At 43.9% G+C, this 72,089-nt stretch overlaps 1 protein-coding gene across 1 annotated transcript; it reads left to right on the top strand.

Annotated features, from left to right (window-relative positions):
- The first annotated feature begins 11,838 nt into the window (after positions 1 to 11,838).
- Positions 11,839 to 69,682, top strand: FSTL1 (follistatin like 1). The gene is made up of 11 exons (XM_069555161.1): positions 11,839 to 12,207; positions 12,369 to 12,425; positions 49,318 to 49,422; positions 51,587 to 51,716; positions 52,546 to 52,578; positions 53,857 to 53,987; positions 57,117 to 57,235; positions 59,040 to 59,152; positions 59,986 to 60,096; positions 61,133 to 61,209; positions 67,018 to 69,682. The coding sequence occupies exons 1-11, from the start codon at positions 12,205 to 12,207 to the stop codon at positions 67,060 to 67,062; spliced, it is 924 nt and encodes a 307-aa protein (XP_069411262.1). The 5' UTR covers positions 11,839 to 12,204; the 3' UTR covers positions 67,063 to 69,682.
- Positions 69,683 to 72,089: the final 2,407 nt, after the last annotated feature.

Raw genomic sequence — 72,089 nt, 5'->3', positions numbered from 1 at the left:
TTGTTGTTTCAGTCCACCTCGTCTCTTTTCTTAGGAAAAACCTCTAGCCCCATGTGGTTTAGGAAGTTGTTAATCAGCATGTGATGCCTGCTACAGGGATGGTACCACAACGAAAATACAGCCAAGAAAAGGACCACCCAGTTGACAGTATGCTTGGTCCAAACACATGGTGATGGGGTGGGGTGCAGAACATTAAACAAACAGAACCAATCAGAAACCTTCCCTGGGTTGGATGTAGGGACCTTGGGAAAATATCAGTAAACACTCCCTTCTTGTTGCAGTACCAAAGCTGAGAGGATGCAATCTGGGCACTTGCACGAGCCATCTCTTCAGCCAAATGGAGAAACTACAACTACAGATTCAGCAGAGAGTCTTCCCAGGTGGTGCTAGTGGTAAAGAGCCCGCCTGACAATGCAGGAGACATAAGGGATGCGGGTTAGATCCCTGGGTCTGGGAGATCCCCTGGAGGAGGGCATGGCAACCCACTCCAGTATTCTTGGCTGGAGGATCCCATGGACAGAGGAGCTTGGTAGGCTACGGTCCATGGGGTCACAAAGAGTAGGACACGACTGAAGTGACTCAGCACTTGCACTGATGAGAGAGAGAGAAAGAGCAAGTACTTCTAGTATTGAATATTGTATTCATTTCCTGGGGAACCATAAAATATTACCACAACTTTGGTTGCTTACAGCCACAGGAATTTATTCTCTCCTCATTCTGGAGACCAGAAGACTGAAATCAAGCTGTGGGGAGGGCATTGCTCCCTCTGCAGACTCGGGGGGAGACTGTCCTTTGCCTCATTCAGCTTCTGGGGACTGCCAGTACCATTCCCACCTCTTCTTCCACCTTCATAGCACCTTCTCTCTGTGTCTCCTCTCCTCCTTTGTCTGCATAGAATATCCATTTGCCTTCTCTTATAATAATGTATGTGATCCAGGATAAGCTCCTCCTCTCAAGATCTTCAAATTAATCACATCTTTGCCATATAAGTAATATTCACTCTTTTGCATTAAAAGGTAATGTTTGCAGGTTCCAGAGATTAGGAAGTAAGTATATCTTGATGGGAGTTGGGGAAGCATTCTTTTTTTTTTTTTTTTTGCCTACATGTCTCATTCAAGTCCCTGAGACCTTATTTCTTGCAGCTCTTCCTTCAACGCCATATATCATCACCAGTCATTGAGTTCCTTCCTGGCTTCCCTGGTGGCTCAGATGGTAAAGAATCTCCCTGCAGTGCAGGAGACCTGGGTTCTATCCCTGGGTTGGGAAGATCCCCTGAAAAAGGAAATGGCTACCCACTCCAGTATTCTTGCCTAGGAAATCCCTTGAACAGGGGAGCCTGATGGGTTATAGTCCATGTGGTCACAAAGAGTCAGACATAACTGAGTAACTTACACTTGGCTTAGGCTACCATAAGTTGGGCTCTTCCCTGGTGGCTCAGATGGTAAAGCGTCTGCCTACAATGTGGGAGACCTGGGTTCGATCCCTGGGTTGGGAAGATCTCCTGGAGAAGGAAATGGCACCCTACTCCAGCACTCTTGCCTGGAAAATCCCATGGACAGAGGAGCCTGATAGGCTACAGTCCATGGGGTCGCAAAGAGTTGGATACAACTGAGCAACTTCACTTTCACTAAATAATATACATGCCGGTGTCTGCAGCAAGCTGGGAAATGGAGGAGGCAGCCTGGTACCATAGTCAGAACATCTGTTCTTTTGCAAGAGTTTGAGAAAATAATTTCCATTTCCCAGCTTTGATGTTTCATAACTCTTACAAAGATAAGGCTTAAAGGATTGTTGCATTTGCTTATGCTAGGTATTTTATTGGTTTAAACACTGTGTAATTATATTTACGGCCTGATGATCAGCTGGGACTTTCTGAAATTGTGATCAAAAAACTCAACATAAGATGCTTAAGCAAAACCAAGCAGACAGCAAAGCTAGAAAGTCTGGGGCTTATCAGGTGCCTCTCAGTTTGAGGCTCTGATGATATTATTGGGCTCCATCTCTTGGCTCTGTCTCTTTACGGTTGGCAGCATCTCAAGTCCCAGGAGGTGGCCCCTTGCAGTTTCAAACTCACATGTCTTGTACCCTGACCAGTGGAAGAGAAAGTAGATCTCCCGGATGGGTAGAACAAAAGTCTTGAAATTAGATCTCATTGGCTCAATTGGTCTGACTCCTGCCAGATGCCTACTGCTAAACTGTGGTCAGAGGAATGAAAGGCAGTGACTCGCTTACCCTAGATATTATTGCTTTACCTCTAGAGTGGAGTCGAGCACAAGGATGAGGAGTGAAAGAAGACTGGTATTCTAGAGGGAAATGCAACATGGTTACCTGAAGTGTGGTGAAGGCACGCTGGCTGCAAAAGGAATAAATGTATACTAAATATTGGAGTGTTTCAGGATACACATTCCTTTATTTATTCAAAGGAATAGGTTTGCCAAGTGTATGAGAGATTGTTATCATAAACCATAGTTTTGTGAATATAACATGATAATTTATACTACCAGTTTACAGAACTTTCAGAAATTAGCTTGTAGAAGATTGTGTGGCTCTAGCACCTTTAGACAGGGTAGAATAGGCATACATATAAATTATACGTTGTTCTGTGTATGTAAATAAACACATAAATATGTACCAAATATTTGCCCAAGTTGCTGATGAAAGCATCTTGTCACAGGTACTCTCAATGATTAAACAAAATGTCACAATGAATTTGACTAATGTCAAAATGAATGTGATTAACAATAGTAAATCTTGTATTCATTTCTAGAAATCTTTTGGCCTAAGTGTGAGATTTAGTTTTCTGTAGCAGTGGTCTTCAAACTTTTTGGTGACATACTTCCACCAATAACAATGAACCGACTAAATATATTATAAAACATAGAGGAAATATGAAATAAGAAGACAAGTTAAAGTAATCAACATTCAAAAAACACATCATTTTACTTATCCATGGTCAGAAAACCTTTATGCTCTTCTGGGAAAAATAATGATAATAAATTTAGTGAGAGTGGTGTTTTTATTTTATTTAGAAAATACTTGCTTAACATCTTGTAACAGAGAAAATTGAAGGTATGATCCTAAGTCCAGTTTATTTTGATATTTGGCTTAATGACTCTGAGGAGGAAAAAAGACAACTTTTTTTTTATAGACAGAATTGCGTTTTCCCAAAACTCACATGTTGAACCACCAATGTGGCTGTATTTGGAAATAGGGCTTTTAAGGAGGTAATTAAGGTTCAAAGTCTTTCCTGGTGGCTCAGATGGTAAAGAATCCACCTGCATTGCAGGAGACCTAGTTTCGATCCCTGGTTGGGGAAGATCCCCTGGAGAAGGAATGGCAACCCACTCCAGTATTCTTGCCTGGAGACTCCCATGGACGGAGGAGCTGGGTGGGCTGCAGTCCATGGAGTTGCAAAGAGTCAGACACAACTTAATGACTTGCACACATACAAGGTTTAAAGAAGTCAGAAGGGTGGAGCCCTAATCCAATAGGACTGCTGTCTCTAAAAGAAGAGGAGGACACCAGGGATGCAATCACACGTGAGAACACATCAAGGAGGTGCCCATCTGCCAGCCAAGGAGAGAGACCTCACCAGAAACCAATGCTGCCAGCACCTTGATCTCGCACTTTCAGCCTCCAGAACTGTAAGAAAATAAATTGCTGTTGGGTAAGCCACCAGTTTGTGGTGTTCTAGGCATTCTACTACAGCAGCCCTAGCAGACTAATACACTCCAAACATTCACAGGTCTAGATGGCAGGTGTGTATCAATGGCCCAGTCACAAGATTGTGCTAAGCCACTCAGTCATGTCTGACTCTTTGTGACCCCATGGACTGCAGCCCATCAGGCTCCTCTGTTCATAGAATTTTCCAGGCAAGAATACTAAAATGGGTTGCCATTTCCTACTCCAGACAGCACTATAAACCAATCATGCAAAAAATTTTTTGTCGAAATTCGGCTAGTAAATTTCCATCTCCTCTGGAAATCATTTGCTCTTCAAATTAATTGAAAGTTACCTTCTTTAACTTTTTACAAATGCATAGATAAACTACTATATCTCTTTGTTGGAAGCTTTTTAAACAGGGTTAGAAAATTTTGTGAAAGGTTTTAAAATGTGCATACATGAGAGTTTTTATGGGTGCCTCACCATTTTTGTTTGGGACAACAAAATCACCTAACAATGAAACGCTTCCAAATATCCAATTTAAAAATATTTTTTCCACAGCATGTTTATCTCAAAGAGCAATTACTTTCTCACTCATTAGCATCACAAATTTTCCATGTAGTGGTAGATTGTGTGTAGGTTATTTTTTTAATCTGATAGGTAGCATTCTATTTGTTATCACATAAAAAGCTAACAAATTTGGAACAGCAGTCTTTATATTAGGCAAACATTTGTGTTTTCAAGTTCAACAACATTTACGGCCTGTGTCTCAAGACAATCTGTGAGCCTCTGTGTGGCGCAAAATATTTTCATAGTCACTTCCCATATCAATACTAAATATTAAAATATCCTGCTCTATGTTAATTTGTAAAAATAACCACACCAATGATTCTCTATAGCGTGGTATGCAGCTCTGACCGCAGTATCCTTGCTGCAGTAACTCATTTGTAGCTCATCTGTGAATTGCCGGGCGCAGGATTCCATCTGTGAGGGTAGCTGTGGGATGTTATCCTGAGTCCTTCTGCTGTATTCAAAGCAGCCACTCCCCCTCGGTTTTACTTACACAGTTCTTCCAGAAGATACTGAGTTCATTCCGTTCAGTTCAGTGCAGTCGCTCAGTTGTGTCCAACTCTTTGCGACCCCATGAATTGCAGCATGCCAGGCCTTCCAGTCCATCACCATCTCCCGGAGTTCACTCAAATTTACGTCCATCTAGTCGGTGATGCCATCCTAAAGAAGTCGTTTATTATTAGGAATGTATCTTTTCCAACTACAGCTTTCTGTATTTGCTCATACACAAAAAGCAGTTCCTTGACTTCATTATTGAAACAATATAGTCAATCTTTAAGAAGAGAAACATTGAGAAACATTTCATCCCTATGTAGTAACTTTGCATGGTGTAACTTGCTTTAATACTTGCTTTTCCTGCTAATTTTCAGATGTGTTTATGTATAAACCATATATATATATATATATAAAATTTTTGTTTGTTTTTTTGCCAATTCCAATGGTGTATGCTGACCAAAAATGTGTTTTAGCTTGTCATCATATTGTTTTCCATGTACTATTTCTACTATTCTTAATTAGAGCAGGAAGATAATTGTTTCCCCTCAAGGTATGTCCTTTGCTATTTTTTTTTAAATTTTTATTTTTACTTTATGTTGCTTTACAATAGTCCTTTGCTATTAAGTAAGAAACCTAAGAGTGTCTCTAAATATTTAATATCAAATTGAGTGAAATTTTCTAAAGTACTGAAATGAGTATTGCAGATATCACCCTCCAAAAACAAGTATCTGTCTTAATGTCTTTATGTTCCAGAAACATGGTTTCTAAAGTTCTTGGTAATTCCAAGTATTCCTACTAAGTAACTCAAAACATACTAAGGATGGAGATATCACCAATAATAATGAATATGAATCCATATTTCAAATAGTCTTATTGTTATTTTTGAGTTTGACTCATCAGATCTAATTAAGTCATTTGTTTTTACCTTGTTAGTGTGGCAGTCAGTGAGCTGTTTTCAGAAGTAGAAAATATGTCAGCTCTACCCTTTTCTTATTAATAGGAAGGTTTATCCTCAATTTATGGTTCTGTAGCTAAAATGTTTTAATCTAGTTAAAACTAGATTGTATACCATGTAAATCCATGTAATCCATGTAATCCATGTGGGCATACCACAGTATATCACAATATATTAAAGGGAGCGAGCTGCAGCCATCCCTTTGTGGGGAGAACTCCTGCTGTTCTTGGCAGTGGTGTTTGGCAATACAGTGTAATCCATGACTGTCTGACACAGGGACCAAATATGAGGAACAGAGCCTGTCTACTACTTGCAAAGTTAATTTCTATTTTTAGATTGGAAATGAGTAAACATAGACATTCTAATATTCTTTTCCCATACCCTCTGGGAAAAGGGGCACCCCAACTTTGGAGAGTGCTGGTTTCACAGTGTAGGTTGGTGATTCATTGCTGTAGTGGACATTGTTGACTTGGTCCCAGCATTCAATTCCTGCCTTTCCTGTCAACATTACCCTGATTTTCTTCTGAGTAGATCCTCATTGGCTTAAACCAGTCAGCCCAGTCCAGCCTCCAATCAAAGTGATTGGTATGGAGATGTCAAGACACTCAATTCCGGCGATCTTTTTAAAACAGTGAACGCTGGGATTTTCCTGGCTGTCCAGTGGTTATAACTCAGTGCTTTTACTGCCATAGTCCAGGTTTGGTCTCTGGTCAGGGAACTAAGATCCCATAAGGCAGTCAAAAAAAAAAAAAAAACTGAACCCAAAGAAGACTCTCTCCCTCACCTAGATGGGGGTAGTCCAAGGGCATGATAAGACTGGCACTGCAGGCAGTTTACCACAGTGAGAGCATAGACTGGAACTCCCAGGAGCCATGTGGAATCCAGGGATGAAAAAAAGATGCTGAAGGTAAAGGGGAGAGATGGCAAGAAATTAGATCGTTGGTGACCTTATTTGAGCTCCAGCTGAAGGCTTTCCTGAAGTCAAATTTACCCCTGGATTTCTTAGCTGGTAGGTGAATAAATTTATGTAATTGCAAAAGCCATTTAGTCAAGTTGACTTCCCTATCATCTGCAACCAAAAAATTCCTCATGATACAGCTATCAAATCTTTTGGTTTTTTGTTTTATTATCATTTTTGATTAATCTTGTTTTATTTAGTGTTTATTATAGTGTGCCAAGTTAACCATACTCTAGCACAGAATTATCATCAGTATCCTGCAAGGTCCTTCCATTGAATTATTCCCCTAGTAGCACTATATTATCCCCATTTTACAAAACAGGAAACTGAGACCAGAGAAAGTAACTTGCCCAAGGTTACTGAGTAAGTACTAAAGCCAAAATTTACTACCAAGGCAAATTTGAACCAAGGCAACCTGGCTCCTAAGCCCATGTTCTTAATCACTACAGTGTATCAGAAAGACTACGCCACTCACATACTGTAATTCGGCATTGTCCAACTCTCTCATTTTTGCCACTATAATGAATATAAAGTAATATTTACTATTTCTTATGTAATTTTGAACAAGTTACTTAAACTCTCTGTGTCTCAATTCCCTTACCTATAAAATGGAGGTAATAAGATAATACTGATTTTATAAGGTTGTTGGATAGTTTAAATTGTACCAGTTACTTTGAACATCTTTTCTGTATTTATTGGCCATTTAGGATTCCTTTTTTGAGAAACTGCCTGTTCATACCTTTTGCCCATTTTTCTATTGAGTTTGTATCTTTTTCTTATTGATTTTCAGGGGTCATATATTGAAGTTATGTCCATTTTAGATATTGAACATCTTCTAATCTATCACATTTCTGTGGTGCCCTTGATCAACAGGAATCTTTAGTTTTTATATAATCAATTTGATCAATTGTGCCCCAAATGTGGAAAGAATAAAGACATGAAAAACAATGTTTATGCCATCAACAACTTAAAATCTAACTGAAGAATCAAAACCAACAACTAAACAAACGGGTGTTAGACACTGCATGTGTGAGTGCGTGCTCAGTCGCTTCAGCTGTGTCCTACTCTTTGCAACCCTATGGACTGCAGCCCACCAGACTCCTCTGCCCATGGGATTCTTCAGGCAAGAATACCAGGGCAGGCTGCCATGCCCTCCTCCAGGGGATCTTCCTGACCTGGGGATATAACCCTCATCTCTTGAGTCTTCTGCATTTGCAGGTGGATACTTTACCACTGTGCCACCTGGGAAGCCCCTATATAATCAACTCTTAACCTCAGAAAAGTACCCCAATTTTTCTGAGTTTCAGTTTCCTTACTTGGAAAGTGGAAGCAATGACAAAATACTTTTCAGTTTGTTGTGATAGTTAAATAAATTAAGACCTGTTCTTGTAATATAATAATAATTGCATATAATAATTGCATATAATAATTGCATATAATAATTGCAATTCATAAGCAGAGCACATCAACAAAATAACGGCTACCATTTATAGCCACCAAGGCTGTATATTGTCACCCTGCTTATTTAACTTATATGCAGAGTACATCATGAGAAACGCTGGACTGGAAGAAACACAAGCTGGAATCAAGATTGCCAGGAGAAATATCAATAACCTCAGATATGCAGGTGACACCACCCTTATGGCAGAAAGTGAAGAAGAACTAAAAAGCCTCTTGATGAAAGTGAAAGAGGAAAGTGAAAAAGTTGGCTTAAAGCTCAACATTCAGAAAACTAAGATCATGGCATCTGGTCCCATCACTTCATGGCAAATAGATGGGAAAACAGTGGAAACAGTGTCAGACTTTATTTTGGGGGTTCCCAAATCACTGCAGATGGTGATTGCAGCCATGAAATTAAAAGACGCTTACTCTCTTAGAAGAAAAGTTATGACCAACCTAGATAGCATATTCAAAAGCAGAGATATTAGTTTGCCAACAAAGGTCTGTCCAGTCAAGGCTATGGTTTTTCCTGTGGTCACGTATGGATGTTAGAGTTGGACCGTGAAGAAAGCTGAGTGCTGAAGAATTGATGCGTTTGAACTGTGGTGTTGGAGAAGACTCTTGAGAGTCCCTTGGACTGCAAGGAGATCCAATCAGTCCATCCTAAAGGACATCAGTCCTGGGTATTCATTGGAAGGACTGATGCTGAAGCTGAAACTCCAATACTTTGGCCACCTCATGCGAAGAGTTGACTCATTGGAAAAGACCCTGATGCTGGGAGGGATTGGGGGCAGGAGGAGAAGGGGACAACAGAGGATGAGTTGGCTGAATGTTCATCATTATCCTCTGTCCACCACCAACTCGATGGACATGGGGTTGGGTGAACTCCAGGAGCTGGTGATGAACAGGGAGGCCTGGCGTGCTGTGAGTCACCACGAAGAATCGGACACAACTGAGCGACCGAACTAAACTGAGCCATTTATAGAGGTCTACTACCTACCTGGCACTTACTCTAAGTTACCATATTTAAATGCCACAAGCCTCTGCAAGGCATTATTGCTGCCATTTGTCAGATGCAGAAATCTATCTTCAGGGAGCTCAAGTAATTTGACAAAGTCACACAGCTGGCATAAGGTGGCAACAATACTGAAAGTGTACTAGACACTAGACACTGTCGAGTCTGACTCTGCGACCCCATAGTCTGTCCATGTAATATTGAAAGCAGGTTCATTTGACCTTAGACCTCACGTGCTTTCCACTATGTCAATTTATTGCCAGAAACGATGCTAGAAAAAGCAATGAAACTTTACTTGGATCCTGAAGAAAAAGAGAAAAGAAAAAGACAGAATTTTAATAGACAAAAGGAGGAAGGCAGAGAGGACACCCTGCCAGATTCTGAGGGAGTACAGTACATATGCCAGGGATGGAAAGTACTGTGAGTTACTAGAGGGCAGAAGGAAAACTTGCACAACATAGTGCCCTTCAGTCCAAGCACAGAGATGGGGACAGGGTGACTTTTGGGGAGGGGGGTGTCTATTCCCTACTTCTGTTTCCATGACGAGGAAGCAGGAGTATACTGCCTATCTAGTGAGCTTGAAGGAAGAATTGGCATTGTGTTCTTCTGAACGCTCAGGTTTGGAAAGCAGGCCTGCCCCAGGAAGCACGTATTTTCTGCTTTTCCAGAAGCTGTAAAACTACAGTCAGCTTTTACAAGCAGACTTTCCAACTCTGCTGGTGACTGGTGTTTGTTGTTGTTGTTTAGTCTACTAAGTTGTGACTCTTTGAGATCCCATGGACTGTAGCCCACCAGGTTCCTCTGTCAGTGGGATTTCCCAGGCAAGAATACTGGAGTGTGTTGCCATTTCTTTCTCCAGGGGAATCTTTCCAACCCAGGGATCAAACCCACATCTCCACTGTGGGATATGTTCAATTCTGGGCTGAAGTACAAGCCGGTCTTTATCCCTGCGGATCTAAAAGCCATGGCTACTGTTCGAGTTTTTCCCAGGGACAAAGCTGACATTTTGTTTTCCACCTGTCTGACTCCTGCAGCTATCTTAATGGATTTTGAACTTGGATGGGCCTTGTGGGTGTTATCTGAAGACCTCTAAGACTGCAACAATATGCATTCAACAAATCATGGTAAAAGAGTGAATATGACAAGTTCAGAGAATGAGAAGATGGCCTGATTTGAGTAGAGAACATATAAGTAGCTTTTGTGAGGATTCATGGGATTATCCAGGCAAGAATACTGGAGTGGTTGCCATGTCCTCCTCCAGGGGACCTTCTGGACCCAGGGATCAAACCCAGGGATCTTGTGTCTCCTGCATTGGCAGGTAGGATCTTTACCACTAGCACCATCTGGGAAGCCCTATTATAAGTATCTTGTAAGGTTAGATGGATGACTTACAAGAAGATTTTGTTTTTGACATGGGAAGAGCACTTAAGTTTCTGAGCAGGGAAAGAGCATGAGGAAGACAGTGTTTATGTAGAGATAATATGGCAATGGGCTGCAGTGAAGGCCAGGGGAGGAAAACCAGGAGCTGAAGGGCAACCAGAAGTGGTTTCTAGAATTCCTGAGTGAGGAAGGATGAAGGTCTGGTCCAGGGAAGTGGAAATGTGAACTGGGGTGAAGGGATGAACCAGAGAGATCAAGGGAAAAGTGCCAGGATATGGTCACAACTGGGGTCTGAGAAATGAGATACCTTTTTCAGGCACCACTCTGGAAGACGTAGATAAACACACCCAGAGCTGGTGGGAAGTGGGTCTCAGCCTTCAGTTCAGTTCAGTTCAGTCGCTCAGTCGTGTCCGACTCTTTGCGACCCCATGAAATGTAGCACTCCAGGCCTCCCTGTCCATCACCAACTCCCGGAGTCCACCCAAACCCATGTCCATTGAGTTGGTGATGCCATCCGGCCATCTCATCCTCTGCTGTCCCCTTCTCCTCCTGCCCTCAATCTTTCCAAGCATCAGGGTCTTTTCCAATGAGTCAGCTCTTCGCATCAGGTGGCCAAAGTATTGGAGTTTCAGCTTCAACATCAGTCCTTCCAATGAACACCCAGGTCTCAGCCTTGGGCACCTTAAATCTGAGGTATCAAGTGGACTTGTTCTTGGCAGCAAGGACACCGGGTACAGGCTAGAAAAGAAGTTAGGGTTGGGAGCAGTTTGGGGAGTCAACATCGGCAAAGAGGTAGCACATATTTGAAAGCCTCTGGGTAGCAGTTGGTGGAGATGTGAAGCATGAACATGGAGAGGACTTGGGATGGCAGGGATGGGAATAGGGACACAGGTGAAGCTGGGAGGAGAGCAAGGGGACACCGGTCGCTCCTGGACTGAAGGGAAGGACAGGATGAGGTGGCTGGCTAAGCTTGGAATTAGGATCTTGTCAGCAGAGGAGGATGGCTTCCACCTCCCTCTCCCCTGTCCCGGCCCCCCAGGAAATCCACAGCTGGATCCAAAGCAGCTTTCCTCAGGCTGGCCTGCCTCTTCTGGGCCCTGAGTCCCCTTTCTCTTGCTCTGGCGACAGTGATGCCTCGGACCACGGGCTGCAAGGGTCCCTCTATCAGCTGTAGGGGGCGACTCCAGCTCCCCGCGCCGCAGGGATTTTCCCCCCAGGTTCCTGCCGCCCGTCAGAGCCGGGGCCCTCCCCAGCACCGCCCCACCTGGCCACCGCCGCAGCCAGCCCGCGCCCGCAGCCAGCCCGAGCTGCCGCAAGCCACCCGCCCCTCCCGGGGGTGGGGTTTAGGCTCCCCCTTCCACACTCGCTTTGTTGCAGGGGCCCCCAGGACAACCCCGCCACTCTGTCTCCACATCCTGGGAGTCAGAAAGGTGCTAAACTAGGGGCCTGGTGGGAAAAGGGGCTCAGCAGCGCTCGGACGCTCGCGGGCTCGAGGTAGCTAGGGATTGGGCGGAGGGAGCGGAGCCTGAGCCGCGGGGGCCGCTGCTGCAGAAGAGGGAGGAGAATGGGGAGGAGCTGGGGGGCAGGCTGTCGGGGAAGGAGGGGTCTTAAGGGGCGGCGAGCCCAGGTCGGATTTCCTCTGAGGCTGGCGATCCGCGAAGCTCCCACCTTCCCTTAGAGCTCGCTGCAGCCTCCTGCCCCGCGCCCTCCGGAGACCGGGACGGGACCATGGTGAGAGCGGGGTGCGTGGCGCGAAGCCGAACGCACTGGTGCGACCCCTCTGAGCGGCCGAGGGTGGCCGGGCGGAGGGGGCGAGCCGCCGGGACCCAAGGAAGTTTCCGGGGTCGGCACGGGGCCCGGAGCCTTCAGTCTGGCTCTTCTCTCTTCCGCAGATGTGGAGACGCTGGCTCGCGCTCGCGCTGGTGGCGGTCGCCTGGGTCCACGCCGAGGTAGGTGAGCCTCTGAGCAGGTCCGAACTCGGGCGCCGGGGCCACTGGGGTCTGCGCGTGGCGCGGGCGGTGCGTGCGTCCCCGGGGATGCTCTCCCCGGGTCGGACTGGGAGTTTCCATCCGCCGGGTGAGGGGGCGCTCGGAGCAGAAATGCTACTTAGGAAACTTAAACCTTAAAAATCAGGAAAAGTAGTTTGGGCCGTAAGCTGGAGCCCCACCAAGGCTAATATGGAGGGAGAGTGGGGAGGGGGAGTGAGGACGAGCAGGGCCGATTGGGACAGAGGCGGCGACACGAGCAGGAGCCGAGTTCAAAAAGGCGCCTGAGTTCTTTCCTTCACTTGAGAGGAAACTGAGAATAGTTGGAGCCTTCTCCCTTCCGAGTCTGTCTCCTGGGGGAGGGCGGGGGGGCGGTCCGGGAGCTCAAGAGATTCTTCTTTCAGGGTAGGATATATATATATATATTTTTTTTTCCCCTCTCTTTTATAAAGTAAGATTATGATTCTCTGATTTTTTTTGCTTTCTTTGTAAAGTGCCCTGGGATTTTGTGCTACTTTCAGAGCCAAATAACGGCCTTTTAAAAATCTCAGTTTTTTCCTAAACTGGGCATTGCGCAAGTATGAGCAATCCGTGGCTCTGCTCTTTGAGGGCTCCGCGTTTCCAGTCAAAGTATTTCAGCGCTTTTGGGGTAATGTTTTCTTTTCAACTCCAGTGACCTTCCTGAAACACTACAAACAAACCAACAAACCCTTCGCTCACAAGCCCCTCCATTAACTCAAAGGTTTATGGACAGAAAATAAACAATTCTAAGTTCCCTGGGCTCTAGTCTCCAGAAAAGTGAGGTCAGAAACCAAACATTTGATAATTATGGCAGGAAATGTGGAAGGAATTAAAAAGCATGAGGGAGAAGAAATGGAATGTACATTACAAAAGAAATAGTTCCCTGGTGGGTGGTTATTCTCCCTCTTTGAATTTTTTTCTTCATATTACAGTTTAGCCCCACCCTTAGCATCACAGCTTTTCTGCCCAGAAAAGTCATAAAAGCCTGCAAGGTCTTCACGATTTAAAAAAATAAATGCACATTATACTGAACTCTCATTTAATTCACTACTACATTGTTGGGTTGATCTGGAAACAGGAGCTGTTTTTACTCACAATGAAATTAAAAATCGGGCTTCCCTGGAAGCTCATACAGTGAAGATTCTGCCTGCATTGCAGAAGACCTGGGTTCGATTCCTGGTTTGGAAAGATTCCCTGGAGAAGGAAATGGCAACCCACTCCAGTATTCTGGCCTAGAGAATCCCATAGACAGAGAAGCCTGGCAGGCTATAGTCCATGGGGTCGCAAAGAGTCAGACACGACTGAGCAACTAATACTATATTAAATTTAAAAGAGCTAATTTTTTTGGATATCTACTTGTGTTGTAATAAAACTCCATTTGAATGATGGGGAGACTAAGTCAGAAAGGTCACATAACTTATTTAGAGTCTTAAGTTGTTAAATGGTAGAAGTGAGATTTGAAGACAGTCTGGCATCACACCCCAGGCTCTTAACCACTACCTCCCACTAGGACTTCATATTTGCCATGTACTTCTTGGCATAGAGCAGACCTTGGCTGGGCTGCATACATCATTTCATTTAAAGCTTCCCAGAACCTTATAGGGTCACTTTTGTTATCCACATTTTACAGGGGAAGAAGATTAGGTTCCAGGAGATTAGGTAACCTGCCCAAGGTCACACAGCTAGTTAATTCTGAAGAAGGATCTGAACCCAGCTTTTTCCACCGGCAGAGTTCATCTTGAACTGCAGATCAGTTTCTCATGCATTTTGTTTTCCAGGGTTTGAGTTTGAGGGAGGACCCTTCTTCACTGGCTGATTTAGTCCTAGCTAAGGAACACCCTTGCATCCCCACTGTTGCCCTCAAAAGGCAAAAACCACAGTCCACTGATGGTTGAGGAGAATCCCTGATTTGTTTTACTGCAGGTTTAGGAATTGCCAGCTAGTGTGTGAAATCGCTCTGTGAACTGGAATGCAAGTGTGAGGAGTGAGGGGGCCATAGGTTCACGCGTCACAAGGCTGTGTAGCCCAAGGTCTGGGATCTATTCTCAGAAGCTGTTTGTACTACACCCCCTCCCCCCAGTACATTGCAGGGAAAAGCTTAGCCCTCATAGGAAGTTCCCTCAGCAGCAATTTCCTGCTTGAGGTGGAAGAGCAGAAAGTACTCTCACAGAATTCCCAAGGCAAAATCTGCGGGGAGAGAGGCAAAATCAAGAAGTGCTGAGCCATGAAAACTGAGGAAAGGAGTGGTGCAGAAAGAAGGCTGCGAACTCAAGGTATGTGAAGAGTAGGTATGATGTAGGTTTCATTTCATGACCCCAGATTATTAGGGATTACTTTTTAATGAATACAATCTCTTGGTGTCTGGACCTGGTAACATTTGGCAAGTCTTTAATCCACATTTTAATAATAACATACCTTTAATTATTAATGAAAAGATAAATTAGTGTTAGCAGTTTAGATATTACTTTCAGCATTTTATCATGTAGTTAATGGTGCTTGCAGTAGAAATTTTTTTCCTTGTTAGCTATGATAACATATAGCAAACAAAGCCAAAACTTTACTGTCTTTATTGACATCCACTTTAGTAGTCTTTAGGGCTAAAATTATACGAATATGATGAGCTTTTAAAATGAAATTTAAAAAACAAAGAGTTTTCTTGGTCCTTTTTGACTTAGTATAAGCACAAGGATTCAATTCGGCATATTTTTAAAACATGTGATTGTACAACAAATTATGTTGATATTTGAAGAAGTAAAGTCTTTGGAAATAGCTGCAGACCTCTAGAATCAGAGCTGTGCCAAGCTGGAGAAAAGGTGGTTGTCTTCATTATCAGTGTCAATCTGTAGAAATCCTGTTTGGTTGGATTCAAGAAACTATTAGCAAATCTCGTTAAAGAAAGTGTTCTGTTTTGAATGTTTTCCATGGTCTCTTATTGGCACCTCAGGGTTTTTTTTGATTGCTTCCTCTCTGTCTTTCTGTCTTAATACTTCAGGCAGCCTCCATCAAAATTCCATCCCATTCAGCTGAGCTCACTCCCATGTGCTCATTAGAGTCTTCTTAAAGGGGGTGTTGGCCCATGTCTCTTGATGAGCCCTGTCTCTGGATATATTAATGTCTGCTATGGATGAGGATTGGGGAGTGGTGGCACAGAGCAAACTACCTCTTTTCAGAACCTTTTGGGAGGAGGCTGTATGGACCTGCTCACTCTCCCTCACCACCCTCTCTCTCAGTGAGAATTACTACAATTCACTGAGAAGTGTGAATAGTAGAGGCTGGGAAAGGTTGAGAAGTCAGGTATTAGTGCGTGTGCCCTGGAGTCTTAGTGGGTGGGTCTGAGTCCAACACCATAGGCTGGAGGGGACCCTGTGGCTCAACTGCCTGCTTCCAGAAGGCAGCCTTGGCAAGTGCCCAAGCACACTCCACTTTCTGCTGGTCGTTATGTCTGCTGGCACTCTGATTTCCAACATTCCAGGTCTATAAATTCACAGGTCACATGATAAGTCACAAGTACAGGAGACTGATTCACAAATCAGAACACTTATTCCAGGGAGGGGATGCTTAACCCGTGAACTGTGAGTGCATCGCTTAAGATAATAGTGACAAGAATAACAACAATTATACAGATAGGCAAGAAGATTATTAGTGCATTGTTCCTCTGAAGCCAGATTTCTTAACCTCCTTCATACCCTATTATCAACATACAGTTAATCAACCACTAGCAGTATTATTGACCAATGTGGGATCTTCTTTATATTCTTGAGAATTATTCTAATAGTGGATTCCGGTGGGCCAAGGTGTGACTTTTTTCCCCCCCATTTTCCCTTGATTTTCCCCGCATCTTCTTCAGGAAAAGCTAGGATTTTGATATCTGTCTTGTATATTGACCACTAAAATAATCTCTTGTTTGTTTATCCTTTGGCAAAGAAACTCCTTGCTGTGATTCTGGAGGTCATTGTTAGAAAATGGGATGTTAAAATATAGCAGGGACTCTGCTGAATAGCCAAAACAGAGGGACAAGCACCCTGCAAATTAAAGCCTTGGATACTGAAAGCATCTTTAGAAGGAACATATCACAATTCCTATAGAAGTCTCTGGATTGGAAAACAGAAAGCAGGGGTCCATTCTCGTCCATTCAGAGGAACAAGTTTGAGAGGAGCTGTGAGGTGGGGGCATGGCTGCTATGAAAGTAATGTCTTGAATAAGAAAATAAAGTCTTCAAATTCAGTGAGGCAAGAAAATACAGGTTTCCAGGAGAACAGAGAAAGTAAAGGATGATCTGTAAATACCACTGGTCACACACAGACAATTGAAAATGTCATGGTGTCTTCTTCCTACTCCTTTTAAATAAATGGACATCCAGACAGAAATTTCTAGTAGCCACAAATAGTATTAGCTTATGGCACCCCACTCCAGTACTCTTGCCTGAAAAGTCCCATGGACGGAGGAGCCTGGTAGGCTGCAGTCCATGGGGCTGCTAAGAGTCGGACACGACTGAGTGACTTCACTTGCACTTTTCATTTTCATGCACTGGAGAAGGAAATGGCAACCCACTCCAGTGTTCTTGCCTGGAGAATCCCAGGGACGGTGGAGCCTGGTGGGCTGCCGTCTATGGGTTTGCATAGAGTCGGACATGACTGAAGTGACTCAGCAGCAGGAAGGACACCAGATATTATAGGATTGAAAAACAACTTATCTTTAGATAGGTTCATTTTTAAGCTAGGTGACTGATGTCCTGCAGGTCAAATACATGCTTTTCTCTTAAGGTGCCATCTTCTATCATGTATGACTTTGGTGTGGGATGCTTTCTCTAGGAGTGAGTCAACAGCACAGACCTTGCCTTCCCGGTGGCCATCAGGCAGTATTCCCTGCTGCAGGCTGAGCATGCCCTACACAGGGCAGAGTCATGGATGAAGTTCAGGACAAGGTCTCTGCCCTCAGGTTGCTTTCAATCTAATGGTGCGCCAGATTTAAACGGCGGCAGCTAAAATATGTAAGATTATCACTACCTGATGAGCCAAGTATCTTCACTATTATTATTATTATTGCTTTTTTTTTACATTAACAGAGGACGTCCCTTGATTTTTAAAGTTCCTTTACATTAATACAGTGCACAAATTTTTAATGTATAGCTTGAAGAACTTTTACATATGAATATACCCATGTAGCCATCACCCAATCAAGACTGAGGGGATTGATGCAGTAAGGAGGCCATAAACGCGGGGTGTGTGGAAACAGTTACAATGAAAACAGTGAGGAATAGATATGATCAAGGTTACAGTTCATCACTTGATGATCATTATCATTTAATTAGTCCAATCTCTTAATGTCTGGCCCTACTAACAAGTTTTTTGGCAAGTTTTAATTCATGTTTTAACAATGAATTAAATGAACCTTTAATAATTAATGGAAAGGTAAACGAACCCTCTCCATATGAGATTTGCAATTTGGATATTAAGCATTTTAACTTATAGGTCACAATGCTTTCAGTAGGAAATTGTTTACCTTGTTAGCTACGAAAACATAACAAACACAGTTGAATACAGTCTTTATTGACATGAATTCATTTTAGCAAACTTTGTATAGGCTTTGGAGGAGCTGACTTGACTGTTTTGCCAATAGATACTCCAGGGCTCAATATAACCTACATTGAGAAACTAAATCAAGGATAGAGACTCAAGTAATTCCCTTTGACCACTTTGCCCTTGTCAGTATTATTTTTAAAGGGACTCTACATAAGATGCCTATCACATTAGTTCTGAAAGCTAAAAACTTTAAACCTACAAGAGAAGAGTTAAGAGTTAACAGCAATATATGCCAGTAAAAGTTATGTTTACAAAAATTTAAGGCTCTAGCAAATAATTATGATTTAAAAAGCAGAACACTTCCCACTCCAATACCCTATCCTCACACCTATGTAGAATTTATAGAGAAGTATGACAAAATGTCTTAAAAGCCATCATGAGGATTCTTGTGACATCTCACATTTTCCAAGAGGAATTTATCCTCCTAATACATGCTATTTTATTTAAATAAAAAAGTAGTATTATTTTCTGATAAAATATGGATATATGTTAATAAGAAGCGCAGGGAATATAGAAGAAACTAGAGCAAAGAATAAAGTTGCCTGTACTTCTACCACCTAAACTTAAACTAGCCTTTCATCCTTCCTTTCAGAGAAATTATCAGTCAGTTAACAGATGTATGTGATGTGCCTACTAGACCCTCAGTTCAGTTCAGTTCAGTTCAGTCGCTCAGTCGCATCCAACTCTTTGTGACCCCATGAATCGCAGCACACCAGGCCTCCCTGTCCATCACCAACTCCCGGAGTTCACTCAGACTCACATCCATCGAGTCCATGATGCCATCCAGCCATCTCATCCTCGGTCGTCCCCTTCTCCTCCTGCCCCCAATCCCTCCCAGCATCAGGGTCTTTTCCAATGAGTCAACTCTTCGCATGAGGTGGCCAAAGTACTGGAGCTTCAGCTTTAGCATCATTCCTTCCAAAGAAATCCCAGGGCTGATCTCCTTCAGAATGGACTGGTTGGATCTCCTTGCAGTCAACAGGTAATGAAAATTAGTACCTCCCTACACTAGGATAAGGGGCTTCCCTAGTGGTTCAGACAGTAAAGTATCCGCCGACAGTGTGGGAAATCTGGATTCAATCCCTGGGTTGGGTAGATCTCCTGGAGGAGGGCATGGTAACCCTCTCCAGTATTCTTGCCTGGAAAATCCCCATGAACAGAGGAGCCTGGCAGGCTACAGTCCACAGGGTCACAAAGAGTCGAACACAACTTGAGAGACTAAGCAGAGCAACACTAGGATAAATCGCCTGCAGAGATGAAACAAACATGATGTGTGTGTCATCACTACCTTCTCCCTTACCTACGACAGACCTTGCTAATCAATCACAGAATTCTTCCTTCTGAGGCTGGAGAAAGTTAGAAAATCCTTCTCAGGGATGCAGTGTGCATGTGCGTGCTCAGTCTCTCTGTCGTGTCTGACTCTTTGTGACTACGTGGCCTGTAGCCTGCCAGGTTCCTCTGTCCATGGGATTTTTCCAGGCAAGAATACTGGAGTGGGTTGTCATTTTCTCCTCCAGAGGATCTTCCTGACCCAGGGATCAAACCCGCATTTCCTGTGTCTCTTGCCTTGGCAGGCAGATTCTTAACCACTGAGCCACCAGGGAAGCCCCAGTGCTCTGGGTAGCCGCTAGCAATCCATTAGTCTGTGTGTGAGATAAAAAGATACTTGCTTTTTCTGTTGGAGAAGTCAATCCAGTTTGGAAGTCAATCCAGATAGTGGTATGGCTTTAGCCAGAATTAAGATGATTTAGAAGGCAGAGTTTGGGACTATGTGAAACAAAGACAACATGGGGTGATAGAACTCGGGTTGCAAATGCAATGGATGAGAATGTCAGGAAAACAGTAGTCTGTTCTAGCTCCAGCTTCTAAGTTCTTTAGATGAATTCAAGCATCTTAAAACCTAAGGCAAACTTTTTAACATTGGCCATCAACAAAAATATGAGAGTTGTCTTGGCTCTTCTGGTGGAATAAATAGTTGCTCTTGCTCAGGCTCTAAGAACTGCTGTTGTCATAGATAACAGCCACCTGGCAAGAAATGGAAAGCTCTTTGGGTAGTTGGAGTACAAAATATATCCTGTAAATCTGCATTTTCTGCTGTGGTTGGAGAATTTCCATGTAATCTCTTCACAGACTTTTTATATGCTCATTTGGAAGCCATCACCAGTAAGCTGTTCCCAGGATTGTCTGAATTTATGACCTTTAAAATGTTTCCTGTATAATCTCAGACACTGTATATGACCAACTAAGCTGTTGCCAAAACAAGTCATGTGACACATGGCAAAAACCTGATATGATGCACGCACGGTTTATAATGTGTGTGGCATGGCATATTGGCTTGAGTTGGCTTGAGGTGGGGAAAATGTCTCTGTTTTCTACCTTTTATTGTATTCAAGATTAAAATCCTGAGTCTGAGGCAAAATTTGCCTTTTTCCTCACAGTTTGTCATTCTGCCCTTCAGTGATAGTAAACGAATGCAATTTATTGATCTCCTACAGCAGTGCCAGGCATTATGGCAGTCAGTCTGCACATATGCTTCTATTAAGAATAGTGTGGAACCAAAAAGCAATACCATATTGGTCCCTATTCTGAAGTAGCTGCTACCATCATAGCTACTGTACAGCTCAAATGGGAGGCACATCACCTCCTTCCTCGCCTCCTGCTGCTGGTGCAGAAATCTTTGCAATGCAGCTGTGGGATGGATGCATTCTCAGAATTTAAGAGGCTCCACCAGAGCTGCTGGGGCCATTTTCAGCCCGTTCACCTAGCCCACTTGACCAGTCTATCCAGTAGGTGGCAGCTTTTTGTGTGGAACTTCATCTGAAATTGTCTGTTCCTTGAGTGCTGGTGCTTTTCTTTTATTTCCCATTTTCCTGTCACTTGAGTCTTCCACTGAGTTCCTTTCTTCATTCTCTTCTCTTGTTCTTGTATCTGGGTGTTTTCAAGTTTTATCTTTTTCGTGGATCCTGTTACAAAACTTCTTGTGATTGAAAAGAACCTTATAAAATAATGAAAGAGTCCTTGACTTAGAAATCCTGCTCTTCCCCTTTCTTACTGGTATTACCATTTTAAAGCCACCTGATTAATATCTCTGACTTGCAGCTTCAGTTAAGAGCAGGTGCTTTGAGGTAGTGAACTGGGTTTGAATTCTGGCCTTGCTGAGCTGTGAAACCATGAGCAAGTTACTTAACCTCCCTGAGCTCGCTTTCCTCATTTGTAAAATGAATAACGGCCATCTCTCCTGCCAGTCAATCAATTAGATAATAGAAAAGACTTCTCCTCATAGCACACAGTCAATGCCAAACATTTGCAAAAATGAAGTGCCTCTTCCCAGAATGTTTTTGACTCATGATTTCAATGAGAGAATTCTCAGTTTACACATTGACATTCACAAGGTATTGTCTGCATTTGTGTAGCCTGTGCCCTAGCTCAGGTTATTACTGTTTACTGATTTATCCTTGACAGGAAGTATAGCATAATGGTTTAGCACTCAGGCTTTGAGGCTATATTGTACTGTGCTCTGCTAAGTCGCTTCAGTAGTGTCCGACTCTTTGTGACCCTATGGACTGTAGCCTGCGAGGCTCCTCTGTCTATGGGGATTCTCCAGGCAAGAATAATGGAGTGGGTTGCCATGCCCTCCTCCAAGGGATCTTCTGGACCCAGGGATGGAACCCACCTCTCTTCCATCTCCTGCATTGGCAGGTGGGTTCTTTACCACTAGCACCCCTTGGGAAACCCTGAAGCTATACTGCCTGAGTTTAAATCCTAGGCCTTATTAGCTCTGTGAACCTGGGGAAGTTACTTGACCTTCTGGCTCTGTTTGCTCATCTATAAAATGGCCTTAATATGGAGTATTCACCCCATAAGTTAGCTGTGAGAATCCAACTGTACCATGTAAAGCAATGAGAACAGTTGTTTGGCACATAGAGTACAGTAAATGTTAGCTATTATTATCAATCTGTGGCATCTCTACTTATTGAAGGAACTTCAAAGCTGTGTATGTGTGTGTTGTGTGTGTATGTGTGTGTGTTTGCATAGTCTCACGTGCTCATGGCTGGCAGAATTCCCCTTGCCTCCTTTACTCTCTCCAGGGATTAAGGATCACCTTTTAAGACAACTAGAGTATTTATTTCAGTGGATACTTTGTCACCCAGAATTCATATCAGAACTCTGCCTCCACTTAGACTTAGCCAATCTTGCCTTCAGACTTCCAGCATGTCCTCTGTGAAGCCACAATTCTGTCATTCCTCTGAGAAAAGAGTTAAGGACTCATCAACCTCCTGTGCGTAGGCAGTGAGCTGTGTAAGCCAGCATAGGTCCTCTCTGAAGACTGAGTGAAGAAGGCAGAGAACTGGAAAGGGAAGAAGAGTGAGAAAAGGCGAAAAAGAGCGGTAATAAAACTCCTGTGGAATTTTTGCAGATCCAGCTGTTTTGCTGTGTCCCACCTTCTGACATATGGAGGTGGCCACCAGATAGCTTCGGTTTTTTGTGGGATTTGTCATTTACATATGTTCTTGCTGTAGTCCCCATAGCACGGCCTGTTCCCAGGCCACACATGCTAAATTTGGGTTTTAGAAAATGTGACCAGGCAAAGGAATAGAACCCTTTGCTTTCACTGTTTGAAAAATAAATACCTTCTCTCAAAGACAGGGTAGGAAGTGTTGCTGGAGCAGGCTGATTTGTCTTTTTGGGAACCGAGGCAGCACTGCAGTGTTTTGCACACAAACTTGAATCCTCTGCTGGGCACTGCTGTGTCTGGCAGCCAGCCCTGACTGCAGCCTCACGTGGTTGCCAGTTCCCAGGCCCTGGAGCCTGTCTCTTTATTGTTCCCTGTGTTGCTCGCTTCATCTTTTCCCCCTCTACTTTCTTGTCTTTCCTCTTCTTTCTCATTTCCTTCCTCCACCATAACAGAGGGGTCATCATGGAGTGTTAAGCTGCCAAAACATGCACAGAGCACTAGGCTCACATCTCACACAGAAAGAAAACTGCACACAATCTTGATGCGTTATTTTGCTTCATCCATCTGGGACAAAGTAACATTTCTCCGAGTAAACTCAAGGAAGGAAAGTAGAAAGTATCACAAGCCTGTTCTCTATGACACTCTGAGTTAGTGCTGGTGACAAAGACACAGACCTGTCCCCAAGGAGCTTGCAGGCCAGTAGGGGAGGCTGACAGGGTCACCCGCCAAGGTAAGTGGTAGGACAGGGCTGACAACCTAACTCATCACTGGGGGTTGCAGGAAGGCCTCAGAGAGGGTGTATCCCCAAGCTGAGCCCCAAATATGAGTGGTGTTAGCCAGACAACAGCAGGGAGAGGCAAAGAGTCTTATCTAATGCTCACAACATGATGATGCTGTTACTATAATCTTCATTTATCAGTGAAAAAACCATAGCTCAGAGGATTCAGTTAGTTACCCCAAATCAGCCACCTGGTAAATAAATAGTAAAGCCAGGATCCAAATCCAGGACTTCAATTCTCAATGCAAATACTCTGTGTTCAAGTGTGCTTAAGGTCCTCTTAGTTTTATTTATGAAAGTGACTTTGAAAACAAAGCAAAGACCTTTTCTCTAGGTAACTCGAACTCAAAAACAGCTGCCCAAGCTCTGCCATTTACCATTTCACACTCTATCAGCTACCATTTCACACTCTATCACAAGTGCCTGGATCAGTGTTTCAGGCCTGGTCATGGTCATTCTAGCCACATCAGCCTGGACATGGCCTCGACTTGGTTCACGTCCAGGTGCTTCTTTGAACCACAGTGAAGTGTAGATGTCCCATCAGAGTGCTTGCTGCATAATGGTCAGTGACTCAGGAGATGCCTTATAGCAGTGTCCTTGTCCTTCAGATGTATTCACAACTGTTCCACATTGAATAAGACCAAATGGCAAGACAGCTGTAAATCTCCAGCTAAGTGTCTGGGTATGGTTGTCCACACTGTTGGCTGCACAACAGTGGCTGGCCAAGGGCGCAAATTGGGCTGACCCCATCCTGTGCTCTGCTTACAAGTCTCTATGCCCTGTCCTGGGGCTTTTCTGACCTCCCAGAGGGTCACCGTTTTTCTAACTGATGTGCAGAGCTCCCCAAACCCACCATTTTCTCTCAGATGTGTGATGCTTATTGGACTGTGGTAGCCGTTTCTCCACCATACATTTTGTAAATCAATATCATTTTAGGGTCTTAGAAAGTTTTCGTAACTGGCCTCTATCAAAAGCCAGTTCTTTGTTTTTGTGGATTTTCCTTATGGATAACCTAAGATGATACAAATGGAAATTTTTTTAAAAATCTGTTGTTTTGCAACCAAAAATGTGCTGCTTTTGGCTCTTGTCCAACTCAATCTAGTTGGGGAACTATGATTCCCCAGGAATTGAGAAAAGCATTCCTAGCTTCCCCCTGAGTGCTGGATTAGCACAACTTCCCTCAGCCCGCAGCTGAATTCCAGCTCTGAGGAAGAAATGTCTTAGACAGAGTGAACTCCCAGCCCGGAACCCATCAGAGGTTGTGTCATGTGTTTGCATTAGCTGAGCAAAAAGCAAGCAGGCTTTCCGGCCTTGCTCCCCGTCCTCCCCCGCCCTCGACCCCCACCCCGGAGAGGCCAGTTACAGTCTAGACAGTGTCTGCTTGGCAATGAGCCTTTGCAGCACAATCTGCACAGTTCTGCAGCTCTGACTTCAGTTGCCTCTGTTCACTCATCCCCGCCCTCTCACCCCATTTTCTTAGTTAGCCTTAAACTGTCTCAGGGTACTGGCCGCATATATAAGCAGCAGGTGAATGAATTTGTGAGACCATGAGGATTCAGCGGTCTTGAGAGGTTCAGAGATGAGAAAATATCAGCAGTGCTGGCTGCAGCTGTGGCTGGGTTTGCAGTGATCCCTGATGTGAGCCAGCTTCCAGTAAGCCTCCATTTACTGGCCAGAGATGGGCTGGAACGAACCCAGGACTGACAGTGGCACCCCGGTAATGAGCCTTGGTGAGCTGTCCTTGGTGGAGTGAACTTGGGCAAGTCACTGCTGCCCCTCATTTGTAAAATACGAGGGTTAGAGCAGGTAAGCTCTCAAACTCAGCTCTGAAATCCTATCCATATAAAAGGAGGCAGACGTTTTAGGTTGGATTGTCACGGTATTTACTTAATGGAGTTAGGCTATTTGATTAGCTCTTAACTCATGGCCCAAAGAGGAGGCGTTTGAAAGAGAAGCTGGCCCGGGAATGGGAAAAGAGAAAAATAAAAGCAGAAGTCATATTGTGTCCCTTGCTTCCTCCTGTATGCATTGACTGAAATATAACCAGTACGTCCTATGGCACCCAAACAGTCTTCATGCCCAGGAATTCTAATTGCTGTTTATTCTACAGAAAGGAATCACTTGATTATTCCACTTTAGGAAGTAGCTAGTCTACAACACTGGGCAAGAAATGAAGGATGCTGGGTCCTCTTGGGGTTGAGCAAGGAATCTTTTTTTTTTAATGAAAGACCTCGAAATTCCAAAATGTGCCACTTGAGCTTTTGCTGAACTTACCAAAAAAACAAAAACAAAACTTTCTTCTGACCCTCATAAATGTTCACAGCTTACAAAAATCATTGTCTGAAAGTATTGCACGGACCCTATTTTGTTTTCTGAAATGCGTCTTGCTTTCTCACCATGTTGCCTGGCCCATGACCAGATCCTGGGTTTCCTCAACAGGAACTGATGAAGTTCCTGCCCGGGTCCCCATGCCTTCTCTCTAAATCAGTTCAGGGCTCTTGTTTCAGCGGAGGGTGCTGCTCTTTTGCCCTTGACCTCGGTGGTTAAATCGAGTGACCTGAGAGGGTGAACCCAGTAAGGAAGCAGAGGCCAACGCAGATGTTTCAGTCCTGCTTAATGCCTGGTGCCTTAACTGCCCTCTAGTTCCTGAATCCCACTAGACAATCTCAGTATGCTAAATTGTGCTGACTTCTGGTTCTGAAGGGGGGACCAGCCAGTGTTGTCTGTGGCTTTCCTAATAAGGCCACTTGTAGTGTCAGAATTGAATTGAAATTGGCTGTGCTCCAGGGTAGACTATATACACAGACACACATAAATTTTACTGCTTAATTGACTTAAGTTTCACTACTTGGAGAATGTGACCATCTACGTATAGTTCAAATACACTTCCCTCACAAAAACAAATTCCTGTGGAAACTAATGAAAAGAAAGATATATATTACTAAATTTCCCTTAATTTGATTGCTATGTTTGTTCTAGTTTGGTATTTAACTTCTGTTACACTGTCCTGATTTCTATCTGAATCTAGAGATATAGATCAGTACTTGTGGTTGTGAAGTTTGCTTGTTAATGAACATTAACTTAATATATGTCATTCATTCATTCATTCCCTACCTCATTCCAGGATTAAGAAGAATGTTTTTCTTCTCAAATCCTATGGCCAGCATGTCCTACTAGTTTCTGTCAGGGTTACACTAACTAGGCATATTTTCATTTATGGACAAGGACCCAAGTTTATAGCATAACATTTGCAACAGAGAAAAAGAAAATGGATGGAGAACTTAAAATTCCTGGTGACTCACCAGGATATCTGGCTCATGTAGATGTTAGTGAAAAATTGACACACCAGTGTGGAATTTCTATTAGAGCAGCTAAAACTTTTGAAGCAGGATTCCAGTTGCCCTCATTGAGCTCAGACTCAGACATAACCAGAGTCACCTTCATTGTCAGGGTCCCTATCAGGAGGACCCAGGTGTGGCTTCTGGGTGGCCCGGCCCAGCTCACAAAACCTGCTTGGAAATGGAGGCAGAATTTACAAGTGCTCAGAACGTTCACCTTCACGTTTCCAAGGGCATTCCCATCCTTGGGTCTTCACCATGTGCTATAATTGCAATGCTACAATTAATTGGAGCAGACAGAGGTCTACATCAAAAGCAGGAAATTCACTTGGCTTCGCCTCGGAGTCCTAAGAATCTTTCAGGAAATCTGTTCATTTGTGCTTTGTTCTCCCTACCTCTCTTCTGTCCTTGGCATTTTCTGTTTTCTTTCCTTTCTTAGCCTGTGTGGCCTTGGCCTTGCCAGCAGCCACATGCCAAGAAGCAGACTTCCTGGTTTAGCTATTTATTTTAAGGGTGAAACCTCTCACTTTATGCATTAATTGGTGTCTGTATCATGTTCAACAAAAGAGTAATTTTCTGCATGCACCAAGGGCTGGCTAATGATCAAAGGAAAAAACCCCGGCACAAGGATATCCACTTCAGGTGTGAGTTCGTTTGGGGTTTCTCAATTTCCTTTCCTGGGGGATGTCTAGAAGGGAGAATGGGATTGGGAAGTGTTTTGAGCAGAGGCCAGACATTCAAGTCTTTGCTAAATGTCCGGTATAATAAATTCAGTACTCACTGCAGACTTATTTTTTAATAAAACTTGCTCAGCTATTTGTGGGCCATATTGTTTAAATAATAGTTTCAAAGGTAACAGTTTTCTCTCTGAGAAATACAATTGGAAAAGAGTCTTTGTGTTTTTCTTTGTCTTCTATGAAAAAACGTGTTAAATATAACCTGGATGATAATAAACTGTATTTTTTTGGTTATATACCCTATCTAGGCATTCTCTCTCTCTCTCTTTTTTTTTTTCTTTTACATAAAAATAAAGAAACCATGAAGGTGATATGAAATCCTGTAAGAAAAACCGATGCTTGAGGGTTATTAACTCCACTGTTTGGTCATTTGACAGCTTAGATAATTGCATTTTCCCTCTAAATTCCTTTTACACATTTGATTAAACAGCAGGCTCTTCATTTCCTGCTTAAGTTGCTTCGTTGAATTGCTTTGTGGATTAGAGAGCAGGTTGGGTTCCTCCCCAGGGACTGTGTTTCACCTGGTGATTGGCTTATGTTTCTAGGTAGTGTTCTCACTATTTTGCCCAGTGTAGATGGCATTGTCATGTAGTGACCATAGTTACTCATGTTATAGTGGCCTAGAATGCAAAGACCTTCTCATTCCCCGATGATTAGTTGTTTAATTCTGGGAAAGTCTTCTCTCTGTTCAGGTTTGGTGAAATGAGTGCACACACACAAGTGTATGTGGCGAGGGAGTGGGGGTTGTTCCCAGGCAGCTGAGGACTATTATGGGCTCCAGAATACCAATCTGTGGATTTAGATGTGACAACAGCCATATTTGGAAAGCCATGGCATTCTCTTTGAGGCAGAGACAGAGGATTCTAAAGCCAAGGGGGTTGAAAGTGTGAGTGAGTGAGTGAGTGAGTGAGTGAGTGAAGTTGCTCAGTCGTGTCCGACTCTTTGTGACCCCATGGACTGTAGCCTAACCAGGTTCCTCCGTCCATGGGATTTTCCAGGCAAGAATACTGGTGTGGGTTGCCATTGCCTTCTCCAGGAGATCTTCCCGACCCAGGGATTGAACCCAGGTCTCCCGCATTGTAGGCAGACGCTTTACTGTCTGAGCCACCAGGGAAGATAGAAAGCATGAGAACTGACCTAAAACAGTTTCTTGTTTCAAAATGGGTGGAGTAAATAGGAAGAATGAAAATAGTGATGGGGAAGACTACAGGAAGAGGAGGGAGCCAGTGGTGGGGATGGGAATCTCTTTCTGTTAGCTGTACTTGGGTAAGTAAAGGAAGAAGAGGTGATAAAATGAAGAATATCTGGTCTTTATCATGAATGCTTTGTGAGGAAATGCTGTGAGTGAGCACTGTTGATACATATGACCCGAAAAGAAAGGTGACTGTTTTTGCTAGATGGATGTACGGTCTCATCACAACAGCAAAGGATAACACACAAGCTGTAAATTAAAACAGCACCAGTATATAGTGTGTATAGCAAGGGAGATGATGATATAAAGTACCTTACATAAGGTAAGTGCTCAATAGTAGTAGCTGCTGTTTCTTCTTTCTGTTGCTTGAATTCCAGGGGAGAGTAGAACCACAGGGAGAGACATACAGAGCCTAAACCCATGTTTCTCAAACTGAATACTGATTGTTAATATTATGTGCTAGGATAAAAGGGTTTTTTGTTGCAAGACTTCAGAGCCTTATAATGTTCATATGTATTATTTATTTTCCTCTCTAAAACAAAAGTAAGCAATGTTTTCCAGACATTTCATCACATAAAGCCATTTCAAAAAATACCGTAAATATTTAAAGACTAGTGGAACAGTTTGGAAATGTGGGTCAATTCCAGACAGATTTCCATAAGCAGAGTCTGTTTACATCTGACCCCAGGCTCTCAGTGAGCTTGCTGAACTTACTTCCTAAACTAATTCAGTTTTATGAAGAGGGCATGGGGCTCATCTGGATCCTAGGGTCAATCCAACAGATTCTTCTGAGCCTGACTCTAGACTAGACCATTGGCATGGCCATATCTATACCTACCTAGAATTGGCTGTTTTTGTTTTTGTTTTTTTATCAGCTTGAAGTATCCAGGTGTCTTCTTTTCTATTTTTCACTTTCCCCATCCACACCCAGTCAGTCCATCAGCAGATTTTCTCAGTTCTTTTGTCAGAATCTATTACCTGTCCATTGACTGTTCTGTCTCCATCACCACCACCTTAGTCCATGCTACCATCATTTTGCACTTGGACTATTGCAGTAATATCCTAGCTGCTCTGTTTGCCCTCTAGGCTTTCTCCATCCGCTTCTCTGCACAGCAACCTGAGTCATCTTCATAAAGCACATACACTCACGGCACTCTTTCATGTAAAACCCTCTAGTAGCCTTCGTCTCATTAAGAATAAAATGTCAACTTCTTGCCAGCACCTCCAGGGCCCTACATGCTCCAGCCCTCATTTGCTTTTCCCAGCTCACTTCTCACTGCCCTCCCTGTTGGGCCCAGTGTCACAGCCACACTGGGCTTTCTCTTGTTCCAGGAACATGACCAATTCCACCCTGCTTCAGAACCTTCACACTTTTCTTCTCTCTGTCTGAACTGCTCCATTCATCCTTCAGATCTCAGCTCAAGAGAATGGTTCCTAACCACTCGATCTAAGTGGTGCCCTCTCTCCAGATTGCTCTGTGAGACATGCTCTATATTCTTGTAAACATTCATCAGAGTCCAAAATGATCTTGTTATTTGTGTTTATTCACTGTCCTCCCTCTAGAATATGTACTCTTCAGGACAGAGCCCTTCTCTTTTTCCTTCACCAGTGAATCCCAGGTGCTTAGAACTGAGCTTAGTATATATAGTAGGTGCTCAGTAAGTAATTTGTGGGATTAATCCACTGGCTAAAGGCATTGCTCAGTGCACCAAAATATGTCATCTGCAAGTAGTATCCTGCCTACCTCAGTCATCTCTGTGTCAGATTCTGCAAGAATATTGTGCACCTGGGAAGGTGGTTGATAGCATATGCCGTCGATACTTTGCTTAACTTTGGAGTTGATAGTAATGTTGGGCTTACCTAGTCTGAAACCTGATTCTCTCAGCTCCAGGAAAAGTTGGAATTTACACAGACACTAGCTGGATAGTAAATATTTTTATTCTTTTTCTCCATGATCAGCAATTCTGATTTAACTGGGCATCATTCCTAGAGTAAGCAAATGTCCCAAAGGAATGTAAAATAAAGCAGTATATTTCTGTTATTGGTGATATTTTGCCCCAAAGCCTCCAGTCAGTCTGTCTTCTGACCTCACCATTTGCTGAGACCTTTACTTTCTGGGATCCTAAAGCTTTTGTTCTTTCTTCTGTTTCATTTGAATGGCACCTATGATGTCCCCAGTGGGGGTAAAACAATATTTCTGGACTTACACATTAAATCTCAGAGAAGTCTTATATCCTTGGGAAAGCCCCAGCAGAGGCACAGTCATCAGTAGTGAGTGGAGTCCCAGGGAACAGACCACCTCCGCTTATGTGCAGTCTTACTCTCTGTAAGCTCTCCAGATGACCCACAAACCAAATCCTTGACTTCCACAGCATCTTGCTCTGCTTTTCAATGGAGCCAGTTTTATGTGTGGCATTTCTCTAGTGGTTCAGTTCAGTTCAGTTGGTCAGTCGTGTCTGACTCTTTGTGACCCCGTGAACCGCAGCATGCCAGGCCTCCCTGTCCAACACCAACTCCCGGAGCCCACCCACACTCATGTCCATTGAGTCGGCGATGCCATCCAACCATCTCATCCTCTGTCGTCCCCTTCTCCTCCTGCCCTCAATCTTTCCCAGGATCAGGGTCTTTTCCAATGAGTCAGCTCTTCGCATCAGGTGGCCAAAGTATTGGAGTTTCAGCTTCAACATCAGTCCTTCCAAAGAACACCCAGGACTGATCTTTAGGATGGACTGGTTGGATCTCCTTGCAGTCCAAGGGACTCTCAAGAGTCTCTAGTGGTTCAGTTCAGTTCAATTCAGTTCAGTCGCTCAGTCATGTCCGACTCTTTGCGACCCCATTAACCGCAGCATGCCAGGCCTCCCTGTCCATCACCATCTCCCGGAGTTCATTCAAACTCAGGTCCATCGAGTCAGTGATGCCATCCAGCCTCTAGTGGTTAGTCAGTTAAAAATGAAGGAGAACAGAGCTTTAAGAAGTATACTACCACATAATACTTGGGAATGTTTTTCCTGCAAATGATCATCTGTGTGTAGCTACTAAACTAGTGGGGTTTGGGGTAGAGTTTCTAATACAGTCCTTGGGGGAAACAAAATGAACAGAAAAGGAGGTCTTTGTGCATTGCTGGTATAGCTTAAAGGTCTCACAGGATTTTAATCTGCAAAAATAGGGCGTTTCACTACAGTGGAGCAGGATACCTGGCAGAGTCTCACTGGTGGGCCTGCTGTCAGCTAAGACCTGACTGGCAGAAGTAGGCTTTACAGTTCCTTCCCCCTGAGCTGTGACTTCCCAACTGCTCCAAGGAAAGAATACAAGGCAGGAAAGTCTCAAGAATAGAATGTGCATGTTTTCATTGACTTTAATCTCAAGGCACTAAAAGTGTGTGTGTGTGTGTGTGTGTGTGTGTGTGTGTGTGTATGTGTGTGTGAGAGAGAGAGAGATTATTGAAAGCTGACAGCAACAGAGTAAGTCTATCAGTCAAGCGGAAAAAATGAAAGAGTTTTGAGAAATATCTACGTCATTGTGAAAGTTGTCCATGGACTTTATGCCAAAACAAAAAAATATCTTTAAGTAGTTAAGAGAAGGCTCAAAATACGTAGTTTAATTAGCCCCTTATTTTTTTATGAAATAAGCCATACAAAGTCCTAAAGTAGGAGATAGCAAGCATTTTACCTTATAGAGGAGACCAGAAGGGTGAAGTGACTTGTCCACAGGCACTGAAAGCTGAGTCAGAATTAGGCGTAAGTGCCCATGATGCCGGAGAAGGCAATGGCACCCCACTCCAGTACCCTTGCCTGGAAAATCCTGTGGACGGAGGAGCCTGGTAGGCCGCAGTCCATGGGGTAGCGAAGAGTCGGACACGACTGAGCGACTTCACTTTCACTTTTCACTTTCATGCATTGGAGAAGGAAATGGCAGCCCACTCCAGTGTTCTTGCCTGGAGAATCCCAGGGATGGGGGAGCCTGGTGGGCTGCCGTCTATGGGGTCACACAGAGTCGGACACGACTGAAGTAACTTAGCAGTAGCAGCAGCAGCCCGTGATGCCTGTTCATCTTCACAGGACTAGGTATTTCAGTTTCCTAGTCCCAGAGGCAGCCAGCATACTGCCTTCCCTATGTTATCAGATAACATCTGTCAATTTCAGTTATGTTCGAAAACATTCCCAGTTAAAGTCTTAATTTTTCTATCTAAACTCTCCTCCCGATTACTCTCCTCCTCCTACCGATTTAGCTCTCGGTAATGTATCAGAACTTGGAACTTACTGTTTTGAGCTGTGCTGTTCAGTAGAAAAAGCCCCTAGCCACAAGTGCCCCTTGAGCACTTGAAATGTGGCCAGTCCCATTAAGATGTGCAATGGATATAAAATATATGCTGGATTCCAAAAACTTAGTATGAAAAAAGAGTGTAAACTGTCTCAGTAATATTGATTACGTGCTGAAATGGTCATCTTTTGGTGATATTGGTTTAAATAAAACACACTCTTGAAAATAATTTTATCTATTTTTTTGACTTTTAAAAATGGCTACTGGAAAATTTTAACTCATTTGGAGACTGGTGTCTATTGGACAGTCCTGCTCTAGACAATTGTCACTTCACCAGATGTTGCATTTAGCCTCACAGTGTCTTGAGGTTGCTCTTGTTAGCTTATATTTTTCTGTTATTTAAAACCCTTACGTATTTATGCCCCATCTCCTCATCCAAATTGTCAGCAGCTGAGGAACATGGACTATGCTTTATTGTTCCTTTAGTCCCCAGCATCTAGCATAATGTTTGGTATTTTGTTGCTTGATTGTCCCGTATTTTGCTGACTTTCTCCAAAACAGGTTTTTGTCCAATTCCACTTTGGACAGTGATAAGGAAATGCAGATTAAATTGTGTTTGGAGTGTAGCTTTTTTTTGAAAGGATTGATTTTATGTAATTCTTAATTTGTTCCAGAGAGATTAACATTCCTCTAAACTGGACTGTTAAAACCCAGGAGACATGCAGTAGGTGCTGGAACTTCCTGACACTCCTGCCCAGCAGAGAGCAACAGTGTTAATTGATAGTTAAGGATTATAAATTGGCACCCAAAATTCTTGGGGAAGCTCCACATTAAACTCAGAGATTTGTGCCCCATTTTTCAGTATCTGTCTGGGTATAGGTCCAGGTAAATAAAACTCATTAGTCCCAGTGGCTCCCAACCCTGCAGCAGAGTTGAAAGAAGAGGGCTAACCACCAGCCATGGTTGCTAAGTGACTGCCAGGAACTCTGACTAGATGGCTGTAATTCCCAGCGTCCCTGAGAAAATACCAGGGGATGCACCCTGGGTGGGCCTTACCCTTTAAACATCCTACAATTTTGTGACTGAGGTTGTGGCTGAACCACATGCTCATAATTTCTAGGCTGGCTATATTGTACCTAAAATACAGTCATTTCTTCTGGTTCCCTGGGAGAGTCTGACCTTTCCCTGGGTTTTGTGACCACAGGGTCCCTGAGCCACTGTTTTTTGGTTCGGCTGCTAAGGAATGTGTAAGAAAGCACCTCTGGAAACCTCTCTTCAGGGGAGATTTATGAGGTCTCACTGCTGTGGAATGATCCCCCTCCATTGACCGCATTATTGCCATATATTCATTGAGAACCATCTCCTTTTGGCAATGATGTATTAAATGGCTGTCTCTTTAGAGAAGTAGTTAGAAGGATTTGTAATGACAAGGATTCTGAAGTAAAAGTGGTCTCATCTGCCCAGGTTCCCCAGCTTTGCAGCAGCAGACCCCCATGAATAGCTTTATGTAGCAGTTGAATCAAGGGAGATTAAAGCTGCAAGAGGTGGTTCATGCCTAAAGCAGTACTTTCTTTGGGTTTTTCATCTTTCCTAGATTATACCCTAGGAAAATTGAGTCCCCAAATCTATAGGTGGATTTCTAGGGTCTCATAGACACCAGGTAAGAACTCCCACATCATAAAATGGAAATAAACATTTTCCACTTAGGCAGCCTGTTGATTAAGGTAACCATGTGTCACAAGTATATCTGTTTGAAAGTTCCCTTTCTACTCTCAGATATGTCCCAGTTTGACTGATAACAAACATATGCTGTTGTCCTACTATGAACAAGTGTACCCCTTCCCCGCTCAAGCTCACACGCCCCTACTTGCCCTCAGCACTTATCCAGCATCCCCCTCACAGAGGAACTCGGCTCCTTAGTGATATGTAAATTAAGCCTGCAGCTTCCTTCACTGATCCTCAGACTCAGATTCAGAAAGCTCCTAGGGCTAGAGACTGCCCAGAGGACATTCTCACCTGCACAAACTTTCCTCCAAGAATTGACTTTCTCTGGGTGCCTTCTGAATGGAGCCCTTCATTGGCATTTGGAATTGCTCTGAGTGTGTATCTGGGAGTGGGAAGTGAGGATGAGGAGAAATTGGTTGGGAAGGGTCCTCAAGAGTCTGAGAGTGGGTAGGATAGAGAGACAGACCCTGCTTGTAGAGCCTGAGGGTGATTGCCACCCACCTCAGGCATTTCCTTGGAAGACTGTATTCCTCGGACTCCAGGTTTTCCCCCTACTCCCTCCACTCCAGGGGCTGGCAGTTGCCATGGCAACACAATGTCTAAGAACTTCTAATTACATCTGTCTGTTTCTCCTGGAACCATACTGAGCCACACATATGGAGACTTCATTTGACCCAGAGTTTCTTGCTGGGTTTTAACCCCTTCTTCATTCCTTAGACTGGAGAATAATCGCCAATATCTGGAAACTTGACAAGTACTTTTCAGCTGCACTGCCCCCCGAAACATTCCCAGGGCTTTGTCTATGTCTTTATAAAGAGGAGACTCACGCTGCTCTGCTATGCTGAGTCTCTGGGTCTCTCTGTTCTATTTTGTTCCAGTCAGCCCTGAATTCCTTGCTTTCCCCCCACCCTACTTCCCTCTCCATTCAGTCAGATTGTCTCAGCATTTGGTTGGACATCACAGTTCCTTTTAAGGTGCCCAAGCCCCAGGGGAAATAAATCACTTGGGCATAGGTAAGCCTTTGCCCTTCTCTGGCAACTCACATTTCAGTGTCTTCCAACCCACTGCTGGGTCAGCCTAGCAGATGAGCTAGAGGGGAGTGGCTGGAGACATTCTGGGGCTGGAGGAGGGCAGAATAAGGCAAGAGGCATCTCTTTCCCATCTAGGGAGAGACTGACCATCTTGCCTTCCTTCTACCTCATAGAGCAGTGTTGGGGTGAGGTTCCTGAGAAGAGGGAACACAGAACAGCTACCTTGATAATACGCCCATTTCCACAGTTTCTCTTGGCCTCCTCTCATGTGCTTCTCTTCATCTTCTCCATTTTTGCCACCTTGTGGGGCTATTCTTGGGTGGCATGTACCCTATACTCTGAAGTCTCACCGAATTTTGCCTTCCTCTGAGGGACCTCACATTCTCACATTACCTCATCTTCCACACCCCTTCCTTCCACCAAAATTCTCATTCCCTCAGCATGTCGGCTAGGTTATACATTAACGGTGAACAAAGGGCATGACTGAAAGCCATTTTCAGTCCTGTAGTGTTCTCCTGTCCACTTTGTCAGCACACACACACACCCCAGTGTCTTTCTGTGGGTCTAAGACAATCTCTAGTTAGTGAAATTCCAAGCTAATTGTTTATGGCCTGGTAGAGAAAAGAGTGGGGTGTTGAGGCTGTTCCCCAAAAAGACTGGTCCTGGAAGTGGACAGCGCTAGGAGAGGAACTGGCATAGGAGCTGTCTCTCTGCCCCTGTTCCTAGTCCTTAGGGAGGTGGGGTTCAGTCCCACTTTCCTGCTTTCAACAAAGGTTGATTGAGTGTCACAGGATACTATGCCAGGACCTATTACAGAACGTGAAGCATAATCCTTGTCCTTTAGGAACTTTTAGTTCAGATAGGAAGACAAAATCTGCACAATCAGTTTTTTAAAAGTGATCGGAAGGAGTTCATAAAGACAGGAATGAACATCCAGAGAAGGAAGAAGGAATTCATAACCAACCAAAAGGAAAAAGTCACTGAAGATGGAGTGGTGTATAATAACCTGAACTAAGCCTTGAAGAACAGAAGAATTGGGGTAACTCAGACGATAAATCAGACTTCCCAGATGGTAACATTATTTTTTAGCTGGTCTTGTGGGACATTCTCTACCCATCTGAAGGTTAACGAAGCAGCTAACAATGCCTTATGTGTTGACATTTTAAAAGAGTAATGAGTTCTCATTTCAAAATGTAGAACCTCAGAAGCCCCATCCCTTTTATTTTAGTCTACTGAGGCCACCTGCTCTACTCACAGACACCTCCTGAAGTGCCTGTAGCCAGACGACCTGAGAAATGAGGATTCCTGGAGGTGAGAAGGCCAAGTGAACAATGAAGTCACCCAGAAGAGAGGAAGAAAACTGAGCCACGTGCCAGAGATCTGGTTAAATGTGGTCAAGTAGATGACAGTGTTGGCACTGGTGCCAAGTCATGTGAACCACCTTGGAGAACAGTGGCTTACCTTTCAGTTTTAGGGGGAGGCATGTGCAATTTGGGATGCTGGAAAGGGGACACGGTTCAGGGAAGGTGACCAAGTTCTCTGCCACAGTGGATTCCTTCCTTAGGAGTGTTCTGATAACAGGTAGTGTTTTAGTCGCTAAGTTGTGTCCAACTCTTGTGACCCCATGGACTGTAGCCTGCCAGGTTCCTCTGTCCATGGGATTTTCTGGGCGAGAATACTGGAGTGGGTTGCTGTTTCCTTCTCCAGGGGATCTTCCTGACCCAGGAATTGAACTCAGGTCTCCTGCAATGCAAGCAGATTCTTTACTGACAGCTACGAGGGAAGCCCTCCTGAAATCATGAGCTACCTAAATTCAGAAGAGCCCAGGTCAAAAGAGCTAGAGCTCTCAGTCTGTATCTGTATCTCTTCTGCCTTCCACCAGAGCAGAGGAATAAATCCTATATTCCACTCAGAAGTCCAAAGAATGTGAATTCTATGTGGTTCGGGGCTTGGGAAGCCTGGGGAGGTGGAGGGCTGGCTTGCTTGGGATGAAGTGCCCGGAATGTGTGGGGATGTTGGTCCAGATGTGGCCAGCACTGCAGGGGACACTTCTAAAACTGGCTCTCGGAGCTCTCCCTGAGCTGCCCTAGAGCTATCTCCCCTCTTTAGCTGAGGGAGTTGGGATTTAGGTGTGTGGGTTTTTTTTTTTTTTAACTTTTAATCAACCATTTTCCTTGAACTACATGTGGAAATAATTAGAGCATGAATGCTGAGTAAATGTGAGTCCTGGCAGTCCCAGACATATTTCTGTGACAGGTTCTTGGCAGGAATGAAGAATTGTGAATCTCATGTGAATTTCCTTTAGCCATTCTCTCCCTTCTTTTCTTCCCTTTTTCTCTTGCAAGGCAAACACAAATAGAATAAAAACATTATTAATGGCATTCTAGGGGAGTAGAGGGTTCCAACCAGTTAACTAAGAGTGAAACCAGGCCCCTCAATTGGGGTCCCATTACTGTTCCCCTGATTTCCTCTGCCATGATCCAGGAGGGAATGCAAAAGCATTGCTTATGAAAATCCTTTGACTATGAAAGCTAATGTTAATTCCCCCACCAAAGCCCGGCAAAAACCCTGAAACCCTCACGAGAATCTATACATAACTAATATCTTGAGTTTGGACACTTAGGTTAGTTTCCTTGGGAGATTGAAGTTTGACATTCAGGAATATCTGAAATGTTAAGTTCTTGTGCTTACTAGTTAAGAGATTTCTAACAATTTAAGGGGCTGTGGTATCATCAACAAGACTTGATTTTATAGACAGGGAATTTGAGGCCCACAGAGGTCAAGCACATTGCCCTAATCACACAGTATGTTAGAGGCAGAGACATGTCCAGGGCCTGTCTCCAGGCTCTTACACCAGTTCTCTTTACATAAGACCTCACTGCTTCTGCTTGGTCTGCCCCCTGAGTTACCGATTCAGGTTTTAGCAGAAGTTTAAAAGTTTTTTGGTTTTTTTTTTTTTTTGGCTACTTCTTCCCAGTGTTTGCTAAAGCATTTCTCATGCAGTGCCATTCATCATCCATTTCTTGGAGCTCTCTAGACTTCCTGGTCTAGCTCCCAGTTTTCTGAATGTGTCTACTTTGCTTGCTTGGCTGGTCTACCTTCAGAGTCCTCATACAGTTGGGGGGCTAAATTCCAACCTGCACTCTACTTGCCAAGCCTGGTAACCTGGCCCGGGGTTGCATCTGCTCAAAGGAGAAGACACCATTTCTGATTTGCACAAGGCCCCCATGGGCAGCCTGCCTTCCTCCCTGCTCCTCTCGGTGTTCATTTCATCTCAGTCACCCTCAGCCCTCCATTCCCAGCCTTTCTTCCTGAGCTCATTTGTTCTCGTCATCTACACACATGATGTCTAGCTGTGTACCTCTTTATTTTCAGCTGTCAGTGGGTTATCTTACAGTCCTTTTAGACTCATGTCCATAACTGACTCGTCATTGCTTGTCCCTCTTCCATTCAGCCCCTTCCCAGGGCTCCATCTCCACCAGCAGCCTTCCAGGCCCTCAAAGCCAAAGATATTGGCAGCTCCCTGGATTTTCTCCTTCCTTTCCTCTGTCCAGTGTGCTGCCAGATCTCCTTGTTCCTTAGAAATTTCTCTTGGCTTCCTTTCTTTCTCTAAATCCATGTCACCACCTTCAATGAGACTCATCACCCCAGACTCTCTCTAGCTGGTTTCTGTGTGCCTGCAATTCATTGCAGGCAGACGCTTTACCGTCTGAGCCACCAGGGAAGCCCCTCCTCTTTACCTCGTTCTTCCCATTACCACTACCCAACTGTTCTTAAAACCTTCCTGCTCAACAACTTTTTCTGTCTAGATCCCACCATTCTTCAGGGCTTGGCTCAAGTCCCATCTCATTCATAATACCCATCTCCCAAAGCCAGCCCCATTTACTTCAGGACTGCATTAGTGTCTGTGTGATAATTTCATCTCCTGGGCTAGGTTAGAAATTCTTATAAAGGCGAAGGCCATATCCTATCCGCTTTTAGAGTATATGCCATGTGACATGTGCCTTGCCAGTTATGGGTCGCTCTGCTTGTTTGTTGTTATAGGCATTGTCAGATACGCTTTCTGATGGGTTTAAACTCCTTGCCTTGATCTTCACTGAAGAAGACTAGGAGGTTATCCATACCCTCTGCTTTGTCCTTTAAAGTGGAAAAGTCTCAGGCAGACGGTTGGGAAACAGAAAAGGAATATCATGTTCAAGCCTGACAGACTAATAATTCAGGGTGGAGAGTGGTCTGGCTTAAAAGTTTCCATTCAGTGTTCTGAAGAAACTGAAGGATGGAATGGTGAAACTAGGGAACTGACAAAAAGCACTCTTTAGTAAGACTGACACGTGATCTTGGGAATCCCCTAGGGTCACTCTGAGGACTCTTTTTTGTTTTTCCTGGAATTCTCTTTCTTTTTCTTTTTTTAAATTTATTTCTTTTAATATAAATTTATTTATTTTAATTGGAAGCTAATTACTTTACAATATTGTATTGGTTTTGCCATACATCAACATGAATCCGCCACGGGTGTACCCGTGTTCTCCATCCTGAACCCCCCCTCCCACCTCCCTCCCCATCCTATCCCTCTGGGTCATCCCAGTGCACCAGCCCCGAGCATCCTGTATCATTCATCGAACTTGGACTGGCGATTCGTTTCACATATGATATTATACATGTTTCAATGCCGTTCTCCCAAATCATCCCATCCTCGTCCTCTCCCACAGAGTCCAAAAGACTGTTAGTAGCCTCTGTGTGTCAGAGTGGAGTCACTGAATGTGCTGAGTCGGGGAGGCAGCATGGCGCTCCCAGAAAGACTGCAGCTCTTTGCGGTGGACCATGGCCTGAAGGCATGAGAGCAGAAGCGCCACCTGGGCTGACTCTTACCTCAGTCACAACTCAAATTCCGTCTCCTCATGGCCAACAGGGATGAACCCTCCAACCTCGTAGATCCTTGTGAGGTTGTTTTCAGTTCACGTGAAAGGGCCTGGCGCATTTCTAACTCTGTAAGTGCTTACTCACTGCTGCTGTGTACTTGCGCTCTGACTGGAGACCATTACAGAAAACTGAACTTACATAGAAACCAAACATCCAGTCGGCCATGCTGTACCTGGGCCACGTCAAGAGAAACGTATGAAGGGGGAGGCAATTCCAGAGATGGTGCTGAGCAGCTGGGAAAGTGGGAGGGTTTCCATATGAAGGTGGCAGTGTAGATCCTTGTCTAACAGGGCCAGCTCTCAGAGAATGTGAGAGAATCTGTAAAATAATAAAGACAGTGATTAAGGTAAACAGCCTTGTCCCATTTGAAATTTGAAAGTAGTCATTTCCGGGCACATAATATATTATCACATCATGAGTAGAAAATGTGCTATCCTATAAGCTATGATAGAAGCTGAATGTAACCAGTGGTTAAGAATCCTGCCAGTGCAGAGGATATGGGTTCTATCCCTGATCTGGGAAGATCCCACATGCTGTGGAGCAACTAAGACATAACTACTGAGCCCATGCTCCACAGTAAGAGGAGCAACCACAATGAGAGTAGCCCCTGCTCGCTGCAGCTCGAGATAACCTGCACGCAGCAAGAAGGACCCAGCACAGCCGTAAATAAATAAGTTTTTTAAAACAAAATGAATATAATGAAAAATTAGGTCATTCTTGAGTGACAGATCCATAATAGAGTTTTTTTTTTTTAATCTTAGGGCTAGTCCTCTTGGGAGTGACGCAGCCCTTATTTTGATATCATAAAGCTCAGCCACGCTTTCCCTTAAACATCCGAGTGCATTGTCACCAGCCACTGACACTGACATCAACCTGAAACACCCCAAATGACATTTAATGTAAAAAAAAAAAATTTTTTTATTGAGCATTTTCTCTGGTGAGACAATGTGGTGAGTCTGTGGGAAGCCGCAGTGTGCAGGCGTTTAGTCTACTTGAGATAAGCTGTATGTGCATAAAATATTAAATAGAGCTCTAATAGATTGAAGGCCTCAAAGCCTTCTTGTTTATGAAGGAAATGCAGGGTATATAGTGAGTCAGATCAACTGAGAAGCTAATTAAGCTTCAGTTTCAGTCCTTTTTCTTGTAAGGCCCCTTCCAAAGCCCTGTGCCCAATTTTGCAGTTTTACATATGTATTCTTTTTCATAAGGAGGGCCCATCAAATTGTTTAAGCTTCAGGCCCCGCAAAACCAAGGTCTGGCTCTGGTGCGTAAACCTTGAGATAAGGGATTGGTTGTGAGCACACACGAAGGGAGGCGCAGTCCCTGCAAACAAAGTGCCTAGTGCCAAGCACATCAGAGCAACTGCTAGAAATCACTCCTTCCTCCTCTTTCCTAGAATATGTAGCAGGCAGCAACACAACTTTTCAGAGAAGAATCACAGAGAATTGAGCAAAGTCACATGATGCCCCAGCCAGATTTCAAGGTCCTGAAGTGGCTTGGATTTCCCCCCGGCTTTCTCGGGCCTGTGCTACTGGGTTCCATTCCAGAGCAGCTCTCCCACACTGGCCCCACCCAGGTCTCCTCCTGCTCGCCCCCACCCCCCCCCCCAGTCCTGTGAATTCCTTTGTCCCCAACTCTGTGGTGCTCTGCGTATCTGAGGGGCCCTGGTGTTCCTGTGAAGTTTCCATGACTAATTCTGGCAATGCAGGGAGAGTCTTTCTCATGTCAACAAAGCCGCTCTGTCACAGAATAGTGGCAAGGGGAGCCAAAATTCCACCTTGGCATACGTAGGGCTGCTTTTTTTTTTCTTTATTCAACAAGAAAGTTGGGAAGGAGGAAAGGGATGGAGGGACAGAGCCTACCCAGTTCACATTAGTGAAATGATGGTATATTAAGCTGACAGTTTTATGGCTTTGCTTATAAGCTTCCAACCCCTGCCAAAGCACACTGTTCTTCCAGAAATTGTTTTACTTCAGAAGACTTTTTTAAACATTCAAAGCATATTTTATGTTCAGACTTAAGGCTGTTCGACCCAAAGATTCAGACACACTATCACCTCTACTGGTGGTTTTGCGAACCTCTACTTGGTTTTCCCTTTGCTTGCAAAGAATCTTTTTCAATTGCAAAAATAATTGCTGATTTTTTTTTAGACCTTGGATCCTTTCTAACACCTTTTCTAACTCTGATTTATAAAGAGTCAAAGTGGTTTACTGGAAAGAGGGCTGGAATTAAAGTCTGGAGACCTTGGTTCAGGACACAGTTCTGTACCCATGAGGTCTTGGAACTGTCATTACAGCTGTGAGCCTCCATTTCTTCCTTATCACAGGATGTTACATCTGGAGTGACCTTAGAGGTAACCCCTTCCTTCCTATCCTAAGAGGTCTTGAGAATAAAGGCAATAGTAAAAATTACAAACTAGTTAAAATTGCTGTACAAATAGCATCAAATCTGTAGATTACTTGGGGTTGTATAGTCATTTTCACTATATTGATTCTTCCAGTCCAAGAACTTGGTTTATCTCTCTATCTGTTTGTGTCATCTTTGATTTCTCTCATCAGTGAATCATAGTTTTCTGCATACAGCTCTTCTGTCTGTTTAGGTTGGTTTATCCCTGGGTATTTTATTCTTTTGTTGCAATGGTAAATGGGATCGTTTCCTTAACTTCTCTTTCTGATTTTTCATTGTTAGCTTATAGGAATGCAAGGGGTTTCTGTGTGTTTATTTCATATCCTGTAACTTTACTACATTCACTGATTAGCTCTAGTAATATTCTGGTAGAATCTTTAGAGTTTTCTATGTATAGTATCATGTCATCTACAAATAGTGAGAGTTTTACTTCTTCTCTGATCTGGATTCCTTTTATTTCTTTCTCTTCTCTGATTGCTGTGGCTAGGACCTCGAAAAGTATGTTGACAATAGTTGTGAGAGTGGCACCCTTGTCTTTTTCCTGATCTTAGAGGAAATGATTTCAGTTTTTTACCATTGAGAATAATGTTTGCCATGAGTTTGTTGTGTATGGCCTTTTATTATGTTGAGTTGCCATGCCGTGTTAAGTCGCTTCAGTCATGTCCAGCTGTGCGACCCCATGGACTGTAGTCCACCAGGCTCCTCTGTCCATGGGATTCTCCAGGCAAGAATACTCAAGTGGGTTGCCATTTCCTTCTTCAGGGGATCTTCCTAACCGAGAGATCAAACCTGCATCTCTTAAGTCTCCTACATTGGCAGGTGGGTTCTTTACCATTAGCACCACCTGGGTTATGCCTACTTTCTGGAGAGAGTTGTTTTTTTTTTAATAGTTAGGACATGGAAGCAACCTGGATGTCCATCAACAGATGAATGGATACAGAAATTGGGGTACATATATATAATAGAATATTACTCAGGTATAAAAAAATAACACATTTGAGTCAGTCCTAATGAGCTGGATGAACCTAAAGGCTATAATACAGAGTGAAGTAAGTTAGAGAAAGACAAATATTGTATATTAACACTTGTATATGGAATCTGGAAAGATGGTACTGATGAACCTATTTGCAGGGCAGCGGTGGATATGCAGACCTAGAGAACAGACTTATGAACACAGTCGGGGAAGGAGAGGTCGGGACAAATTGAGAGAATAGCATAGAAACATACATTACCATATGTAAAATGATGGCAAGTAGGAATTTGCTGTGTGACAAAGGAAGCTCAACCCAGTGCTCTGTGACAACTTAGAAGGGTGGAAGGGGGAGGGAGATGGGAGTGGGGTTCAGGAGGGAGGGGGCATACGAATACCTTTGGCTGATTCATGTTGATGTATGGTAGATACCAACACAATATTGTAAAGCAATTATCCTCCAATAAAATTTTTTAAAAAGAAGTGTCATTATCACCATGCAGAAGCTCAGAGAAGTTTTTCCCTGGTAAAAGTCAGCAATGTTCTGGTCAATTTTTTCCAAGGAGAATTTGCATTGTGCAAATCAATGAGATCAAACCCCCAGAACCTGGCTTACAACACATAATGAAAACAACGTAAAAGCAAGTGAGGGAAATGATATAGACGGATAAAGCTAGAAACTTGATATAGCTCTCCATAGGGAGCAGATATTTTGCTGATTTTTCTCCATACGTCATGGTATCCACCCTTCCAGAGCACACTCCATTCCCTACTCAGTCACACTCTCACAGGCGTGTATTCAGACTTATGGGTTCATGTACCTGAGAGCTCACACTCCCAGAGAATATTCCTATGCCAATGTGCTTGCCTCTACATAGATGAAATTCTCATACGGCCCTGGAACCTGATTCCTAAAGCTGTTCTGGTGGTAAAGCAAACAAACCTATTTCAGTTGTGAGAGCTGCACAGCACCTGTGACCTCTCCCTGTGCCAGCTCCTATAGCTGTACGCTCTCCCTGTAGCTCATGTCCTCAACTATTCCCAATAAGGGACTGTCAAGGCTCTAGGCTCAGGCTCACTTGTGTTCCAGTCCTGACTTAGCTCTCGCTAGTTAATGTGGTCTCCGCACATCACAGAGCTTTTCTGAATCTGAAATTCCCCTCTGGATCTTCCTGACTCGGGGATCAAACCTGGGTCTCCCACATTGCAGGCAGGTTCTTTACCATTTGAGCCACAAGAGAAGCCCCCTCTCTGTTATATGGGACTAAAAATATGGAAACCTACAAGATGTGAGGATAAACAGATCTGTTAAGTTCTCACTCAGTTGCAGGTGCTCTGATTAATACTAGCCCCAGGCCCTGGTCACTCCCAAAAGATTTACTGACTTATACCTGGCAGGTTTCTCTGCCTGCAGCTTCTCCCCAGGCTGTCCTGCACTTTCAGTCTGTATTTCCAAGCTGGAAGGGACCAGAAATAATATCTGAAAGTACCACCTTCATCATGACACCTGTCCCAAACCTCCCAAGGTCCTCTTTGTGCATCAGATCCAGCAGAGAGTCCCCTAGACTACTTGGCAAGACCCGCCTCTTGCCACCTGCCACCCCAACTCATCTCTTCCTCACCATGCCCTCCTCCACTCATACACAAGGCAGCCATTGTCCTGTGCTATGAGCATGTTCGTGCCACGTTTATCCCCTCTCAAGGTGTTCCCCCCACCCCGCCACTCAGAATCAGCAGATGGGCAAGACTACCTACCAGTCTCAGGAACTTTCTAGAAGCCTCGAGGGTGGTCCTGACACCCCTACTCCCAGAGATGATAGGGCTTGGAGAAAGGCTTTTAATAACACAGAGAGACCCCTTCTCTAAAGAAAGATTTTCTTCCTTACTGATTCTTGCATTACAGCATGCCTGTGAATGGACAGAATTAGGGGGCAGGGGTGCTATGAGGGCTTCAGGTTAGACGTTTTTCCCCAAGTCAGCAAATTCCTGGTTTGTAGTGTCCTGATGCCCAAGGGGTACCTGCCCATTCTCCCAACCCCCCTCCCCACATCTCCATGAGAGAACAGAGCTGCGAGGAGCTGCTAACACCAAAAGCCGAGGCTGCGCTTCTGCATTGCGGCTGCGAGTGGTGCCAGGCTCCACAAGACAAAGAGAGAGATTGCCACCTATTGACAGATGTGCCACCTGCAAAGAGAAATGCTTGTGTAACTAGCATTTCTCTGTGGTCTTCAAACAGGATAATGGGGTTGTTAGGTCCTTGGATTTTTCCATTCAGTCAGTGTGGTTCTCAGTATTATCATTCATTGTAAGGAAGGATGGGTGGAGACTTGACAGCCCAAGGTGATGTTGGCATCTCAGTGGGAAAACTGTTTGAACATCAGTTGCCCACTGTAATTATGGATGCTTTCTGATGTATGGCAGGCACTCTTTTGTATGCAGCACGTCTTGTATAACCCTCCCAGTGCTCACAGAGATTAGTGCTCCCGTTTTACATATAGAAACTGAGGTTTACAGAGAGCACCTTGCCTACAACCTTGGCAAGTAAGGAGCAGAGGTTCGGGGTGGAAGTCAAATCTAACTCTCTGTCATACTCTTAAGCACTTTCTCCTGACATTTGCTAATTATGCAAATCAATTCCCCGTCATAATTTCCTTAACCTCCAATCATCTAGGTATGAAAATATATCAAATATTAAAGAACAGTTTTCTCTTTGGTTGGCTAGAATCCTAGCTGTGTCACTTTCTACTTATTTAACATCTTAAGGCACAGTTCCCTCATCTGTAAAATGGCGATAGTTATGATGTCTATAATATTGTCATAATGTATCATGTATAATGACAATAACTTAGCAGGGTCCAGGTGTATATAAATCGGAGCTTAGACATCTATTGTCTGAACATCTGGGTTGGAATCCTAGCTCCTCAGTTTTAGCAGTGGGACCTTTGGCAAGTTACTCAACCTTCTCATCTTCAGTTTCCTCTTCTATAAAATGTGGTTAATAATATGCATGTTTTTTAGGGTTGTCCACGGTAAGATGAAATTTTATGCATGAAAACACTGTCATTGTTAATAGTACTATTCAGACATTGGGCTTCTCTGGTGGCTCAGTGGTAAAGAATCCGCCTGCCAAAGCAGGAGATGCATGTTTGATACCTGGATTGGGACGATCCCTTGGAGAAGGAAATGGCAACCCACTCCGGTATTCTTGCCTGGCAAATACCATTGACAGAGGAGCCTGGTGGGCTAGAGTCCAGGGGGTCTTAGCAACTAAACAACAACATTCAAATGTTAGTCATTACATTTTAAGTAAACAGTATCTGTTTCTTCAAACGGATTTTTGATAATTATTTCTGAAAAATGACTTGGCTTGAATTTGACCTATCAGTAAAAGCTTTTATTTTTTATACTCACTAAAAGCAAAAATAAGAGGCTGTGTAGATGCCACAGATTATTCTGCAGGAAGCTCTGTAAACATTAACATGAATAGTACTTAACAGGCCGATTTGCTTTACAGCTTATGACGCAATTCCAAATACATTTTCTCTCTTCATTTTCACAAGGCAGGGCTAGTATTTACCCCTGGTTTACAGATGAGGAAACCAAGGCTTAAAGAATTAAAGTGACTAATGACAGACATACAACTAGTAAGTGGTAAAGTCTTGTGGGTGTTTCCCTGTGGGGCTATCTGCTGGTGTGCCTTTGAGTGTAGGCATGTGTCTGAGCGTGCTTTTTTATGCCTTAGTGTGTCTTTTACTCATGTGACATACTCAGTGGGGGTATATATTTGTCTGTATTCCTCAGTTAGCATGTTGTTTCATGAAGAGGGGGAGATTTTTTTTTTCACACCGGTCAGTGATAGCCTTTTTCCTCTTTATTTTTGTACCTGCTTGCCATTCCCAGGCACAGTTTCCACGAGGGGCTTAGCCGGAATATACTCAAATAGACTCAATTTTATATTCCACTCCTGATTTAGGAAATAACAGTTCAGCCTTCTGGGAATTACTTCTTTTCTTTGCTCCCTGCCAGCTTTATTGAATTCTCCTTAGCAACATCCAAAAAAGAATGGGTTTAGCAACAGCCTGTGAACCAATGAAATGAGAGCATCGCAAGCTTCTAGACCAATGGGAGCCCTGCATCATGAGCAAGCTGGCTGAGAGAGAAAATAACCTGGAATTTGCAAAGCAGCCTCCAGGTGGCAGCAGACCAGCTGTATTAGATGTAGCCTCTACGATGTCATCATCCACTTTTGTTTATTGCTTTGGATATAGAACATTTACCAACTAAGAATTTTACAGTTATAAGCTTTGTGGTTGTGAGCTCTCTGCGTGACGTGGCAGACGAATTCCGGAAGGAAGGAATCTTAGATTCCACCTCCACCTTTACTATAGCCAGTCCCACAAGCCCATCCCAACCTCTGCCATCTTTGTTGGTTCTTCCACAGCCAGTGCCACCCCAGTGGACAGGAGCCTGGAAGCCCTAACGACTGCCTGCCCAGCCAGTCAGGAAAAGGGCTAGAGAAATCACGTGCTTCTTTGTTCAGCTTCCACTACCACTGGCCTGAGCGGCAGATGAGGTGGGGCTGGCTTCCTGCCACCAGTCAATATGAGGAAAGGACTGTGTCCCTGACAGGTTAGTGCCTGTGGACATGCACATTCTCAGTGGCACAGACTGGGACCATTCCCTGCCTGGTCAGTTCAGCTGCATGTGCCTGGACATGAATGTCTGAGCCCAAATGGTTTGAGAACAGTTCTCCCTGTCAGCCCTCTTGATCTTAAAGCTGGAGGCAGACTTGGACAGGGGCTGCACGAGACCGTGTGGATAACAGCAGATGCATGTTTCCTATGGCTTAGCCATCCTTTTGCCTTTTGAGATGGCAGTGCCTTGAACACCACTCAGTGAGATTTTTGGTCCTTCAGATACCTATATTTTCTCTCAAGCATTTCCACTTGTGCCTGGCTTATTCTTCTCATCCTTTAGGAGTCAGTGAAGGCATCCTATCTTTAGAAAGCCTCGTTTGAGTCTTGCCCTCCTGTTACACTTCCCTACTGCTTTCTGGATGTCTCTTTATTGTGTTTCCTTGGATAGCCATGGAACTTCTTGAGGACAGGGACTGTGCCTTTATATCTCCTGTCCTTAGCCTAGTACTAGCATTTAATGGGTGTTCAGTAAACATTTTCAGAAGAAAGGAAGCTTGCTAGAAAGACACACTTGATCTTTGAGAAATGATCTTAGGGATTCATAGGCAGCTGTGCCTGGGCAGGAGCAGAGCTAGCAAGACTGATGCCGGCTGTCAGGGAGAACTTCTGGCTGTGCAGGACCCTTCAGCACCAGGAGCCTCGACTGGACCACACCCAAGCCTGAGAGATAATCACCACCATTGAGTCATCCAGAGACGGGCTCCTCCCATGGACAGTGTTTCCCTGATGGCTTTGTGTTTCAGGAGCAAGTAAGGAGCAAATCCAAGATCTGTGCCAATGTGTTTTGTGGAGCTGGCCGGGAATGTGCAGTCACAGAGAAAGGAGAGCCTACCTGCCTCTGCATCGAGGTAAGAACTGTGGGCGAGAGCCAGAGGATGGTGGCCAAGGCCATGTGGTTAGCTACCCGTTTACAGAGCAGAGCCAGTGATTTTGTCATCTTTATAAAAGCATACCTTGACTTTCTGTAAGAAGAGAGTCACTTTTTATCTCGGGGGTTAAAAATCAGATGTGAATGTAGGGATTTTTTTCCTTTTAAAAATTCTTTTGCTTTATAAGGTTTTCAATTACAAAATTAACAATTGCTTTTTATAAGTGATACAGACATTTATGCAAACAATAAAGTTAATAATCTCCCGTCATAACCTTCAAATCCCCTTAGTCTGAGGTAATCAGTGTTAACAGTTTGTGTTTATTTGTTCCACATAGTTTTTTTTGTTTCTCTGCAACTATAAATATATAGAGTTTCCCCCTATTTTATGCAAAAATGAGATCATAATGTAGACAGATCTAGATATATGCAACTTGCGTCTTGTACTCTTTAATATGTAACAACGACCCTCTATGGGTCAGCACATGTAGTTCTCATTTTTTAATAGCTCAGTTATATTTAGTGATATAAAAGAACCAGATTTATGTACTCATTTTCCCACAGATGGACATTCAGGTTGTTTACCATTGTAAACAGTAATGTCTTTGGCCAAATATTCTCACGTGCTGTTGCCTTTATTTCTGTAGGATTGAGTCCCACTTGTTAGGTTGAGTCCTAGGCTTGCTAGGTCAAGGATATGCGCATTTTAAAATACTAGCTGGAATGCAGATTTTTCAGGTTTGGTTTTGGTTTTAATGAAATTAAAAAAACAAAGTGAGCTTTTGAGAAATACTTCTTTTGTAGGCAGAATTCTCTCTCTTAGCGAACATAAACAGCTTGGATGTGTGCCCTTTCCCCCTCTTTCTGTCAGAAGAACCCAAGACTGGATTCCTCCATACTGCTGCAAGTTAATTCACCCACCTTAGTAACCAGTTGAAGGATCCTGACCCATTGTCCCAGAAAGGAAGTCTCTCAACTCAAAAACTTGCAAACCAGATCTGTTAAGGATTCTGGGAGGTTGTCACTAGTGGTGTAGCTGGCCACTCTGTGGCCATTTAGGGTCCAGAAACCTGGAGGTTAACCTCAACTTGGCCACATACCATTGTGTGATTTTAAGCAAATTAATTGCTGTTGGATGCCCTGAAGACCGACCATGTTTGGCTTTGCTCAGGATGCAAGTTGCTTTGCCCAATGGGTTATATTAATAGCCCAATGATAAAAATTGGTTAAGTAAAGCTTGTCTTTCTGGGCTTTGATTTTCCAGTCTGTAAATTGGAGAGGTCGACCTGCCTTCAGTTCCAGGGTCCTGTGCTCTTTTACCACATCTACTCTTGTTTGCTTTAATGTCTTTATTAGGTCTAAGCAGAACTTGCTTACCCCTTCCCCCTTTAAAAAACCACAGAAGTGTAAAGAAACTAAGCTTGCCTGTCACTGTGGCACTTTAATAGCCAAAGTAGAATCAAGCTGCCAAGTGAACTTTAGTCCATTTCCTGGTCCAGAATGATCCTCTGTCACACTTCACAAAGATCTGGCACCCCCTCCCGCTGCCTGAAAACAACCGTTGTGAGATTAGGAGAAAAACAAAATACTAAATAAGGCAACAGAGCAAAGATTCTTATAGCTAGACCCTGAAAGAATTGAAGAATTGGGGTGATGGGGGTCGGGGGCTGTGGAAACATTCCTTTCAATGTTTCCATATTCCCAGCTCTGGCTGTTTTGTGTCATAAAATTTTGGAATTTTAAGGGGTTTTTTGATATCCAGACATTGAATGACTTTCTACTAAGTGATAAAGTGACAGATAATCCAGATTCCTGGCTTCGGATAAAATGCCCTTCCTGCTAATTTGAGCGGATTGGGGTCAAGGAGTGGGTATTTCTTTTCACTGAAAAGAAGAGATGGCCAGGGCCAGGATCAGCACAGAGCACCATGAGGGACTGCAAGGTGACATAATTCCTCCAACACTGAGTAGGGGAGGGTCACTGATGCCAGAGCTGGGGCTCCCTGTGCCCTGGCAGGGTAGAAGTCTTCTCTGCTGGGGAGGACTCCTCACAAGATGGTTGTGTGTGTGTGTGTGTGCGTGTGTGTGTGTGGCACACGCAAACTCAGCCTTGACTATACCAGCATCCTCCACGGTCTGTTTCAGCAATGCAAACCTCACAAGAGGCCTGTGTGTGGCAGCAACGGCAAGACCTACCTCAACCACTGTGAGCTGCATAGAGATGCCTGCCTCACTGGATCCAAAATCCAGGTCGATTACGATGGACACTGCAAAGGTAAGTAGTGCCCTCATCACCATGTCACAGCTCCAGCCAGGGAGCCAGAGAAGGAGCAGTGGCCTGGCTTCCTGGAGTTCTTTCCACCCCAAACACAGTGTCCAAAGCTGTGGGGACCACCTAGTTGCTTAGAGAGGCATCCCCTTGGTGCTCATGAGCCTGCTGGGTTTGCCCTGGGTGGCCCTGCTTCTACCCTGCCCTTCCTGCCTCAGACTCCCCAGGTGGCTTCCCACACTGTCTGGAGAAGGATAGTGTATAGGGACCACATCAACAATCAATAGTGTGGTAGTATTTAGCTGAATTCTGTACCTTTTTAGAAAGCAGGTAAATTTCACATATCTTGTGCTTTTTAAATTTGGGTACCTTTCAGTTCTGATGACATAGTTCCTCTGATTTACACTCAAACCACTGCTATCAGAGTAAGAAGGAAGGGGTTCCAAGCTTGTTGCTAATTAGACACCAGCCTCCTGCCTACACTTGAACTTCGCTGGAGAAAGAAGCTGTTTCCCACATGTTGGTCTCCACTGTGTTTCTTTGTCCGTAATGATTCTGTATGAATTCTCAAAGTCCCAGCAGCTCCCCACCCCTCCATCTAACAAAAGGAGGTATAATATCAGGAGGGCAGCTCAGTGGCCTCAAAATTCAAACAAAGCAGGAAAGAAAAGATCCCCATACTTGGGACCTAGAAGGAGAGGAGATAAGGATTCAAGACAAAGTGATGAAAAGATATAAGTGGCCCCTTAATATGGGCAGTTTTAACCCTAGCAATACACAGAATTTTCTTTTTTCTTCACTTTATGTTATGCATTTTCTTCCTTTTGTCCTACAGAGAAGAAATCTGTAAGTCCTTCTGCCAGCCCAGGTGAGTACCTCTTTTTTTTCTATAGTGTGCATTCAGGGAGGAAATTCTTTTCATGATGGAAATTCCATGTTCCACAATCCCTCCCTGCAAAGCTCACAAGATCTTTAATGTGTCAGAGCTTGTGACCCAGAACTGGTCGCTCCTCAACATAGCACAGAAAAGCTGCAATACTGCAGTTGTTGGTACTTGCCATGGAAAGCAGCTGATTGGATCAGAGTGTTGGCCGTGTTTTTCATTTTTGCTGAGTAATGATTGAACTGCAGGATGGAAAAGCCGCTGAGTCCCTTCTTCAGTGCTTTGTCAGACCTGTGGGTGTCACAGGACAAGCAGAATCAGGAGGCACAACTGTTTTGGAAAGGGGATAATTGAAAATGGCAGATCTTCTTCCATGATTTTCAGTGAATACAAATTTAAAATTTCATCGATTTATAGTTACAGACTCCTTTAGCATATACTTTTCCTTAGATCCTCACATAACCTTGTGAAGTTGTTACTATAATTACCTTATAGATGAAGAAATTGAGGCTCAGAGAGTTAAGTGAATTTCCCTGAGTCACACAGCCAGAAAGTGCCAGAGTGGGGAAAAATGCCCACAGTTTTATTTCTCTGGCTCAGTGCCCTTTTTACATCCCAACATCTGTTGGGAATTCCCTTTTGCCAAAGCTTTCCCTTCTCTGCCTCCCAGTCCTCTAGACTTCCAGCCTCACCTGTTGTTGCCATGTGGCTTACAACAAACAGCTGTCCAGAGCAGGGCTTCAACATGCCCTTCCCCAACCTCATCTTCTGTTGCTTATAATATAGGATAAAATTTTAAATGGGAGAAGTTTTTAAGGGGGACAGAGGGAAAAGCTATATAGAAAGAATCAAAAATCCAGTGGCAGAAAGAATTGTAGTGTTCTCACTTATTATTAATTCAGCTCATCTATGACCCAAAAGAGCTGTTCTATTGATTGATTTTTCTTCCCTCTCAGCTTCCTAAAGTTAATGAAAATATCCTTTATTTTTCTTTTTACTTTTTTCTCACCTAAGCATAATCTCTGTTTCCACCTTCTCAAACTTTATAAATCTTTTAGACATGCGCTTGAATCCTGGGTTAGATACAATCCAGTAGCCTGGATTGACTCCTTTGTAAATGTGTGTAATAATCCTATTTTCCCTGGGTTGCTGTGAAAATTCAGTGAGATGACACATGCAGGTCCCCAGGCACTGAGCCCACCAGCTAGGGGGTGCTGGGTGACATTGGGGTCCTCACTGCTCAGCCGACCCCTTTTCCTGCAGTCGTTTGCTATCAGTCCAACCGCGATGAACTCCGGCGTCGCATCATCCAGTGGCTGGAAGCGGAGATCATTCCAGACGGCTGGTTCTCCAAAGGCAGCAACTACAGTGAAATCCTAGACAAGTACTTTAAGGTAACCCAGCACACAGAGCTGGCTGCCTATTCCCAGACCCAGGCCACTTCAGCCTGTTTCCCACCCAGTTTGGCTTTTCTCTAAGTCTTTAACTTGACCCTCCATGGCTTACAGAGTTTTTCTTCATCTGAGGAGAGTCAATGGACTTGTATTTGATGGGTCCAGGATTCTTCATGAACCTAGATACTGATGTTCCCATCGTGTTTGGTTGAAGCAACAGATTGTTCCACATGTGGGGAGGAGAGATGCTGCTTTCCAAAAGGAAAATGAGGGAAGAAACAGCATTTATCAATGAGTAGGGCGGCCATGCCATAGAGATCTTTCAGAGAGCTTGAGACAGTTGTTAAAAGAAGCAGTTAAGGGTGCTCTTCCAGCTGATTGATAAGAACATACACATGTATGTACATCACACTCAGATAAGCACCACATACAGAAACACACCACCACATGCAGAGGTGTGCGTGCCACATGGAGACTGTCGTACACAGACGCACCACACATGTTCAGGCACCCGCGTTCCCGCATAGCCACGAAAGCCCCCATCACTTACAGACAGTCACATCTCTGGGTAGAGGCCCTCCGAGGCTCATCCTCAGATGCCCTCACATACCCCCATGGTGTGTCCTAGGCTCGACTAGCTCAGACTCAGAAGCAGCCCCCACACATGAGGGACTTCTAGGCAGCTCTGTGGCCACCAGCTGTGGTCAACACCAGCCTCGTCTGTGGATTCCTCTTGTTAACTGACATCATGGACCCCACCCCCAGCCCAGAGATGGAGAAATATGGTGTTGGACTGAAATAGGATATTGGTCATCTAGGACTTGATTTAAGTAGATGTTTCTCACTGTGGCAGAAAGTCAGTCTCTCTGGATTCCAGGGGCTTGAGAAGAGAAAGCACAGCCCTCTCACTCTGTCTTCTGTCTCAGCCACTCCCATATCAGGGAGCTCTGGGGGCAGGGGTAGTTCCTTATCTACAGAAAAACACACATTGCTGAGCCAGGAGATTTGGACAGGAGGAGAAACTAAAGAAAATTATATTTTGAAAGCCAAATGAACAGCACCTGCTGGGTCTGTTGTGAGCAGTAACTTTGGCTTGGTCGTTACAGCACAGGAATCATGGGCCCAGGACACTCTCCAGGAGACTTCTTGGGACCTTATAACTGTTCATAGTGGCCTCTTGATGGAACATGCCTTGGGCATCACTGGCAGCTGCTATTAATTTGATTCCTAAGGACCAGGGCCCCATACATCTCCACCCCCCCGGCAATAACTTTCTCTCATAGGTGCCTGTCTAAAAACTCCAAGGCCCCTGGAGAAACTACCCTTTCTCTAGAGCATTCTCATCCTAACCAAGAAAGCTTGCTCATAACTGACGAACACAGTGCTCGCTCTTCCAAGTGTCCTCCAAGAAAATAGGGTTTTCACAATCTACTTCTTGATGATCATCAAAGAACCATATGGTACAATCTTCAAAGGGAGGCTTCTCCCCACTAGGCAAACAGCTGCCTGTTGCTAAGCGATCTGTATCTCACAGAGACTGTTTCTAAACCAGTGAATTGCCCTCCAGCCCAGCTGACATTCCTTTCATCAAAATTAGTTGCAAAACAAATCTAATCAGAATTTGGATGAGACCAAAATCAGACTCTCATCTGAACTGGTGATTCGGTCATTATTTTTTAGACAAAAGCCCAACAGAGTAAAGAGGGAAGGCTTCAGGTAGAAAGAGCCTTTTATGACAATGCCACACACACAGAGAGCCACAGAGCCTTTTATGACCATGTCTCTCTCTCTCTCTCACACACACACACACACACACACACACACACACACACACACATACACACACCCTGAATTCCTGGTGACCAGGGCTGAAACTGGAGCCAGGGTAAAAGTATAGTGACGAGAGAGCATCTGAGATCTTTTCCTAGGAATTGGGACAAGAATAATAAATAGGTATTAAGCAAGGGCCCCCAGAGTTGTTTATACATACCTGTCATACATACCACTAGAAGATTTACAGCCTTAGAGTAGAATTTACATGATATGTGATAGTCATGCATCAGAGTCAGTAGCTGTATCTTTCTCTTCTACCTGGAAACCTGTGCAGACTTTTCTTCCAGAAATTCTCCCACCATCTGGAGAGCTACCTTGAAAGTAACATGGGGTGCTGATTATTTCCCAGGGTAGCAGAATGAGGCAGCCTAGGGAAAGAATTTTGAAAAAAAAAATTTTTTTTCCACTAGAAATATTTTGGAGAGCAGCAGTATCTAAATTAGAATTTGATCAGAGCCTTGAAGTTGCTGCCCTCCACCTGCAGCAAGGGCCTGGGCATCCCGAATGGTCCCAGGTCTCAGTTGAGCATCTTGCCAAAGGGAGCATAATGTTGAGCTCACTTGTGCTCATGGAACATGAGCTGGATCACGAGGGCAGGCTGCACTGTCTACAGTGGGGCCCACAGCACAGGGTGGCAGGGTCGGGGGCTTTGCACCACTTCCACAAGGCAGGTTTTTGATGTGGATAACGTACAGGGCCTTTGCCTTTGATGAGGTCGGCTAAGGGTACCAATGTGAGAGGTAAGCACTGAGAGCTAGCCAGGAAGGTTGGAAATCAAGCAGGAAGAAATGATCCTGTGGTTCCCAGAGTGAGCTCTGAGGTTCGCTGACATCACTGTTTACAAGCAACTTGTTAGAAATATGCATCCTCGGCTCCAACACTGATTCTAATTCACAAGTCTGTTGTCCATGATCATTAGGGTTTGAGAACATGGTATGATAGAGTAAATTCAAGAATGTCTGGGGGATAGTGCCAGGGATGGGGCTACAGAGACCTCCAAAGCACTCCCAGGCTCCTTGACAGCAAAGGCCTGGGTTCAGGCTGCCCCCCTTAGCGGGGTCTGCGATTGAAAGGCCCTCAGCAGCCTTTGCCCAGATACTTTCAGTCTTTCATCTTGCGGCACAGGTGCCTTCTCTGGGTGCCCCAGGGCTTCGAGGTTTTGTTGCTCGAAGGGCAGAGCAGGTTTGGACTGTGTTAAAAACAAGATGAACCAGAGATGGGCCAAACTGAGTGGAGAGATGATAGAACTGAGGTTTTACAAAACGTTCCAGAAAGATCTCTTCATCTCCTTTCTAGAACTTTGATAATGGTGACTCTCGCTTGGACTCCAGCGAATTTCTGAAATTTGTGGAGCAAAATGAAACCGCCATCAACATCACCACCTATACAGACCAGGAGAACAACAAGCTTCTCAGGTGAGTGGAATGAGGGGGTCAGGGAGAGGCCCACAAGGGCAGGCTGTGTAAGAAGGGATTTGAACCCCTTCCTACCTGCTAACGAGCCTCCAGTGTCAAAGTCAATGTGAAGTAAAAAGCGAAATAGGGTTTTGTCCTGATCTCTTCTGTGAACATTATGAACTAATATATTGAGCACCACTGATATCTGATCAAGTAGTTAGTGTTTTTGGCCAGAACTTGCAAGGAATTGAAGAAAGTAGTTTTAAAATTAATGATCACATCAGAGCAAAGTTGTTTCTTAGTGTTGTGGATAATGTTTTAATGGTTCGTTTTCTTAAGGAATTACTTCAGTGTTCTATTTAATGATAAGTCTAAAATAGCTTTAGATCTGATTTTAAGATAATAAGTGCTATTTCATGTAGAGAACCCTAATTGTTACAAATGGGAGCATGTTCCTCTCCTTTTCTGGTATTATTCGAGAGTAAATATTAATAAAAATTAACCCCTAAGTAAATATTAATAAAGTTAACCCCTAAGGATTAATAAAAATTAATCCCTAAATTAACTGTGGTTCCAGTATATGGTAAGAATTAAAAATCGGAAGGGCTTCCCTGGTGGCTCAGCTGGTAAAAAATCCGCCTGCTATCCGGGAGACCAGGGTTCGATCCCTGGGTTGGGAAGATTCCCCTGCAGAAGGAAATAACTATCCACTCCAGTATTCTGGCCTGGAGAATTCCATGGTTTGTATAGTCCATGGGGTCACAAAGAGTTAGACACAACTGAGGAAAAAAAGGAAAACACCTGTTTGTTCAGAAGAATGCAAAGCATGAAACCCAGATTCTAGGGTTCCTTTTTAATGATAACCCATGGCCTTAAGGCTTCCCTGGTGGCTCAGATGGTAAGGAATCTTCCTGCAGTGCAGGAGACCCCGGTTTGATCCCTAGGTCAGGAAGATCCCCTGGAGACGGAAACGGCAACCCGTTCCAGTATTCTTGCCTGGAAAATCCCATGGATAGAGGAGCCTGGTGGGCTACAGTCCATGGAGTCACAAAGAGTTGGACATGACTGAGCTTTGAACTTTTACTTTTTATGGCCTTGAAGTATAATACCTGTAAATCCTTCTTATTTTGATGACCTGAAATAAGATAACATTTTACAAATGCAACATTTGATCCTTATAACACTGCAGTGAAGGAAGGCTGCTTGTCCCCATTTCACAGATAAGGAAACAGGTGCAGGAAGGTTGAATAACTAGCTCAAGGCCATTTGGGTTGTAAGTGATTGAGCCAGGGCTCAAACCCAGGCCAAGGGGAGAGGAAGGGAGCTGGAGTTCTAGAAAACTTTTCTGAAAGATCTCTTTGTATAATAAAAGGATGATAGTGGTGCTGCTGGTTTCAAACTCTATTCTTTCGAATCACACATTCTTTTCATATCTGTTCCTACCACTTTTATTTGATTTTTCTAGTTGGGTTGACTTGATACATTACACCTGGAACAGGGTAGGCAGTTGATAGTGGAAGGTATATGCAGATAGTGAAACATTTGTCAATCCACGTGGACAAAACCATCCAGGAAGCTTCAGTTATCTTGGGAGTATCATTTGAACAACTTGAATGATCTGATATCCCATATAATAAACTAAAGGTTGGATGCTTACTGGAGTCAGGATACATGATGGTTGTAGGTCAGTGTAGAAACTTTCTCTTTAAATAGTCTCTTTGGCCACCTTCAGAGGCCCAGGTGTATGTAATCCTGATGCTTAATTCCTTCAGGAGGGAAGCTTCGGTCTTGCTGACACATTTCTCCTGTGTTTTCTTTTCAGAGGACTCTGCGTTGATGCTCTCATTGAACTGTCTGATGAAAATGCTGACTGGAAACTCAGCTTCCAAGAGTTCCTCAAGTGCCTCAACCCATCCTTCAACCCTCCAGAGAAGAGTATGCCTAATCTAAGAAATGCTCAATGCTTCCCTAGTGGCTCAGAGGTTAAAGCGTCTGCCTGCAATGCAGGAGACCTGGGTTCGATCCCTGGGTCAGGAAGATCCTCTGACCCAGGAAATGGCAACCCACTCCAGTACTCTTGCCTGGAGAATCCCATGGACAGAGGAGCTTGGTGGGCTACAGTCCACGGGGTCGCAAAGAGTCAGACACGACTGAGCGACTTCACTTTCACTTTCAATCTAAGAAATAGCGGGTTGTAGGGAGTTGGGGGTATTTAGAGGGGGCCAAGATAGAGGAGCAGAGAAGGCAATGGCACCCCACTCCAGTACTCTTGCCTGGAGAATCCCATGGATAGAGGAGCCTGGTAGGCTGCAGTCCGTGGGGTTGCTAAGAGTCGGACACGACTGAGCGACTTCACTTTCACTTTTCACTTTCATGCACTGGAGAAAGAAATGGCAACCCATTCCAGTGTTCTTGCCTGGAGAATCCCAAGGACGGGGGAGCCTGGTGGGCTGCCGTCTATGGGGTTGCACAGAGTCAGACACGACTGACGTGACTTAGCAGCAGCAGCAAGACAGAGGAGACTGTGGAACTCTCCAGAGCTTACTAAGAAAATTCCTTCCATGATTCTAGACTGGGCCTCAGCCCATCATCTCCATGCTGAGGTTCAGGTCCGAAAATCTTTGGGTTGATAGAGGCATTTGTTCAGTTATAGTCCTCTGAGGGACGAGCAGGTCTTATCTGGAAGGTGGTAAGGTGCACAGACGGTAGCCAGGACGTCCTCTTCCACCCTCACCCTAAACCTCTGCCCCTTATTTCTGGTCTCACAGAGTGTGCCCTGGAGGATGAAACGTATGCCGATGGAGCTGAGACCGAGGTGGACTGTAACCGCTGTGTGTGTGCCTGTGGAAACTGGGTCTGCACAGCCATGACCTGTGACGGTGAGAAAGAAGGGGCGGCAGGGAGAGCGCTGTCTTCATGAATCACCATGAGGGAAGTCAGGGTGGGGATGCTGGGGAAGAGTGCAGTGGCTGGGAGAAAAGAAACTGGAGGGCAAGAGACCGGCTCCCACTTGGACTGTCAGGGTTCCTAGAGAGCAGCCTTGAGGCCACAGCACTTATGCTAGATGCACTATGTTAGAAAGTCACTCCAGAGGCTGGGAATAAGAAAGATTCAAGACCCAGGGCAAGATCGAGTGTTGGTGAGAGATTAGAGTGGTAAAAGTAGTAAGGAAAGCAAACACATATTAGTGAGAATTACAAGCATTTCTTGGAGTAGGGAGTGGCACCCCACTCCAGTTTTCTTGCATGGGAAATTCCATGGACAGAGGAGCCTTGTAGGCTACAGCCCTTGCAGTCACAAAGAGTGGGACACAACTGAACACACACACACACACACACATGCGTGCATTCCTTCTAAGCACTTTACATATTAACCCACTTAATCCTTATGACAGCTTAGGAAATCCTCTATGTCAAAGACTGAGGCGATTGGAAGGCAAAAGACTTCTTGCCATCTGTGCCCGGCAGGAAAAGGAGAAATGTTCATAAGCATGTTTGAATTAACAGGATTGGGTTAGCCTAAAAAAAGAGAGAGTTGAAATAGTTGAGACATGGGCAGGGCAGGTTGGGAGACATCAGACATCTGGGGAAGGGGGAACAGTGCCCAAGCCAGCATCACCACTAGCACCGTTCTATAAAGAGATCTTTCAGAAAAGGTTTCTAGAACTCTAGCTCACACCCTCCCCACTTAGCCTAGATTTGAGCCCTGGCCCAGTCACTTACTACCCAAGCATGTTACTTTGGAGTTGTCCCATTTCCCTGGGATACTTTATATTCAGAGAAATGTGGGTATTTCATTTCTCTTTCCATAAGTTAAATGGGAGATGAAATTGAGAGCCTAAAAGGTAGGTATTGGAGGGATCTCTAACAGGCTTCCCCCAGCCACCACTGCTCTGAGCCTTGATTCTTCTTATAGGAAAGAATCAGAAGGGGGCCCAGACCCAGGCAGAGGAGGAAATGACTAGGTATGTCCAGGAGCTTCAAAAGCACCAGGTAAGTTGCAACCTCCGTGCTGGTTCAGGTAGCCCTGTCACCACCAGGCCCGTCCTCCACTCAGACACTGCCTAATGCCCCAGGTGCTCTGTTGCATACAGTAGGTCCCGAACGACACGCCTATATACCTGTGCCATGCAGATCATGATATAGATAGTTCCCTGACAGAGTCCTTGTGGAGTCAATATGCCCCAGCAGGTGTAGATTACAAGTTGGTAAATTGCTTTATAAGTTAGAATCAGGTGGGTGATGGTTTGCAAATAAGCATGGTCAAAAGAAGCAAAATGGCTGTCTGGGGAGGCCTTACAAATAGCTGTAAAAAGAAGAGAAGCGAAAAGCAAAGGAGAAAAGGAAAGATATAAGCATCTGAATGCAGAATTCCAAAGAACAGCAAGAAGAGATAATAAAGCCTTCTTCAGTGATCAATGCAAAGAAATAGAGGAAAAGAACAGAATAGGAGACTAGAGATCTCTTCAAGAAAATTAGAGATACCAAGGGAACGTTTCATGCAAAGATGGGCTCAATAAAGGACAGAAATGGTATGGACCTAACAGAAGCAGAAGATATTAAGAAGAGGTGGCAAGAATACACAGAAGAACTGTACAAAAAAGATCTTCATGACCCAGATAATCACGATGGTGTGATCACTCATCTAGAGCCAGACATCCTGGAATGTGAAGTCAAGTGGGCCTTAGAAAGCATCACTACAAACAAAGCTAGTGGAGGAGATGGAATTCCAGTTGAGCTATTTCAAATCCTGAAAGATGATGCTGTGAAAGTGCTGCACTCAATATGCCAGCAAATTTGGAAAACTCAGCAGTGGCCACAGGACTGGAAAAGGTCAGTTTTCATTCCAATTCCAAAGAAAGGCAATGCCAAAGAATGCTCAAACTACCGCACAATTGCACTCATCTCACATGCTAGTAAAGTAATGCTCAAAATTCTCCAAGCCAGGCTTCAGCAATACGTGAACCGTGAACTTCCTGATGTTCAAGCTGGTTTTAGAAAAGGCAGAGGAACCAGAGATCAAATTGCCAACATCTGCTGGATCATGGAAAAAGCAAAAGAGTTCCAGAAAAACATCTATTTCTGCTTTATTGACTATGCCAAAGCCTTTGACTGTGTGGATCACAATAAACTATGGAAAATTCTGAGAGAGATGGGAATACCAGACCACCTGACCTGCCTCTTGAGAAAACTGTATGCAGGTCAGGAAGCAACAGTTAGAACTGGACATGAAACGACAGACTGGTTCCAAATAGAAAAAGGAGTGTGTCAAGGCTGTATATTGTCATCCTGCTTATTTAACTTATATGCAGAATACATCATGAGAAACGCTGGACTGGAAGAAACACAAGCTGGAATCAAGATTGCCGGGAGAAATATCAATAACCTCAGATATGCAGATGACACCACCCTTATGGCAGAAAGTGAAGAGGAACTGAAAAGCCTTTTAATGAAAGTGAAAGAGGAGAGTAAAAAAAGTTGGCTTAAAGCTCAACATTCAGAAAATGAAGATCATGGCATCAGGTCCCATCACTTCATGGGAAATAGATGGGGAAACAGTGGAAACAGTGTCAGACTTTATTTTGGGAGGCTCCAAAATCACTGCAGATGGTGACTGCAGCCATGAAATTAAAAGACGCTTACTCCTTGGAAAAAAAGTTATGATCAATCTAGATAGCATATTCAAAAGCAGAGACATTACTTTGCCAACTAAAGTCCGTCTAGTCAAGGCTATGGTTTTTCCAGTAGTCATGTATGGATGTGAGAGTTGGACTGTGGAGAAGGCTGAGTGCTGAAGAATTGATGCTTTTGAACTGTGGTGTTGGAGAAGACTCTTGAGAGTCCCTTGGACTGCAGGGAGATCCAACCAGTCCATTCTGAAGGAGATCAACCCTGGGATTTCTTTGGAAGGAATGATGCTAAAGCTGAAACTCTAGTACTTTGGCCACCTCATACGAAGAGTTGACTCATTGGAAAAGACTGATGCTGGGAGGGATTGGGGGCAGGAGGAGAAGGGGACGACAGAGGATGAGATGGCTGGATGGCATCACTGACTCGATGGACGTGAGTCTGAGTGAACTCCGGGAGTTGGTGATGGACAGGGAGGCCTGGCGTGCTGCGATTCATGGGGTCACAAGGAGTTGGACACGACTGAGCGACTGAACTGAACTGTACTCAAAGAAGCATTCCTATTTCTTGTCATGACCAGTGCCCAGACCCAAAGACTGTGAGCTCCTGAGAGCAGGCTCTGTGACCTGCTCACCAGTGTAGCCCTGCATTTAGTACAGGGCCTGCTGTATAATGGGCTCCCTGGTAGCTCAGTTGGTAAAGAATCCGCCTGCAATGCAAGAGACCCTGGTTCGATTCCTGGGTTGGGAAGATCCACTGCAGAAGGGATAGGCTACCCACTCCAGTATTCTTAGGCTTCCCTGGTGACTCAGCTGGTAAAGAATCTACCTGCAATGCAGGAGACCTGGGTTTGATCCCTGGGTTGGGAAGATCCCCTGGAGAAGGGAGAGGCTACCCACTCCAGTATTCTGGCCTGGAGAATTCCATGGACTGTATAGTCCATGGGGTCACAAAGAGTCTGACTGAGCAACTTTCACTTATGAACTTATAAACACTGCTGTATAACTGGCTCTCAGTGAGCATGAAATTAGTGGATTTAGACCGTAGCAGAAAGGATTTGTTAAATGCCAAGCTGGCTGGAACAGCCTGAGATAGAGATTCTGTTTCCTAGAGACCTGAAAGGATAATAAGAATTCTGTTCAGGTTCTATGTCATTAACTTGCAGATTAGTGATTCACTGACATATGTTACTGAGGGCCTAGAGAGAAAACCTAAATGACCTAGACTCCTAGGACTGTCTTTCCACTGGTTACCTGTAGTCCTAACAAAGGATATTGCTCCTTGAATCATCTGTCTGTAAATTGGGTCTGGTAATACAAGCCTTCTCTCTGACATACAAGTTTTTAAGCAATGTAATGCTTACAGGAACTATTGAGATGAAATATGGGACTTGAGAATCAAGAATTATTTGTATTAATAGTAATTGCTCATATTTATTTATGGTTTTTCATGTGCATTTTGTCACTGATAGTGTAGAAACCTCATGTCAGTTTTTAAACAGATGCAAAAGCTCCTAGTCCTTGGCTTTTTCATATTTCAGCAGCCTTGAGCTTCCAGATTAGTATAAACCCACAAAAGCAAAAAACACTTAATAGGAATTCCTTTCATCTAGGGTGGAAAAATGATCAGAGTAGACAGTGGGGAGTGAGTTATAATAGCTAACATTATTTAGTCTGTCCGTTTTACGTCAGTTGCCTCAGAAGCAGACACTAAGGTAAGAACTCAAGTACAAACAGTTTATTTGGGAGGAAGTCCCCAAGAAACACCAGAAGGGGAGTTGGGAAGTGAGCCCAAGGAGGGAAGAAATAATGAGTGTGTATTCCGGCACATTACCACTGGGGGCAAGTGGAGCTTAGTCCTGTCACAGAACTCTGGGAACAGTTCCAGGGCGCAGGGCGCAGGGAGCCGGGCTGTGCCTGCATGAGCTCCCAGCAGCCACTGGCTGAGAGCCGCCACCAGCAAACATGAATTCCCTGGCCTTTCTGGCCTGTCAGCGCGTGGGCAGAGCGGGCTTCAGCAGCCAGAGAAAGCCGCAGGCAAGAAGATGCAGGGCCTGGCAGTAAGAAGCCAGGCCGGTGTACTGAAATGTTGAAGACAAGGGCTGTGGATGGGGCACTGACGGTGCCTACCAGATGCCAAACACTGTCTTTTATTCCCTATTTAATTTTTTATTGAGATGTAATTCACGTACCATAGAACTCACCCTTTTAAAAGTATACAATCAGATGGTTTCTAATATATTCACAAGATTGTCAGCCATTACCACTGTCTATTTCCAGATCATTTTCATCATGCCCCAAAGAAACACCAAACCCATTAGAAGTCACTTATATTCTCTCCTCTCCCAGCCCATGGCAACCACTATTATACTTTCTGTTTCTGTAGATTTGCCTATTATGGACACAAATAATTGGAATTGTACAATATATGGCATTTTCTGTCTGACTTTTTTCATTTAGTGTAATGTTTTTAAGGTTTATCCTTGTTGTAGCGTGAATCAAGACTTCATTCCTTTTTAGGAATAAAGAACATTTCATGGATAGCTAGACCACATTTTGTATATCCATTCATCAGTTGGTATATATTTAGTTTGCTTCTGCTTTTTGGCTATGATGAATGATACTGCTGTAAACATTCTTATACAAGTTTCTGTGTGGACATATGTTTTCAGTTCTCTTGTGTATGTACCTAAGGAGTGGGATTGCTGGATCACAGGGTAACTTTGTGTTTAATCTTTTGATAAACTGCCAGACTGTTTTCCAAAGTGACTATATTTTTATATCGTAACCAGTCATATTCCAGTTTCTCCACAAACTCACCATCATTTGTCATTGTGGTTATTTTTTATTAGACATCCTAGTGGGTGTGAGATGACATCTCATTGTATTTTGATTTTCATTTCCCTAATGATTAATGATGTTGAACATCTTCTTATATGCTTCCTGGCTGTAAGAATGTCTTCTCTGGAGACATTTGCCACTGTTAGAAGAAGTAGTATTTACTTTATTACCCTTATTTTGTAGTTGAAGACATTGAGGCACAGAAGGTTTCATAATAATGCCCAAAGTCCCCCAGAAAGTTGCACAGCCATGATTCAAGCTCAGGCAGTCTGCCTCCAGAGCCTGTCACTCTCAATGCTTCTCTAAATTTGGATTCAAAACATTTTGTAGCACTTCCATGTAGCATCCTTTTCTTCATTTTTCAAATGAATATAATGTCTGACCTTGCTGTTTCATAGGAGTTTAGAGTCGGCTCTTAATTTAGCCACGGTCCTATGCAACTATGTCATAGTAAGACATGATCCTTGCCCTCAAGTTGTTCATCATCTGTGGAGGAGACAGACAAGTAAACAGAACTAAACTTGAACATGAGCATGTTTCTGTCAGTGCTGGCCTTGAAGACTAGATCAGTTCAGTTCAGTCGCTCAGTCATGTCCGAATCTTTGCGACCCCATGAATTGCAGCACACCAGGCCTCCCTTTCCATCACCAACTCCCGGAGTTCATCTAGACTCACGTCCATCGAGTCAGTGATGTCATCCAGCCATCTCATCCTCTGTTGTCCCCTTCTCCTCCTGCCCCCAATCCCTCCCAGCATCAGGGTCTTTTCCAATGAGTCAACTCTTCGCATGAGGTGGCCAAAGTACTGGAGCTTCAGCTTTAGCATCACTCCTTCAATGAACACCCAGGACTGATCTCCTTTAGGATAGACTGGTTGGATTTCCTTGCAATCCAAGGGACTCTCAAGAGTCTTCTCCAACACCACAATTCAAAAGCTTCAGTTCTTTGGTGCTCAGCTTTCTTCACAGTCCAACTCTCACATCCATACATGACCACTGGAAAAACCATAGCCTTGACTAGACGGACCTTTGTTGACAAAGTAATGTCTCTGCTTTTTAATATGCTGTCTACGTTGGTCATAGCTTTTCTTCCAAGGAGTAAGCGTCTTTTAATTTCATGGTTGCAATTACCATCTGCAGTGATTTTGGAGCCCCCAAAAATAAAGTCTGACACTGTTTCCACTGTTTCCCCATCTATTTCCCATGAAGTGATGGGACCAGATGCCATAATCTTAGTTTTCTGAATGTTGAGCTTTAAGCCAACTTTTTCACTCTCAGATAAATGCCAATAATTTTTAATATTTCATAATGTTTATTTTCTCTTGCCTCTCAAAGGAAACAGCTGAAAAATCCAAGAGAGTGAGCACCAAAGAGATCTAATGAGGAGGCATCTGGGAATGGTGTCCAGAGCCTGGCACCTTCTCTTCAATTTCAGCGCTGAGTCCAGTATATGCAAGTGTCTGCTACAACCGCCAAATCACCTGTATTTGCTTATATAGCAATGAGTTTTATTTTGTCTGTTTGTTCTGCAATAAAGGAAATGGGGATGGCTGGCTAGGAGGGGAAGGGCCAGAGCCTTCATTTCTAGGAGTGTTTTGGGAGAAGCTGTCAGTGGTGCTCAGGGGCCAGAGGCAAGTAAGGAAACTGCATCAGGGTTGGGAGAGTGGACCCAGATCTGGAACCCTTCTGAGTATAGCACAGCTGTGAACATGCTGCAGGGAGTGCAGGCAGTGAGAGAGAGCTGAGCAGGCTGTCCCAGAGGAGGGAATTGGGAAACTCAGTGAAGAAGACTGCATTCTGCTTCCAGCCCTTCCTGCCGCCATCAGCATAACAGACCTCTAGCACCTGTGCTTCTCCTCAAGGCCCCAGCCACTGGCTCTAGATACACGGCCATCCTGCTAGTTCCCCAGTGACTGAGAGAGGGTGCCCCCAAATGATGCAGATACTTGGAGACTTTGAGCCCCTTAGAGATCTAACCAAATTTTTAAAATACTTTTTACCAAAGGTGCTATTTTTCTGTAAACTTTTTTTGGCAAGTTCATTTCATTCTTCAGTTATTATCATTATATTATTGTTGTTGTTTAATATTTTATTTTCTTAACTAGAAATTAAGCTTTTGTAATTATTTTTCATTAGTCCTGCAATTTCAGAGATGGGAGAGTTTGGGGTTCTTCCTTGTGCAGAGACTGCTATCACCCAGACATCCCCCCACCCTGCCACATGCAGCCTGGAATTCTCCTGTGGTTTCCAGTGGGTCTGCAGTCTGCTAGAGGAGCAGGGGGTGCCTCAGACAGAAGCCATGAGAAGTATCCCCACACAAAGCCTTTAAGATCCAAAATGCTAACTTGTTTTCATTTATTCTGATAGAGCCATACAAACCAGTATTCCAAAGAATGGAGACAAGCGCAGCTAAGCAAGACTTAGATGTTCCCGGCCTATCAATATTCTCATTGATCCTGCACTAAGTAGGAGAGTGACTCTGGCCCATCTCTTCCTATTTCTGGGCCTTAGTTTCCTCAGTGAACAGGTAGGAATGCATTAAACTATTGATTTGAGGAACTGTAAATTCTGTGATTCTGGTAATAGGTCCAGAAGGAGAAAATGTGATTTTTCTCCTCCTTAGGATAAATGAAACCTTGTTTTTATGTAAGAATCAGATGACCAAAAACAAGATGACCAAATTTGACCTTGGTCTGAATGGCCCCACAGGTCGTGCTATGATGTAGAGCCCTCAAGTAAAGCCTGCCCAGGAAGAGAGTGAGAAAGAGAACCACTTCTTTGTCTTCGCTTTTACAGTTCATCTTTAATCTTGTTGGGAAGAGAAATGAATCTCCCTTTAGAGATAAGGGGGAAAGAAGGTTTACATTTTAAGACAGGGAAAAAAAGTGGAATCAAATCCTAGAAGTGTGACTGGGGAGAAGTCAGTCATTTCTGTGTCTTTTGACTCCTGTGATAATTAACCCCACTCAATACCATGTTTAAGATGCATTTGGAGTAACAAAATTAAAAACTTGACATAAGATCTCATTTTCAGAAAGCCGATTACAGACCACCAGAGGGAAATCCTGAGGGCTGTATTGCACAGGCAACTCTTAGAAAGTTGCACTGAAAATGGAATTCCTTCTAACCAGGTTTCCTTTTTCTCCTTTGAAAGAAGAACATTCCACTTTGTTTAGAATTCAGATTTTTTGTAAATCATCCCACTTAAAAGCTCTCTTCCAACCCAACTTATATAGTTTGAAATGCACCTCCCTGTCAAAGTGCCTTGGAGAGCTCCCAACAGCACATCTTGACCAAGTTTTGCCAGCCTTTGGACACCAGAAGAGAGGGTGGGAGTACCAGTCTGTTTAAAGCAAGAAGGCAGAATGTCTCCTCACCTGTTACCTTTAGGTCAGTGGCTGCCATCCAAGATGACCCTACCCTGCGATGTTGAAGTCCCAAGACCTAACCTGCATTCCTCCTGTAAATAGGGAACTACTGTCGGCACCATAGAGTCACGTGGTGATAATCATTCACAGAAAGCTGCTAAATAGCCTAGTTTGGGGAGTCTTGCATAGAGCTTTGCATGGAGCAAATAAACAGAATTAAATCAGGTTCAGTTCCTCCAGCTCTCTAAAAGCACAGGGCTTAGACTGCAAGCTTCCTTGGGCTTTCTCTGTGTGTCTATGGTTTTTATAAAGACATTATAGCATCTGTTAAGATTCAGTGTCCATGGAAACCTTCTCACATGCCATGGCTCTGGACTCCATCATTGTTTTTGGAAAGCAGGGCTCCTCCACCTGCTAATAAGACCATCTGGACCAGTCTGAATGTCTTTCCTTTACATTTATGTTTTTAAATAGTCAAATTTCAAGAAGCAAATTTGGACAGGTTTCTGTTGCCTGTGTGTTTGTGAAATGTATTTGTATTTAGTAGGCTTCCATATTGCATTTAACTTGTTTTTGTAACTCTTGATTCTTTTTTTGGATACTATTGATAAATAAAGAAATTAAAACAATAACTGTGTCATTTTCCTTCCCCTCAAATAAGGCCAAATAAAGTTGTGAGAGGGCTTCCCAATGGCTCAGTGGTAAATGTCTGCAGTGCAGGAGATGCAAGTTCAATCCCTGGGTCGGGAAGATCCCCTGACATAGGAAATGGTAACCCATTCCAGTTTTCTTGCCTGAGAAATTCCATGGACAGAGGAGTCTGGCGGGCTGTAGTCCAAAGCATCGCAAAGAGTCAGACATGATTGAACATGGAGCAAGAGAGAGAAACATTATAAAAATTATAAAAACATTAACCATTTACCTTATAAAAGTGAATTTGAGTTTCAAGAGGCCTGAAAAGTTTATCCTGGTCTTGGGACTGAAGCTGTAGGCAGGAAAGTTTGCTCATGGACTGATAAAACAAGTTTATTTAAAAAAATAAATCACTGATGGTGGGTGTGGATAAGAAGTGATGAGAAGTCTGGGAACATTCCCTTTTAGAAGAGATTAAACTAAATGACTCCTAAAGCTGCCAAGAATCTGATGAGACTGAAGGCTGATTACAGGTAAACTTGTATGAGAAGTGAAACAAACCTGGGAAGGTGGCACAGGAAGCTTGTGAAGATCTGGTTGACTAACCTTAGTGGCTATTTACCTGATACACGTGCATCCCATGGAGTAAACATTTCCAAGTGGACTGCATGTTGTCTGATCAATACCATCTTGGAGACATATGACCAACACTTATTTTCCAACTGCCTGTCCAAATGATTCTTACAGGTATCATTCACTCCCCATGACCATTAATTCTGTCTTCCAGAAGAGCACATTACAGATGATGAAGTTTAAGCTGTCTTAATTATAGTCATAGAAAGGCAATGCCAAAGAATGCTCAAACTACTGCACAATTGCATTCACCTCACATGCTAGTAAAGTAATGTTCAAAATTCTCCAAGCCAGGCTTCAGCAATACGTGAACCGTGAACTTCCAGATGTTCAAGCTGGTTTTAGAAAAGGCAGAGGAACCAGAGATCAAATTGCCAACATCTGCTGGATCATGGAAAAAGCAAGAGAGTTCCAGAAAAACGTCTATTTCTGCTTTATTGACTATGCCAAAGCCTTTGACTGTGTGGATCACAATAAACTGTAAAATTCTGAAAGAAGTGGGAATAGCAGACTACCTGACGTGCCTCTTGAGAAACCTATATGCAGGTCAGGAAGCAACAGTTAGAACTGAACATGGAACAACAGACTAGTTCCAAATAGGAAAAGGAGGATGTCAAGGCTGTATATTGTCACCCTGCTTATTTAACTTCTATGCAGAGTACATCATCAGAAGCGCTGGGCTGGAAGAAGCACAAGGTAGAATCAAGATTGCCAGGAGAAATATCAATAACCTCAGATATGCAGATGACACCACCCTTATGGCAGAAAGTGAAGCAGAACTAGAGAGCCTTTTGATGAAATTGAAGGAGGAGAGTGAAAAAGTTGGCTAAAAGCTCAACATTCAGAAAACTAAGATCATGGCATCTGGTCCCATCACTCCATGGGAAATAGATGGGGAAACAGTGGAAACAGTGTCAGACTTTTTTGGGGGGGCTCCATAATCACTGCAGATGGTGATTGCAGCCATGAAATTAAAAGACGCTTACTCCTTGGAAGGAAAGTTATGACCAACATAGCATATTAAAAAGCAGAGACATTACTTTGCCAACAAAGGTCCATCTAGTCAAGGCTATGGTTTTTCCTGTGGTCATGTATGGATGTGAGAGTTGGACTGTGAAGAAGGTTGAGCACCGAAGAATTGATACTTTTGAACTGTGGTGTTGGAGAAGACTCTTGAGAGTCCCTTGGACTGTAAGGAAATCCAACCAGTCTATCCTAAAGGAGATCAGTCCTGGGTGTTCTTTGGAAGGAATGATGCTAAAGTTGAAACTCCATTACTTAGGCCATCTGATGCGAAGAGTTGGCTCATTGGAAAAGATTGTGATTCTTGGAGGGATTAGGGGCAGGAGGAGAAGGGGACGACAGAGGATAGGGTGGTTGGATGGCATCACTGACTCTATAGACATGAGTTTGGGTGAACTCCAGGAGTTGGCGATGGACAGGGAGGCCTGGCATGCTGCAATTCATGGGGTCACAAAGAGTCGGACACGACTGAGTGACTGAACTGAACTGAATTTTACTCATTGAGTTAGACAAGGCTGTGGTCCATGTGATTAGATTGGCTAGTTTTCTTTGCAGCCAAAGATGGAGAAGCTCTATACAGTCAGCAAAAACAGACTGGGAGCTGACTGTGGCTCAGATCATGAACTCCTTATTGGCAAATTCAGACTTAAATTGAAGAAAGTGGACGAAACCACTAGGCCATTCAGGTATAACCTAAATCAAATCCCTTATGATTATACAGTGGAAGTGAGAAATAGATTTAAGGGACTA

This window comes from Ovis canadensis, chromosome 1 (assembly GCF_042477335.2).
Source record: "Ovis canadensis isolate MfBH-ARS-UI-01 breed Bighorn chromosome 1, ARS-UI_OviCan_v2, whole genome shotgun sequence".
Classification (NCBI taxonomy): domain Eukaryota; kingdom Metazoa; phylum Chordata; class Mammalia; order Artiodactyla; family Bovidae; genus Ovis; species Ovis canadensis.
This window is presented reverse-complemented; position numbering and strand designations above follow the sequence as displayed.

Coding starts and splice junctions, on each gene's coding strand:
- FSTL1 (XM_069555161.1), top strand. Junction 53,988..57,116: donor TCCTAGACAAGTACTTTAAG/GTAACCCAGCAC, acceptor TCTCCTTTCTAG/AACTTTGATAATGGTGACTC. Junction 60,097..61,132: donor CACAGCCATGACCTGTGACG/GTGAGAAAGAAG, acceptor TTCTTCTTATAG/GAAAGAATCAGAAGGGGGCC.